This window comes from Phocoena phocoena, chromosome 13, assembly GCF_963924675.1.
Source record: "Phocoena phocoena chromosome 13, mPhoPho1.1, whole genome shotgun sequence".
Lineage (NCBI taxonomy): Eukaryota > Metazoa > Chordata > Mammalia > Artiodactyla > Phocoenidae > Phocoena > Phocoena phocoena.
In genome coordinates, this window is record NC_089231.1 from 10,433,442 (window position 1) to 10,505,530 (window position 72,089).

The following is a 72,089-nucleotide window of genomic DNA, read 5'->3' on the forward strand; positions in this document are numbered from 1 at the left end:
GTAATAAAAGAAAAGAACTTGGAATTAGAAGACCTGAATCAGGCTACGTTCTCTACCTGTTATTTAGTAGATCAACCCTAAGTAAATGGCTTAACCCCCCTGAACCTCTGTTTTCTCAATCTTAATCCAACCCATGTCACAAGGTGTGTCCAGAACTACATATAAATAAAACATTTTGTAAACTATGAAAAAGTTCAGGAAATGAAATGAACTGTTATTAATAATTGCAATTTAAATAGTAACAGCATTGATCATTATTTGCCTGAGGTTGGGGGTGAGGGTTTGGGGGAAGGCGAGTGCAGAAGAATTACAAAGGGGAATAAAGAAACTTCTGGGGATCATGTACACATTCATTGGCTTTATGCATATGCCAAAGCTCATAGTACATTTTAAATATTTGTAGTTTATCATATGTTGATTATAATAAACCTGTTTTTAAAAAATACAAGGACTATTACCATTACAAGAAAAAAATGAATGGGTTTCATAAATATCATATTGGTTGAAAGAAGATGGGCACAAAAGAATGTACCATATACTTGATTCAAGTAAAGTTCAAAAACAGGTGAAAATTACACAATATTAGAGGTCAGGGTAATGAGTACTATTAAGAAAGAGGGAAGAAGCAATAATAGAGCAGGAACAAAAAGAAAGGTAATAGGTATTGAACATATTCTATGTCATTACCTGGGTTGTAGTTACATGAATTATGTTTATGATAACTTCTTGAGATGTACATGATAATTTGTACATATTCATTTACATGCATTATACTTCAATTTAAAAGCTCATTTAGGAAAGAGATGATTTGTGAGCAAGAAGTGTCACCTGAGTTGGAACTGCTTGACCACTAGTTGCATACTTTACCAAGTAGGAGAGCTGAATTATTTACCTGGATAAGGAAAGGTCTCTATCCCCAAAGGAATATATCTAAGAATTTCAGTTCTGCAGCTCTACTAAGCCGTTAACTAACAAAAGACTTCTTGCTCTCACAAGAGCAAATCTTAGAATAAAACAGGATATTATCTAGTAAGCATGTAAGTCTGAGTTCTCCACAGAAAAAGAACCAACACAATACATATACACAGATTTATTATTAGGTATTGGCTCACACGATTATGGAGGCTGAGAAGTCCCAAGATCTACAGTTGGCAAGCTGTACATTCAGGAGTGTCAGTGCTGTAGCTCCAGTCTGAGCCCAAAGGCCTGTGAACCAGGAGAGGCAGTGGTGTAAATTCCAGTCTGAGTCCCAGTCCAAAGTCAGGAGAAGGTGGATTTCCCAGCCTGAATTTAAAAATAATCAGTCAAGTTTTACATAATCAACAAGTCATCCTGTTAAGCTATTCGAATGATTTAAAATCAAATTAGATTTATCTGTCTATCTATCTATCTATCTATTTATCTATCTATCTATCTATCTTTTTACCCAGTCAGGCAGAAAAAAACATTCTCTCCTACTCAGCCTTTTGCTCTATGCAGGCTCTGCGCATTTGATGAGGCTCACCCACACTGGAGAGGGCAACCTGCTTTACACAGTCCACCAATTCCAATGTTAATCTCATCCAGAAAAACCCTCACAGACACACCCAGAAATAATGTTTAACCAAGTATCTGAGCACCCAAATATCTGGGCACCAACTATCTGGGCTAAGGACCAGTCAAGCTGACACAAAAAAGTTAACCATCACAGTAAGAAAGGGCAAAAGGTCAGAGGAATTTGAGATACAGCAATGAGAATGGCATAAAGAGAGTTCAGGGGCAAACAAAATGCATCGAATGACCCAAACTGAATCAAATCTACAGGGGTATGATTTAGTGTCTCCAGTTGTGAATTCCAGAGACCTTGGATCTTTCTTAATTTCTTCTTCGAAATCATACCAGTTTCATCACCAGGCCTGCCCATACTACTTAAATATTGCTGAATTCCTTCTGATTTTATTTCTGCTACCAACAGTCTAATTCAGTTTGCCATCAGACATTAATTGGACCCAGTGCCTGTGCCTCTGATGTAGTTTTCCTGTGTGACTCTTGCTCCTGCAATCCATTTTCTATCAGCCAGATTGATTTTTTGTGACATATATATTGGATCAGTCAGCTAAAGTAATTAATGCCAGTTTTCCATTGTACTTAGAATAACATTGCATAGTGCTAAAATGACCGATAGGGAGGGCCCTGCATGAATTGGTTGGTTCCCACCTTCCTCTCAGACCCTGTATTATACTCAATAACTTGTTCTCTCTGTTTCAGTATTAGCCTTCTTTTTTGGGGAGGAATTCTGCAAATTAATCTTACTTTTCAGAGCAGTCCACAAACTGTACTCTTTCCATGGAATGCTCTTGCCTTATTCATCCCTAAGCTGACTCCTTCATATCATTAAAAGCTCAGCTTTAATGTTACCTTTTCAGAGAGAATGTCTATGTCAACCTTTTCTAAAGGGAACATAGCTCACAGTTTTTATTGATCACTATGAGTTAGACACTATAAAGAGTATTAATCATTCCAAATTATCACTTGCTTCCATTGCCAGTTTTTTCTGTATCTGTTTGTAGCCAATTTGGGCAGATAGAAATAGATGGGAAAAAATTAAGGGACACCTGTACTGTCTCTCCTCTCTCTGTACTAAGCTAGCACTAACTATAGTAGCAAGAGTAATATTTCATTATTAATATGAATATTTTGATATAATAATATACTCATGAATAAAATGTTGAATTCCTATTTTCTTTGTTGTGTAAGATTTGAAATCTTATAAATATTTTACAGGTCATCAAAGTATATTTATTAATATCACTTTTATTCCATAATTGTAGAACATGAATTAACTTTGATATAAAAGTCATTCTAGTAATTTCTCTGATGAAATAAAATCCAAATGGGGGAAATAACTGAAAGTGAGTCCAAGTATCTATTTGAATGCATAATTATTTATCTATGTGTCTAACGGAGCTATTCATTGAAAGTGCCTCCCTGAAGCTGCTTCTTCAAAAATGTGTAGGAAAGAGTACGAGGTAGATATATAGAGAGATAAAACTCCTAGTATTAAAAAACTCATCTGTATACCCTGCAAACTCAGGGCTTTTCTTAATTCTCTGCACAAAGCCATGCACACCTTTGGGGCTGCCTGGTAAAAACTGTGAATCAGAAACATAAGCAGGTTGATTTATTTAAAGGATATATATAAAGACAAAAATAATGTATATGGGAATAATTGTTTTATGGATCAGCAATTCAATAAGAAACAGAAAAATGACTGAAGAAGAAACAAGTTAGGGTGGAAAAATAAATAGAAATATGCATAGATATAGATATAATTACATGTATAGTGAGACTCATTCTGATACTGATTTATATGTCTGCATTGTGGGACATACTTGTGTTATAAAGATCAATTGAATCTTCTTTTAATTGTGACCAAGGTAATATGTAGAAAAGGACAAAGAGTGTATTCCAGTTTATAATAACAAAATATAAATGATTACCCCTGAAAGAGAGGAGGAAGGTGAAGGCTAGACTATGTGAGTGAATACGAGTACTCTTAAAAATTAAGTGAAACTTCTTCTGAAGTCTAAGAAGATATGTTCCTTCATTTCTCCATATCAGAAAAGGACATTTCATTGGTTTAGTTATAAAAACATTCAGTCAATTAGAGGATAACCGCCTTTTATAATATTTATCTCAGTGTGGTACAGAAATAATTTGATTTTTGATTTCACAATGCCCGTGTATTTTTATATACTGCTGTTACGAGTAATCTATTTTGTAACATTCCATATAAATAATAAGCTGTAACTTTAAATTCATTGTTTCCCATTCTTGAGTTACAAGTTCTTTTAATTTGTTGATGAAAATTGATGGATCAAAATGGAATTTTGATGGTGAAGCCTCAGGTCATAAAATGCTTCATTAACATATCACATAGATTAGCACTTTCAATTTTTGCGTTATTCTAAAATGTAACTGAGTTTACAACAACATTATTCTTTGCTGCAATGGAAGTAGCACAGTACATTGATTAGCATGATTGTGGATTGATTAGATTTCATTCCACATTGATGAGTCAAAAGAGACAAGCAAAGGACACAGTGCTGGCTGAATTTATGAAATGGCAAGTGAAAGACTTTCTGTTAACCAAGCAGTATTGAAAGTTATTCCTATTCCCTGAAATCCATTCTAAACTCTATATTATAAATGCCACAGGACAGTGAACCCCTAGTAAAATAAAGCAATAAAACTTGAATATCTCAACTAGAGTAATTTGGGGAGGTTTACCTCAGAGAAAAATAAAAGTGATTCTCCAAGGGGAAAAAAAAAATGTGTCAGCTTCACCATGAGATATCAGAAACTTTGCCAGGAGTGATATAGAAATCAAAACAGCAAGGGTGTATTTGATATTTTGGTGATCACCAACAAATCTGTATGAATATAGGGCTACTCTAGTTTACATGTGTGCATCCACGAGCAAATTCTTGAATACTAAGGTGTTCCAGGCACTCCGTTGGGCTCTGAGGATACAAACAAGAGCAAGATTTTCTTTCTAGAACATTTTTTTCATAGTCCCGTGTGACTTAATTTCTCAGCGACAACTGACAATTTCAGCACATCTTTTTTCTATGCCCTTGTTCTCCTTTTGTTTCAAGCTCATAGGCCTTTGACTTTCTAATCTCTCTGACTTTTTTGTTACTACCTCAGTAAATATTTTCTTTTCCACCAATTTTAGGCTTTCCAAAGGTTCTGCCTCAGAATAGCTCCCAACAGTTATATACAGAGAGATTAATCCTGATCTATGGATCAGGATCTCAGGATCTTATTTAGTTTTGATATCTTTACCCAGATGCAAGACTTAATGGCATTCCAAAAAAGTATATTGTTTCTCCACAAAACTTGTCCTTTTTAGTTCTATAACTGGTACCAATAACTCCCCTTTCACTCTGTTTCAAATCTTTGGAATTAACTGAATCCTTCCCCTCCCTTTATTACTTATAACTAATTATCATGCAGGGTAAATACCATCTAATTTCCATTCTCAGGGACTCTATTCTAATCAGGTCTTAAGTCCCTGATTTGTGGGTACCTTATGGATGTATTCAACCCTCTTCATTTATATTACATTTCTGTTTTATAATAAAATGCTGGTGCTGGGCATGTCCGAGTTTATAGTTCTATGGATGATATAATATCCCATACATGATTGGCAGTTTAAATCACAGAGTTATTTTTTTTCCATGATCAAATGTACAGTCTCTGCTAGGGTCTAGCAGTAGACCAAGAATTGCTTTAAAACAGTATTAATCAACAAAGAAGGGATAGACTTATCCAAAAACTTTGGAATATATTTTGTGACTCTCCTATTGGAACTGCTTGTTAGACTTTATTCTGCATTTCTGTCTGCCTCCCACACTATTGAAACTGGTAATTCATAATTTCCAAGTGATAGGGAAGCTCACATCAGTCGAGACTTCTGTAGCACCTATTCGTATGTTGGTTGCCACTTAAAACTGACAACTTCACAGATTATCCCACAAGTGGTTTCTAGAAGCAAGTTCAAATGTGACATATATTGCCTCCCAAATCCAAAGGGATCCACTCAGAGTTTGTGCCTTTTATCATGGTAGGTAGATGCAGCAACTTAGCTCTCATTTTAGAGGGGTATATCTGTTCCCACCACATATTTGCTACCAAGACAAACAACTACAGAATAGGTCTGTAGTCCCACTACACCTGCTGTTAGATGCACTGGGGTCAGGACACATCCAGACCCCTGACCACCTCCTCAGTCACCTGCCTCCATTCATTGTCCCTCGCTCTGAGAGATGAGCTTACAGGTAAAACTAATTTCAGTATCAATATACAGTTACCCCTAGAAAGTCTGTGTATTTCTGTTTTCTTGGGAAATAATCACCCTTTTGAAAACTTTGGAGGAAATTCATGTTCTGTATCTTTCCCCCAAGGATCCTGGCATTGCAGTCAATGTAGAGTATGGTGGTCTCCAAAGTGCCTCCATCTAAGAACTGACTAAGAGGCAGTACAGCCCCATTACAATGACTTTAGTTATGCACTTGCCCAGCAATCTTAGATTTTTTTTCTTGTAAGCATGTCATGGAAAAACTTAGGAAACTATTCAATCATTTATTTTCTAAGTGGCCCACAGATGAATTACCCAAACTAGCACCCTGTGCATCCAAAGGCTCTGATTTCTGTTTCAACCTTATGGTTTATTGTGGCAGCCTTGTCTCTGATACTTAAGTACTGCCAACTTCTTCCACTGCCACGGGATGGCTTCACTTCCGTGGAGATCAGGGAATCTAATTCCATCATAGCATCCTTCACAACACTCTCAAGCCTATAGCATTCAGCCCTAAAAGTACACTTCATGTTGGACACAGCTGAGGATTCATTTTTCATTATAATCAGAATAGAGGCTTGCTCTCAATCATACTTTTCTTATCACTTCAGAAGACAGGGTCTCATGAAAAACTGTCTTCTTCCTAAACACCTTTCCTTAATAATTCATTTTCCCTGTGTCTGTTCCATATGACTCTAAGGAGAAATGTGACTGTTGCCTTAAAAAGATAAAACCACCACCACCTGATGCCACACTGCTTTGCCTTCCAAGCCCTCTTCACTCTGTATCATAACCAGTGATATTCTGAAGAATTTTGTTGGTATTGCATGGGATGGATCACATATGTCTTATTTACCAAAGCAAAGTTAATTATTTGCACATTGCACATATGAACATGCCAATTCCAGAATTCCATTTTGAGATTCTGCTTCCTAGTGCCCCAGTACTTAAATATGTATCAGTCCCTATCCCAGAAGGAGGCAGCAAGCTTAAAACAGGATACTCTGAGGATGCTTTATGTACCAAGAGGCTAACTATAAAGTTTTGGACGTGCTGCATTGGAACTGCAACTGATAGTGCAAGAACTCAGACTGGAGGAGTAGAGATGTCATCATTCTTTGGTCCAATCAAGGTAGAGTCATTGAGGCAGACCACACTGAGAGGTAGAGCAAAGCGTAGAGAGCACAACCAGCCCAAAGTAACCTTATAGAGAGAGAACCAGGCCTGAAATATTCTCACTCAGCCTCTTTTCATCTGATCTCATGCTGGGAATCCTCATTGGATGAATGCAACGGGATTCCAGAAAGCAAATAGCTCTTTGACATAATCCATGCAGTTCAGTCTCCTATCACAGAAAACAGGAAGAGAAGAGAGGATTCCCATTAACAAAAAACAGTTATTAAGCCCTCTACCCTGTTCTCCCCAAGGCTGTTGAAGAGGAAAAGAAAGGGAGACTTTGGAGTATTTCCCCTTGCCAAGAGGTTCTTAAAATGTTACCTACTCCTGTGTCAGATATTAAGGCTGCAGGTTAGCTGCATCAGATCCGGTTTCTGGAATGAGTCATTTAAATTCCTTCAATTTTATGCAAATGTAGAGCAATAAGGCTGCTATCTACTCAGACTAAGTATAAAAGAATCTTTGACTTAATGCTAATGCCTCTCATGATACTATAGGTATTCACACCTGGTGAAGGAGCCTGGATGTCAGTAAGGACTGAATATTTCTGGGAGAAAGAAAATTGATCACTTTCTTACCCACATCTCCTCAAGATTTTGTGTTATGAAAATCTCAGGATAAACCTGGTTTAGCCCAGCTGAAACTTAGAAGTAGGAAAAGTCAGTGAAGTCTCTGAAATAAAAGTACAGTAAGCCCCCTACATACAAACGAGTTCCATTCCAAGATTGCATTCGTTAAGTCCAATTTGTTCAAAAGTCCAAGTTAGCCTAGGTACCCAACTAACACAATCGGCTATATATTGATAGTACTGTACTGTAATAGGTTTATAATACTTTTCGCACAAATAATGCATAAAAAATAAACAAAAAATAAGACATTTTTAATCTTACAGTACAGTACCTTAAAAAGTAGAGTAGTGCAGTACAACAGCTGGCATCCAGGGGCTGGCATCGAGTGAACAGGCAAGAAGAGTTACTGACTGGAGGAGGGAGAGGAGGTGAGAGATGGTACAGCTGAAGGATCATCAACAATAGGAGACTGTAAGGCAAGGTACAATTTCACTCACACCTTAGTTGATGTGACATGACACGTTCGCATCTTGGAAAGTTCACAACTTGAAGGTTCGTATGTAGGGGACTTACTGTACCTTGGAGGAGTTTAGGCTTGGCCCAACACAAGGATCCAAAGTTTTGTGGAAAGTATTGATTAGCATATAATTATTTTGATCAGTAACCCATTTAAGAGCATATACATATTGAAAATAAAAGTCTTAATTCTCCCTGTCGAAAATAAGAAAAAAGACTTTTCCTTTTCTCTTTTCTTAGAGCATTTACTTTAGAAAACTTTTAAGTTCTGTGTCTTTGAAATATATATAAATATTTTAAAAGCTAAATAAACCTTGCCAGAAAGAGAAAAACAAATATTGTATATTAATGCATATATGTGGAATCTAGAAAAAATGGTACAGATGAACTGGTTTGCAAGGCAGAAATAAATACACAGATGTAGAGAACAAATGTATGGACACCAAGGGGGGAAAGCGGTGGCGGGGGGTTGGTGGTGGTGGGATGAATTGGGAGATTGGGATTGACATATATACTAATATATATAAATTAGATAATAAGAACCTGCTGTGTAAATAAATTAATTAATTTAATTAAATTACAAAACAAACAAACAAAATAAATAAATAAACCTTGCCAGCTGTAAGACCTAGGAATACCTTTCTCAAGGACTTGGGAGTCATCTCTTTGAAATGTATTTATTGAGGAAGATAATGCAGCCTCTGTCTTCCAGTTTCTATGGGAGGAAGGCAGGAACCCAACTTCAAAGAGCCACTTGCTCTGTCTTCCCTGGTGGCGCTGCGGTTGAGAGTCCGCCTGCCAATGCAGAGGACGCGGGTTCGTGCCCCGGTCCGGGAAGATCCCACATGTCGCGGAGAGGCTGGGCCCGTGAGCCATGGCCGCTGAGCCTGCGCGTCTGGAACCTGTGCTCCGCAGCGGGAGAGGCCGCGGCAGTGAGAGGCCCGCGTACCGCAAAGAAAAAAAAAAAAAAGAGCCACTTGCTCCAAAACTACCTCCTGTCATAAAAACATGGGCTGTTTAATTTTCCTTTGGATAAAGCCAGTTAGCTAACACATGTGGTCACTCCAGTTATCATGTAAATGTAGGATAAACTATGCATGAAGAATTGTTCTATTAAATCCTCTTCGGGCTAACTAGTATTTTTCTTGAGAACATGTATGTAATGAGCTGCATCTGCTTGGCCCTATAAAGGGTGGTGATCTCAGGGGGGCCTGGGGTGCGGCAGCTTGAAGGGGGATCTTAGTTCCCTGACTTGGAATGGAACCTGGGCCATGGAGGTGAGCATGCCAAATGCTAACCACTAGACTACAAGGGCCAGTGAGCTTGATGCAGGACCTCAATCCTTGTCTTCTTTGAAGAAGGAATTCAGCAAAGAGACAGAAAGTAGTGAAGCAGGTAAATTGTTTTTAGAAGAAAAATAAGTGCAGAAAGACACAGGCAGGCTCAGAGAGAGTTGCACACTGTTGGGGTGGCTTAAATTGTTCATATAGGGGCAATTTTCTGGGTTCCCTCCGCCCAATCATCTTGCTTCATCTTACTGCATGCCCATATTTGGTCTGACTCACAGACCTCCCCAATGTGCCCATGCATATTTTAGTCAAGATGGATTCCAGCATGAAGGTCTCTGGGAGGTTGGCAGGACATATTATGGGCTGGAGTCTCCTCCCTTTTTTGACCCCTGAGGAGCCTTTTTGTGTATGTTTAGTTGGGAAGGTCTCCTTGACCTCAAGAGTGAAAAATGTGGTCATCTTGATAGGGTTAGAGTAGGATAATCAATAGTTAGCTCAGAAATCCCACTGGGGGATTATAGATAGAGAGGGAACTTTAGGGGACTTTGGGAGACCACAGTAAGTTAATGATCATTCAAGAAAGAAAAGGAAAAATTCTGAAACAATGTGGGCTTGCTTGACTCATAAAGCAAAGCAAGTCACTTAGCGTCAAAGCCAGATTGGCTTGCTTAACAACAAAACCATGCAACAGAAGCATGAGACATGCCCCCAAACAATAAAACAATAGTGGAAAATAAGGCCAGCAACCTTCCCAGTGATGTCAACAAGGTAATGACCCCTAGGACATGCTGTCTGCACACAAAAAGAACAATTTATGGAAAGGTGATGTTTCAATGTGAAAGGCCCTCATTGTACTGAGACCTGAAATAATTTTTCCCTAGTGCCATGATGGTCCTGGATGCACCATATAGGGTCAAAAACTCCCCCGCCGGACATGTAGGAGAAGTTAATGATGGAAGACTCAAAGCATGAAAAAGAAGGTGGTCTTCTCCCCTTCCCCTCTCTTCCTTTGATTATAAAAATGTAACCACTAAGCACTTGGGGCAGCGCAACACTCACCTGCCCACTTGTAAGCCTCACAAGCATCCTATTCTAATAAACCATTTCTTATCTATCACTTTGCCTCTCACCGAATTCTTTCTGCACTGAAACATAAAGGACCCGAGCTCCTCGGAGCCCCCAAAACGCCACCTGGTGGTTTCAGTCTTATCTTTTTACTCAAGCTGAGTTCAGCTCCTCTTTGCTCCTGCCTTTATCTTTGACTTGAAGTGCCAGCAGAAGACAAGATCCAGCTGCTCAGCCTGGGGCCCATCTACCTCCTACCTCAGTGAGATTTCTTTCAGTCTTTGCAATCTCATAGCAGATTGCCTGTGATGCATATCTCATTCTGATTTAATGCTTATTCAATAATAAAACTTTTCTTCCTCTTCTACCTTTATGGAAAGGTGTTATAGATTGGGAGATTTTGTTTTTAATTATATTTCCGCCACACTTGTTACCAAATAAATCGGGTCTCACCGCCTGCCACTTAGAAAATCCATACTCACAGATGTCAGCAGAAAGAAAAGTTACCTTTAGTCAGAATGCTGGAAATCTGGGGAAATGATGGACTCAGACCCCCCAAAACCACCTCCAAAGATTCTGCTCAGCCATGAAAGTTTTAAAGGGAAGCAGAGAAGTAATCTCAGTTAATCATTGAGATGGGGGGTCAGGGTCGTCACCATCCCCCCACCGTGTGCAGGCTTGTCCACTCCTTGTGATTTTCCTCTATATGTTATCTCGTTCACACAGTTTGGTCACACAGTTTGCTCGGGAGATTACTAAAGGGAAGCTAGAGAAGAGATCTGGTCATCTGTTGATTCCTTATTCTTTATTTCTATTTCTTTGATCTACGAAAAGAACTGACAAGTTGGACACGGTATTGTGTGATTAAAAGGTTTGAAAGGTGTGATTGGGCCAGAGGTGAGCAGAGCATGGGAGTGCCTTCTTTAAAAGTTGGTTGCAATATAGCTTTGCTAAAATGACAAGAAAAGGGGCTTCCTGCTGAGGGTGGTTTCCTATAAAGAGCTGCTTGCAACTCCTCACTTGTCAGAACAGCATTCCATTTCTATGGGATTAGAAAGATCTATCTTCTGTAACTTCTTCATGATGACATAGGTGTCGTATTCTCAGAGTTGAAGATGTAGACGTGAGTCTGTAGCATCTCTTTGCTGACAGTTGTGGTTGCCCATTTACATACACAGGCAGAGCAAGCTACAATTATTTTGATACCCACAAAGATATAGATTATTATGATCAAGAATGTTAATCCCATTCTCTTGAGACCAGTTTTTGGGATTGTGCTAGCCATAAGTTCAGTACTGCTCAAGTTGGAGAAACTTATGTCATGGCTACAGTCTGGTCATCATGCAGTTAGCTTTCTTTCCTCTGTTGGCAGTTATAGTATCTGTAAAACAACGCAGGAATGTGCATCAGACACTGAGCCTGTGGCTTTATTGTCCTAATCGTTAACTGCTCAGTTACACACTGTGGTTGTTCTTTGAAGAATAAGTGCTGACAATAATGGTGTAAACTTTGAAACTTTGAAATCTAAAGAGGGAAGCACCTTTAGCCAAACTTAGCAATTTATTTTTGTGAAGAACTGCTGTGCCTGCACAGGAATCTAAACATAAGATGCTCATCACATCTCTTTCTGTAGGTACAGGTACAGAATTTAACAGTGACAGCATGGTGGTGGTAAATAAACAGACTATGGAATGCTCTGGAAGTAATTATCTCTGGCTTTGGGGCATTAAAAAAAAAACGAATTCTGTCAGGCTGGATAAGCCAATTTTTGGGCAATTTTAGACTGGGAGGTTTCAAGACCAAGACACTTGACTGTTTCTTAACAATAGGTGGTTACTCCAGTGAGTAATTGATAATTGAGAAAATGAAAGAAATATGGATTTATTTTGTGCCCATAGTTATAAAATGATGCATACTGGCTAAACGTAAAAACTGAGCTTTTTTCATCTTTGGGCCTTTGCTTCTGTTTGTTCTCAACCCGGAATCAGCTTATATCTCCAGCCTTTCATTTATACATTGACATTCTCTTATTTATGTCAGTTTAAAATAACTGCAACCCTATGAAGCTTTCTCTGGTTGCACACTTGGATGTGATCTTTCTACAAGACCTAATCATACGGTATAAAAATTATCTACATGATGTTTTTCATAGTCAAATAAAGTTAGTCTTATTTAACTTGTTGTAGCATGGGAGAAGGTACTCAGAGTAGCCTTGATAGTGTCATGAAAAGGGTTTGGGTTTGTGCTGGCTGATTCTGAGCAGGGAATAGGGAAGCAAGAGCCAGTTCCAGATTGGACACTGTAAGAAGGGGGAGCAAATTATGATGGTTTATCTTAGTGCTTATTCAGAAGGCAAAGGGATTAAAGTGGAGCTAGAGTTGTTAGTCAGAAGAGGGGCATATTTAACCATTTCTGTGGCATCTGGAGAGCCTTGTCTATACTCTGTTCTGACAAGCCTTGCTTGTGTTCTGTTGGGAATATTGGCCTGGTATTCAACGAGGCTTATTTTCACTTTCTTTGGTTGTCAACAGCACCTATTTCACCTCCGTAATTATAAACCTCATTTTTGAAATATGGTACTAAAGGTCTTAGAAAGGACATGATGAATTCAAGGTCCCACAAGTATAATTAGCAATGTTAGTACAGACTCTGGAGTTCTGGATCCTAACCATGTGGCCCTTCAGTATGAAATTCTACATTCATATGTTTCTGTGGGTTTGTTTTACACTTACCTGCTAAGCCAACTGATCCCTGTTTTCACGTGGTGCAATTTTCCAGATATTTTCAAAACTCAAGGCTCTGTAAATAAATTTTTTTAATGTATGAAAATCATCCTAACTGTTTGGGTAAAAATCTTACCTTTCTTTGTCATAATTATTCAGGTATTCTACAAGTATAGCGTAGGAAGGATTCACTACAGCTGAGATATAATACAGTCATTTCAACTCTCTAATACCTACCATAGAAAAAAAGATACACGTTCTATTTTTCTAATAGGTATCTCCAACATCTTGATCAGTATAATGGCTCTGGGAGTTTGACAACTTGATTAATCTGAACAGTCTCTGACCATAAACACACTCAGACTCTTTTTACTCTAAAGGATTTTCTGTCTCCTTTGTAGATAAGATCATTCAAAATCAGGATAAATTAAGTAACGTTACAGTGGAAGAGCCATATCTTGGTACTGAGAAAAGCTGTCTTTTCTGGCTCATCTTAGCTTTTCTCAGAGAATGAAAGCTAATAAAATACCCTATAAAATACCTAAGAATTAGATCTATATTCTGTTATTTTATATAGCTTTCAAAAAATATCTGGAATATGGGCTTCCCTGGTGGTGCAGTGGTTAAGAATCCGCCTGCCAAGGCAGGGGACATGGGCTCAAGCCCTGGTCAGGGAAGATCCCACATGCCGCGGAGCAACTAAGCCCATGCGCCACAACTACCGAAGCCTGCGCACCTAGAGCCCATGCTCCACAACAAAAGAAGCCACCGCAATGAGAAGCCCGCACACCACAACGAAGAGTAGCCCCCACTCGCCGCAGCTAAAGATAGACCGCACACAGCAACAAAGACCCAATGCAGCCAAAAATAAATAAACAAATTTATTTTTTAAAAATCTGGAATAATTCCCTGTCCGTTTCTTATTAATATTTATATGTCAGAGACTAGCACAATAAATATTATATACATAATGTAAAAAACAATGATTAACTTAATTTTTCCCTTCAAAGCATTTGTTTTATCTTTTTAGTTCTTCTCTATCTCTTAACCACTACATCCAATAAACGATATACTGCTGATGGCCTATCCCAAATATGTTCTAGAAACCATCATTTTCCTAAACACGTCTCCTTCAGGCATATTCTTCTTACTGATCTAGTCTCTCAGCTTTCTCTTTGCCACGATTACACATCAATCCACCCTTCTTGTTCTTTCTAAAGAAATGCATTCTCTACATTAAAAAAGTATCCGTATCATTCTACTCCCTTCAGTTTAAAGTCTAAAATTACTTAGGCTCCATAACAGAAAGTGTTATGACCTCAAAGACTTCATCCCCACCTCATATTCAGCCTCTTTTCTTTTTTGCACTTCACATTCTATAGGTACAAAACTGCTCCAGAGTTTCCTGACTACACTATACCATTTCACACCTCTCTATCTTTGCCTCTGCCTGGAGACCTTTTTTTTTTTTTTTTTTCCATTTTTTATCAGCCAACTTCTCATCTTTGAAGAGTTCGGTCTGGTATTATTCCTTCAGATGCACAGTCCGTAAATGCATCTGGAGGTGGCTCTTTTCCTACTGCTATAAATGAATGCATAATATTGCCCTGGTATGTTTTGTTGACATATCTATTTCTATGCTACATGCCACATAGCATGTTCGATTTATTTATGTGATCTCTAGGTAGAAGCACGGTACCTAAAAGAAAAGAGGCACTCAGATATTTATTAACTTTACTGAAGTCAGCATTCTCATAGCATACTTTGCATGGATATTATTGTGTACTTATCCTTTTCACTGTTATTAATATATTTTTGTGTTTTTTTGGTTTGTTTTTTGGGTTCGCGGGCCTCTCACTGTTGTGGCGTCTCCAGTTGTGGAGCACAGGCTCCAGACACGCAGGCTCAGCGGCCATGGCTCACGGGCCCAGCCGCTCTGCGGCATGTGGGATCTTCCCGGACTGGGGCACGAACCCATGTCCCCTGCATTGGCAGGCAGATTCTCAACCACTGCGCCACCAGGGGAGCCCATATTAATATATTTAAATGTATATGGTTCATAATGGAATTTAGTCCTTTCAGGGACAATCTTCCCAGCACAGCACACATAGCATGTACTCAATGAATATATGTTACATGAACTAATGAGGAAAAGATTCACAATGCTAGAATTATTGAAACAATGTGTAATTATATACGTGAAGGCTAAATGAACTATTTTAGAAATATGGAGTGAGGAAAGAGACAATACTTGGAACTAGTGAAGTAATTTTCATGGAGAGAATCAGAAAAGAGGCACATTCTTGTTTGTTTTTTATTTTGTTTTGTTTATAGTTTTTCTATTTCATCCCTTGCTTGTTTTTTCCCTTTTGTTTTGTAATAAAATAATGAATCCAGCTTTTTGAACTCAAAAAGGAATTTAGTTCCTGTGGATCTCAGTTTATTCACCAGTTGAATGAAAGAACAAAAATAGATTTTGTCTGAAGTCCCTTGATGCTCAAACCTTTTCTATGTCTTACCTCCATCTCACCTTACCAGTATTAACCTTGCTAACTCCCAGCAGGTTCATTTTTTTATGGGAAAAAGGAGAAGAAATAAAACTGTACCAAAATGTTTGAAAAAAATACATAAAAAAGAGACAAGTATTTGTGTAGGTCTATTTACAATTATTGCATTTAATGATTAGAATCTGCACATTTAACTTGACAATAAAATCCTCAATAATAGAGTTCAAGCACTTCTTTCACTTAAAATGCCAACTGGGATATCTCTTTTGAACTAATGATTATAAATTATTCTGGTGAACGTTTTTCCTGCCCAAAATAAACTACCCCAGATTTGCATCGAACTGAAAGACACATATTTTGCCCCCAAATCTTGACATGGGTGCTGCAGTAAATATGGTCATTAGCTTTAGCTGCCTTGGCATTATCACGTAGTCAAAAATATGGAAAAGATTTTTTTAATGGCATAATCTTTCAAACATCTTCAGTTTGTTTTACCTAGTTATTTCAGAGTTCTGCACATAAAGGTAGATCTTATTCACCCACACATCTGTAGTATTACTTAAGGGTATGGAACAACGCTTTGCCAGACCGAGTGTATTAACGATGCTGAGGACTGTCACTCAATCATCAGCTGTGTGACCTGGTTACAGTGTCCTCTCAGGTTCTGTTTTACTTGACATGAGAAAGAAAGCAGATGCTTTTCATATTATTTATTTCATTGCCAACACCCATGACCCCTCAATATAGAAGAGAAAATGGAAGTAAAGCATCTCACCAGCATTTTAGGATGGCCAAGTGGGAGGGGAATAGGAACTTGTCTCAGAAGTTCACAGCTCCTCCTGAGATGTCTGATTATATTTTCCCTCCAGCCAGGATAGAGACAGCATTTCAGACAGGTGGTCTCAGAACTGGTAGCTACAAGCTTAACTGAAGACCATGGACTCTGTCATTCCAAGCAGAACTGTACTTCAGTCCTTTTTTTGGTTATATACTCAACTAGGTTAACTTTTTCATGCCAACCCAATTAATCACTTATATTTTTTTCACATTTGAAGTCAACACCAATGTTGATTTAACACAAGGAACTGTAATAAATTTGTTAATAATCTTGGTGACTGTATAATATAGATTGATAATAGGTAAGGGAAATCAGGCTCTAAAGAGCCCCATCCTCACCGTACCCCAGAATTTTCTGTTTGCTCTAAGAAGGGCATAGTATATTATCAACAAAACTATGTAGATACCATGGAGACCCCTGAGCCCTTCTCATTAGAAAGAGACTTTAGCCCCCAACCCATACAATATTGGGAATAAAAGGGTACATTTTGGAGAATGAGTGATGGAAATCCCAGCATTGGATCCAGAAAAATAAAAATGAAAATGTATAATATTTAACACAAATAAGTTGGTTTTGACTTTAAAAAATATTTATTTTAGCTGTGGTGTCACTTTTTGTAAATTTAAACACCAGGTCTATGAATATTATATGCTGTGACTGAAGCTCACACAGTTTGGAAGAACTGGTATAAGGTAAATGGATACCGTGGTAGAGATTGATATTTTTTATTCACATACCTTCTTTCAAGTTGAATGATGACTCTGTTTACTTTTAGGCTAATTATCTGAACTTTCTGAGCCTCTGTTTCCTTATCAGCAATATAAGGATTATAATAACAATCTTACTGGGAAATTGTGAGGATTGAATAAAATGGAATGTAGATTGTGGAATGTACAGTGCTCACAAATTGTTAGTTTTCTTGGTCCAATAGATAAAATATGTTCTGTAGTCACTGGTGATTTTCTTGAAAAACAGGAGTGTATGGGGAAGCCACACATTTTTGAAAAGAAATTCATGAGTCTCATTCTTACATAACTAGTTTTCATTGCTTAATTACTTTACCACAGAATTCTTCCTCTACCCTGGCTCAAAAATATGTAAAAAGATTTTGAGTCATTTGGCAAGAAAGGATTAAAGTATTAGGGTAAAAACATATGCTCTACCCCTTAAAGAGTAATTCAAGGGGTGTTGAACAATAAATATGCTTACATATCTTATTTTAAAAGAAATGGATTTTTTTTTCTTGCTTATAAACATATTGCTTCCATTGATACCTATTGATTTAGGGCATTCTATTTATTCTTGAAATATTCAAATATAGCTAATAGACTTTGATTTTTTTAAAATATATTTATTTATTTATTTTTGGCTGCGTTGAGTCTTTGTTGCTGTGCGTGGGCTTTCTCTAGTTGTGGCGAGTGGGGGCTAGTCTTTGTTGCAGTGCGTGGGCTTCTCATTGAGGTGGCTTCTCGTTGCAGAGCACCGGCTCTAGGTGTGAGGGCTTCAGTAGTTGTGGCACGCAGGCTCAGTAATTGTGGCTCGCGGGCTCTAGAGTGCTGGCTCAGTAGTTGTGGCACGTGGGCTTAGTTGCTCTGCGGCATGTGGGATCTTCCCGGACCAGGGCTCAAACCCGTGTCCCCTGCATTAGCAGGCAGATTCTTAACCACTGCGCCACCAGGGAAGTCCCTAGGCTTTGATTTTTGATGCCAAAATTCTTCCATGTATAAATATTAACATACTCTTAAGGTGAAAACTGAAAATTACTCACAGTAAAGATATAAAATAATATCTATATAGTATGTTATATAATATATAGAATTCATATTAAATTTTATCATATTAATGCTCATAATTATCACATGCACACTTAATAAATGTCTATAATATTACGAACATTTTGTGGATCAATAAAATACAAGTGAACTTGGTGACATCTACATGGAAATACTTTCTATAAAAATAATTAGAAGCACTGATTTTAATCTGCTCTTTGTAGAAGAGCTTTCTCTTTTCTTCTTTTTTAATCTACATAGTATTAAAATCTGCTTAGTTACCAATCAGAAACTATATCAATATGTTATTAAGAACATATATAGAATCATATCAATTATATTTTGAAAACCATCACATTTTTGTTAAATTCAGAGACAGCATTGTGTGGCATGGTAGTAGAACAGACAGTTACAAACTTGGGAGAGTAACACTACTAAACTTTTACTTCAGATACTCCTCACTACCTTATTTACTTTCATATTTTACTGATTACTTCCATCTTTCTGAAAAATCTATTAAATTCATATTATTATTTGAGAAGTGACCTTTGTAATAAAATTCTTATAATGAGACATGTATTTTTATTGTGATTAGTGAGCCTTATCCATTACACTTCAAGTATTATATATCCAAAATATAGGTTATAAAATTATTAATGTGACTTTAGACTATTAGGTATTGAATGTTACTAAGGGGATAACAATAGGCTTATGAAGGGATAGACAATAGTTTATCTACTTTTTTATAAGTTCAGATAGGGAGAATTTCTTGATCCACCCTTTAATAAGTATTATAAATTAAACAATCACTGAAAAGGAAAAGAAAAATGCAATTGAAAATGAGACATATGGTTTACCTAATAAAAAATATAAAAGTAGAGTTTAAGATACTCATCATTATTTGCTTAATGTATCTCAAAACACCCCTCTAAATGGTTATTAAAGTGTATAGTAATAGGTGAGCCAAAGCAGTATATTGCATATTTTTTTTGTAAATGTTCTTAGACATCAACTGATAATATTGTTCGTACATTTTTTCCATTCTATGAAAAGAACTTTAATATTCTGCATACTTCAATCAGTATCTTTAAATAATTTAGAATTTGAAAAATATATAAAATAAAAGAAACCAGCCCAAAGATAATACAGACTGAGAAGTAACGTTCAAACACTATCTTGTATATTTTTCAAATGGCTATCTTCATGTAACCCAACACTTGTGTTCTGATTATCTAATTTTTCTTAACAAATTAGCCTAATATTTAGTGTCTTAAAGCATTTTATTACATCTCATGGTTTTTGTTTGTTCTTGTTTTGGGGTTTTTTTTGTTTTGTTTGATCAGAAATTTGGACAGGGGTCACTTGGCCATTCTCTCACTCCATGTGACATCCACTGAAGTCACTTACTGCTATTCAGGGCTGATGGACTAGCAATAGAAGATCCAAATTGGCTCTGTTCACATCTTGAGTGCCTTGGTAGAGCCAGCTGGAAGGCTAAACTTACCTTGGATTATTGTTTGGAGTGGCTACACATGACCTCTTCATCAAGATGGTCTCAGGGTAGCTGGGCTGCTTACACAGTAGCTTTTAACTTTGAGTTAGTGTTCTAAGAAAAATTAAAGTCTATCTCTCAATGGGAGAAGTAGCAAAAATATTGTGGCCATTTTAATATACTAGAGTCTTCTCACTGGTTATATATTATTTATATCCCTCCCACACACACAAGAAACTCAGTTACCTCCAAGGACCCACAGAGCCTCATTTCATTACATCATTGGTTTGAAGTTGAGGATCTTGTCCTCTAAATCAGTTCTAGGTACAGATGAACCTCCTCAGTTTCAATCCTTTAAGTACCCTTCAACTTGGTCAATTTATTATAATAAATCAAAAAGTAAATTTTAATTTTGAAGCTTTTAACTTGTTATACTGAGAAAGTATAGCATATATACTTTCTCTTAAGTCACAAATTCAATACAGCATTGACACAAATTCTAGGATGGTGTTATCTGTAACATTTCTGGGTGTGTGCTAGAACCCTTCTATGTGTTTTCTTAGGTTCACTTCTTTGAATACAGTTTCTCTTGAACTGAGACCTACAAACTAAAGAGATGTATCATCTTCCTCCTCAGCCCTGATGCATATAATACACAATGATGAGTCATGCATAGAGTAACTATAATAGAGATTTCCATTTAAAGGAAGAAAAAAACATGTAGAATCGTTAATGGTTCATAGTAATTTTGCAATCTACTGGCCCATGTTGCCAGTTTCTTGAATAGGATCAAGTTCTACTGCCTGGAAAATACTCTTTGTGGGTCTTTACTTCACTCTTCCGGCTCTTGATTCTACCCTCTGACTTGGGTTTAAAGCTGAGTAGCTTTCTCAGCCGGCATCCTATTTATAGAAATTTGAAGATACAAAAGCCCCTTTCTAAACTTTTTATAGTGCACTATACTGTCTCTGTCATTTTCATGCAAAGTGGTAAAATTTACTTAAACACTTCGTGGCATTTCTGTGAACTGAAATAATTCATTAGACAAAAGTCACACTAATATTTCACCTCAGTCTAGACAATTCTATTTCTTTGTGCTGAGTCAGTTTACAATGCAAACAACACACTTAAGATTCTTGGAGGCCCATTTAGGCCTGCCCTTAAATCTGTTTGAAATCTCAGTAAAGTTTCTTCAGTTGTCAGTGTTAAGATCTTAACCTTCAGTCTAAGTTTTAGGAAGTATTCTGGATTTCACCTCCACCTTGAAGACATTTTTTTTACTTGAGGAGCTTTTTGAGGTAGAAACTGGTCATAAGAAATGGGTTTTTTTTGTTTTTTTTTTAAGAAATGGTTTTAATTAGATTGCAATAATCACTGGCTCCTTTATATTTTTTCTAAAATCTGCTTGAAACTGAATCTTTACTTTTGGGGCACATCTTACTCTGACCATACCCCTGATAACTATTTAGCATTTTCAACATGGAAATCTCAGCCCAGTCCAACAGGCCATTAGCTATATTTTCTTTTACATGTGATTACAGACAACTGTGTTACCAAGCATCCTGCCCATTTCTCTAGCCTCCAATAACAGTTCCCTCACTGTCTTTCAACTCTCCTCAAAAATTTCCTGAGGCCTTGCAGCTTTTACAACAGGGGTCTTCTAGGCTCTTCTAGCTTCTGCTTGCCATGTAGTCCCAAAGCCAGAAATTTATAGTTTAATTTTAGTTAAAACAGCATTACACTTCCAGGTAAAATATGTTATATTAGTTATCTATTAGTGAGTCAGAAATTATTCTAAAATAAAGACTTAAAACAATAGTCATTTTATTATATCTCAAAAATGTGCTTGTTAAAAATTCAAATTGGGCAAGTTTTTGGCTCTAGCAGCATTGACTGTTAATCTGGCAGATAGATGGGTTTGGAGACATCTGTAGGTCTTTGCTCCTTAGTGGGGATGCCTGGAGACTCAGCCATCTGTAATCAGTGAAATCTTAAACAATGTTGGTACTAGCATTTGAATTTTGGATATCACTCCATCATAGAACTGCCATAACGTATGTTAACTGTATCTTGCTTGTATCCCTCTTAGATTGAAAACTTTGTGAAACTGGGCCTATATATATTTAGTTAAAAAACATGTCCCCAGAAACTGGTGGAGTGTTAGGTCCAAGTAATTATGAGTGAATGAGTAAGTGAGTAAATGACTTTGACTTAAACTGAAGTGAATTATAATAATTATTTCTTTTATAATTGTTTGCAATATGTACATCACTAATTTATTTTTTAAAGACGTACCTGGATTTTAGAGGAAATATCCATATTTTAAAGATTCACAAATGAAAAATGTAGTTTTTTTCTGAGAATAAGAATGAGAAAAGCACTCAGTGTAGAGGATGCAAACTTTACCTCTAACCATTGTAGATTTGCAGCTGGGACCTTTTAACGAAAAGACAGATTAACAAGAGGAAAACAAATAATTTTTTAATACATGGAGTAGGCATCACATGAAAGAAACCTAAAAACAAGATTAACTCAAAGTGATGGCTTAGAACTCTGGCTTTTACAGCATCTTCTACAAAAAATAATATATCTATAGAATAATGGCAGAACAAAGGAAAGCAGTTTTAGGCTTCTAAGCGTGGCATAGTGTGGGAAGGTAAATATATGGGAGGAAACTAAGAGTAAGGTTTTTTTTTTTTTAACATCTTTATTGGGGTATAATTGCTTTACAATGGTGTGTTAGTTTCTGCTTTATAACAAAGTGCATCAGTTATACACATACATATGTTCCCATATCTCTTCCCTCTTGGGTCTCCCTCCCTCCCACCCTCCCTATCCCACCCCTCCAGGTGGTCACAAAGCACCGAGCCGATATCCCTGTGCCATGCAGCTGCTTCCCACTAGCTATCTACCTTACGTTTGTTAGTGTATATATGTCCATGACTCTCTCTCTCCCTGTCACAGCTCACCCTTCCCCCTCCCCATATCCTCAAGTTCATTCTCCAGTAGGTCTGTGTCTTTATTCCTGTCTTACGCCTAGGTCCTTCATGACACTTTTTTTTTCTTAAATTCCATATATATGTGTTAGCATATGGTATTTGTCTTTTTCTTTCTGACTTACTTCACTCTGTATGACAGACTCTAGGTCTATCCACCTCATTACAAATAGCTCAATTTCGTTTCTTTTTATGGCTGAGTAATATTCCATTGTATATATGTGCCACATCTTCTTTATCCATTCATCCGATGATGGGCACTTAGGTTGGAAAACTGGACAGATACATGTAAAAGTATGAGATTAGATCACTCCCTAATACCATACACAAAAATAAGCTCAAAATGGATTAAAGACCTAAATGTAAGGCCAGAAACTATCAAACTCTTAAGAGGAAAACATAGGCAGAACACTCCATGACATAAATCACAGCAAGATCCTTTCTGACCCACCTCCTAGAGAAATGGAAATAAAAACAAAAATGAACAAATGGGACCTAATGAAACTTAAAAGCTTTTGCACTGCAAAGGAAACCATAAACAAGACCAAAAGACAACCCTCAGAATGGGAGAAAATATTTGCAAATGAAGCAACTGACAAAGGATTAATCTCCGAAATTTACAAGCAGCTCATGCAGCTCAATAACAAAAAAACAAACAACCCAATCCAAAAATGGGCAGAAGACCTAAATAGACATTTCTCCAAAGAAGATATACAGACTGCCAACAAACACATGAAAGAATGCTCAACATCATTAATCATTAGAGAAATGCAAATCAAAACTACAATGAGATATCATCTCACACTGGTCAGAATGGCCATCATCAAAAAATCTAGAAACAATAAATGCTGGAGAGCGTGTGGAGAAAAGGGAACACTCTTGCACTGCTGGTGGGAATGTGAATTGGTTCAGCCACTATGGAGAACAGTATGGAGGTTCCTTAAAAAACTACAAATAGAACTACCATATGACCCAGCAATCCCACTACTGGGCATATACCCTGAGAAAACCAAAATTCAAAAAGAGTCATGTACCAAAATGTTCATTGCAGCTCTATTTACAAGAGTAAGGTTTTTAATGTAAATGGGATAAGTGCCTGTCTCCAGTAAAAGGAGAATTTATATCTTGCCTTTAGGCAGAAGAAGAAGAAAATAGAGCTTTTCCTGCCTTTGTTGCTTCTTAATTACCTTCAGCTGAAAACAATTGTTATATCAAAGTGGAATATTTTGGGGTGGCATACTCTACTATGCTTCATTCATTTTTAAACTACATTTGACCCTTGAACAACACAGGTTTGAACTGCACAGATCCAGTTACACATGAATACTTTTCAATAAATATAGTACTTGTGTTTTCATTTTACATATCTTTAAAGTAACTAAGTATGGGAGAAAGTTTTTGTTCAATTAGAGATCACAGTGTATGGAGTAATAGAACTGGGGTTTGAGTCTTGGTGCTATGTAAACTGTTTCAGTGTCCTGTCCTTGGGTGAGTCATTTGTCAGTTCATTTGGGTTTGAAGCAGAGATAGCAGTTTGAGGATTTTCATTTGAAAGAGGGGGTCAACATTGCTAACCCCCCCATTCTTCAAGGGTCTACTGTAGTCTTAACAGCTCTTACACAAGTAACATCTTTTTAAAACAGGTCTTATCCAAGGAAACAAATGAATCTCTGCCTTGTCTGCTCCAGGCTCATCATCATTTGGAAGGAAACTGGGATTCTTATTCTGAAGCTTTGCTTTCAAAGCAAGCCCTGGTATTTTTACTTAGATTATATGTTATATATTTGTATGGCTTTTGGCAGAAACTAACAGAGATTATGGAAGGGAATGCTCAATAAAAATAGAAAACAAAATATAAAACTGGTACAACACTGCTTGTTTGAACTCTAGGGTACATAAACTACAAGCAATGGCAGGTTTATGCCATTCAGTCGGTATAATATGCATCTTGTGGTTAGAAGTTCTGCATTTGTATATGGCTGGAAGCACAGGCAAATAATTCAAGTCTCAGTCCTTTTCTTGATAACACATGAATTGAGTTGGAATATGCATAAAAGTTCTCCCCCAGTCATAGACCCTGCTGGGCCCTTCTCTCTTGCAACGACAGAAGAAAGTCTAAAGCTAAAAGGGAGTGCAGTTGGATTTTATAAATGATAATTAGCATCATCTGTACAGTGCAAGTTATGTATTTTGGAGTTCAAAGGCTACTATGATCTAATAATATGGAGGGCAAAATTAAGCCCTGTTTAAAAAGGAGTTAGGTAGGCAAATTGGAATGCTGCCAGGAGCTTGATATTTGAAATTTACCTGAGTGTGTTTATTCATTCTAAATATGTTTACATAATGTATTGTATGCTATTTTCTCAAGCACATTGCATGGAAATGTATGTATGGTCCTGATTCTGCCATCTTTAATCATGCAAAACTACCACTGGCTTCTGGTGGAATTATGCACATGTCAGTTGTGGTAAAATCAGGCCCATGGAGAAAGTCTTGCAATCAGTGGAGCAAATGAACCTATTACTACCACGTGTTCAGTTACACAGCAGAGCCTGCAGGCAAAGATTAGCAAGGACTTCATAGGTCTGGAAAGGAGATTTACAGATCGATCGATTGATGCGCTGAATTACTCAAAGAAATGTATTAATTAATACACATTTAAGTTGTTTCAGGTAATTAATGCCATGCTATTTTTTTTTCTAAATATATTTCTAATGTTAAATTTTTCTCTCACTTTCCTTTTACGTACATTCCACACATATCCTTCTCATACATCTCTGTTAATGACTTGAGTAGTAGAAGAAACACTGATTAACCGTCAAAATACTTAGATGGTTATCTCCCACATATTATGTATAGTGTGATTATAGCAAAGAAATGAAGAAACTGCTTTATTTAGTTATTTCTTCCTCATATTTCAACAGACTCTTAGTTTGGTAGATTGAAAGTTTCTACATCTCCATATACATTATTTTGAAGGCTGGGTAATTTATATTGTTCAATAATGATTTTAAGTACTTGTAATAGATTTTAAAAAATTTTTGTCAGATTCATTTGCTCAATAAAAAATATTTAGTGCCTTCTATGTACTAGACTTTTTTTTTTAGGTTTCAGGGATACACTGGTGAATGAAGCAGAAAAGAAAATGTTTGCCTTCATGAAACTTATAATCTTGTTAAAAAGAGTAAACAAACAGGCATTAAGCAAATTAAGATCAAGCAGTTATTAAAATAAATTCTATGAAGAAATAGTACAGATGACCTTGAAAAGGTCATTCTTGAAAAGAATCACCAGGAAGACTTAATTTGGATAGGAGCATCCATGTACTCTTCTTTGAGTTAGTGAACTTTAGGCTGAGACCTGAAGGACAAATGTAGATTTAGGCCTATGGAGAGTAGGTCCAATCTTCCAGGCAGATAGAATAATACATGAAAATGTTTTGAGGTGAAAAGATGCTTGCTTGGAGAATTTGGGGGACTAAGGAAGGAAATGTGAATTCTGAGTTCACAGGAAAGGTTAGAAAGCTGTCTGTGGATTATGAGACAGGAGCCTGATAACGCACATCTTTATGATCCTGTTTTAGAGTCTGAATTTTGCCTGAAGGCAATGGAAACTGACTAAGAAGTTTTTAAGTAGAGAACTGGCACAATTATATTTTCATTTTCAAAGGATATTTGTGGCTACTGTGTTAAAATCAATTTGTGTTTTACAGGAGTAGAAGTAGGAAAACCAGTTTGGTAGATATTGCTATAATGATGATAACTTAAGCCGGTATAGTGAAAAAGGCCATGAAAAGGAAGGAACTGATTTCAGAAAAATATTGAAATAAAAGCGAGCAGAACACAGAGATGTAATGAATGGGCAGGGTAAAGAATTCAGAAGGGTTTATGCTATCAGCCAATATACTGGTTTAAACAACTTGGTAAATAAGTAAAGGCCTTATTTAGTGAGAAGAGGCAAACAAGAATGAAGACCTCAAGTTTGACCATGGTTTGAGAAGTCTGTGCTGACATATCCTTAAAAAAGAAACTGGATATGCAGGTCTGGAGAGTAGTAAGGGTGTTTAGTTGGAGTTGTGAGTTTTAGAGTCTTTGGCACATGACTGGCTATGGATTGGCTAGAGTAGTGATTGAAAATTAACTGGAAGGAAAGGACAGAGAAGAATCATGAACTGTTTCGGACTGAATGGTTGTGTCCCCCTAGAATTCATATATTGAAGGCTTAACTCCAAATGTGATAGTGTTTGGAAATGGTGCCTTTGGAGGTAATCAGGTTTAGATGAGCTTATGAGTGTGGGGTTCTCATGATGGGATTAGTGTCCTTGAAACAATAAACCAGAGAGCTAGCTCTCTCTCTCTTCTCCATGTGAAGACATAACAAGAAGATGGACATCCCCAGAAAGAGGCTCTTCATCAGGAGCCTAATAGGCCAGAACCTTGATTTTGAACTTCCCAGCCTCCGGAACTGTGAGAAGTAAATATCTGTTGCTTAAGACACCCAGTTCACAATATTTTGTTATAGCCACCTCAGCTGACTAAGACATGCACTCAGCACAGATTCCTGGGAACTCCAACTCAAAGTGATGTTTTTCTTTTCATAGAACACTTCTAAGACCAATGGAAATCCCATTAGCCTTATATCAAAATTTTATAAAATGCTCCTACATTTTATTATTATAATATACTGTTGTTAAACTTGTCTTTCACTTAAATTATCCCATTACTCTTTACTATAGTGAAGTTCATTTCTTTTCCAAAATACCAATATTCAGTAGTTCTCTTCATTCTGACAATTATTTTATCATAATGAAGGTCTGGGTGGATATCTGGGACACCATTTTAGCTCTTGCCCTGATTTGTCCTTTTCAATAAGCATTTCATGTTGATGTACCTTTTTAGTTACTTTTCTCTCTTTTGTATTTCAGTTGTCCATATAGATTTTTTTTACTTTGCCTTCATTTGAAACCTAAGTTCTCAGATTCATTTTTCTTTGAAATTCTTATAACATGCTTTTGGGTACATCTTTTTAGTAACAATCCACATGAGGACATTTCATAAGTAACTTTTTTTTTTTTTGCAGTACGCGGGCCTCTCACTGTTGTGGCCTCTCCCGTTGCGGAGCACAGGCTCCGGATGCACAGGTTCAGCGGCCATGGCTCACAGGCCCAGCCGCTCCGCGGCATGTGGGATCTTCCCGGACTGGGGCACGAACCCGTTACCCCTGCATCGGCAGGCGGACTCTCAACTACTGCACCACCAGGGGAGCCCAAGGAAATGTATTTTTGAAAATTCAAATTTTTAACTGACAAGAATGAAATAGAAATTTCAAACTTTGAAGTTAATTCATTTTTATATCCACACTAAAAACTAGGAAAGATAAACTTATAAACTTAAGATTAAGAATAGTTCTTTATATTGAAGAGCACTTAGCTCTATATTGGAGTTAGAAATGCCAGATATAGTACTGGACTCCCGGGCTTATCTTTGATAACAAGGGAAGTTGCAGGCAGCCTAGTGAAGAGGTTATTTACAATAATCCAGCGGATGATGATGTCCCATGTCATAGCAATGTGGGAAAGAAGAGGTGCTCAGAATTTGAATACATTTTGAAGGAAGAAATAATTTCCACCATATTAAATTTGGAAAGAGAGGGAGGAGGGGAGGAATGTCTTGTCAGGAGCTCAGTTCTACTGTATTAGTTTTGAAATCAATTCCATTTTTATATAAATGTTTGAATTTCTATGATCACCCCTGGGTTTCACAAACTTGAAAACATACAAAAATGAAATCTGGAGTTTGACATGGAGTTTAGATGTATAATTTGTATGCTATAAGTGCAACAGTTGAGGAAATTGGAGATATTTAAATGGTTGCATTAGAAGACAGGGAAGAGTGGTGATAGCAGCTTACAGATTTTGATGACCTGATATTTGGAAAAATCCCATAATTATTTAAAACTGTTTCATAAGACAGACTTAAGAACAATGAGAAGAACGTATAAGGTTAGCCGATTTTGGCTCAAAATAATGAAAAAAAAAGAAGGATAACAGTTCCCTGACAATGGAAGAGCTGGCTAGTAAGCTCTCTGCTATTAGCAGCAGTTCATGCTGAATGTGAATGATTATCTCCCTGGAATATTCTTGGATAGGAAGAGATGTGAGATCTTTAACAGCCTATTTACCCTAAGTGAGTATGAGGTAGAAGACACATTTTATTGCCTTCAAGGTTGTTCCCAAATCACTTATGGAACACAGTCAGATCCTTGGCTGTCAGTGACTATGGAAAATATACCAAATTATTTTCAGCAATATGTAGCTATAATGGGATCTACTACATGTTAGTATGAGTTCTAGTTTTATTAAATGACTCAGGTTCAATAAACCGCATTAATCTATTCTGCTTGATTCTTAGTGAGTTAACAGAGACTATTTTTCAGAAAACTGTATACAAGTATGATAATTTTCACCCAAATACAATTATTGTTGCAGTTCATTTCCCAGTTGCTGTTGTTAAAGAAGATTATGCCTTCTGGAGTCAGAACTGTCTGAAGAAATCTGCTTTGTTAGTTTTCTCTAGTCAACATTCTTTAGCAATTTTGGTCAAAGATAAATATTATCTGAAGGGCATCGTACACTTTGTTCTCCATTTTAAAATGTGCAAATATGGAGAAGCTAGTTTCTATTTCTTTGCAATTATTAACTTTTTCTTGAATGAAAAGATGATTACAGCTAAATTCCGTAACACTTGTCAGTTAAGAATTTAAGAATGCCTGAAGCAATCTGAAACTACTTGAGCTGCTTTGGGCTATTTTAGAAAATAACGTGATACATTTTTTGGTGCATTCCAGAGGAGTATGACCCTTTTCCTTAATGGCTGCCAGTTGAACTCTTATATGAGCACATTGGTATAGAGTTTGGTATCAAGCATGGATGAATATATGAGAAACGGGTTATTAATAATCATTGTCATTCTGATTTTCCCTTATTTTCTTTTAATTAAAAGAAATTGTAATATAGACAGATTTAAAAAGCTATTGCTTCCTTTATTTTCAGGACTCACTTCATTATATTACTTCCTGAGCATCTTGCTCTGCACTTAGTTTTCCTTCTTTAAAATCAGGACTATAGTTGGCTGATAAGGAGAGACTTCAGGCATTTTTATCAGCTTACACTTTGGCAGGACAGACTGCTGTGACAGGTAAAAAAGATACCCCCTAAATGCTGATTTTCCTTGCACAATTGGTTCATCATTTTGACAGATAAATCAACCCAAAAGGCAAGAAAACTATTTTTGGATGGTGCTTTTTTTTTTTTTCTTTTTTTGACAGCACGTACCATCATTGTTGTCAAAGCTGGTTGGAAACAGACACAAACGTATTGTATACTTTTGTTTTATTAGGCAGAGTCAGAATAATTGCTGATATGGCAGCATATTCACCTAGTCTATTCCATTATCAAATTTCTCACAACACACAGGAAGCATTCACATGAATAATAATTCTCCAATTATGAATCAAAATCTTAACTTTTTCTACAAATATGGAATTCTAAATAAAAAACAGTGAGTAAAAGATCAGGTTACACAACTTATCTGCTAAGCATAGATGCTTTTTAAATAGGTGAACAAGGAAATATACCTCTCTTTGCCTCAGCTTTCTCATCTGTAAAATAGGGGTAGTAATAATACCCTCCTTATGTCAGTCACAGAGAAAGAACACACAACATGCCATGTGTGAAAGTGCTGAAAAAATGAACACGTGTTTTTGAATGTAAGTTCATTTACCATTATCATTTATTACTCTATCTTACATCTCTCTCATCATAAATCCTAGATACAATTCCTCTAAAGACAAGAGTCTTTCTCCCTGGGTCAGTCATTGGTCCCACCTTTATTGTGCCAAATACAGTTAATAAAGGGGGTTAAAAAATTAGAGAAATCCAAGAGGATTTTATGGATATTATGCCAAAAACAGCTAATATATGATAAAGAAAGGAGGCTGAATGAGAGAACAAACTCAAGTGGAATTAAAAGAAGTGGTGTGTGTGTGTGTGTGTGTGTGTGTGTATTTGTAGCATAGTGTGCACCAAGAATAAGAATTTGGAGAGGCTGTCAGCATATGTGTGAGAGAAGAAGTTTGGAGCAACAGGAGAGCGAGGACTAGAGGTGACACAAAGGAGGTGAATTGTGCAAGACTGGATCCCATCCTTATGTAAAATCTCAGTATTTTGTTCACCATGATTTTCTTTGGCATTAACTTTGGTTTTTCAATAGTGCATTGAAATAAATACAATTTATGTTTGTTATAGAGATTCTCAGTGCCTACTTAAACTTTATACCTAAGGTTCATGCCTCACTTGCCTTACGTCTGTCTCTGTCCTGACTTGGCAACAAAGACGGAGTAAGGACTTTTAGAGGTTTGTTTCTCTTTTACGATCTGTACAGAAATTCAGTACCTGCTCAGCGTTTTCTCCATAGACTTAGATCAAATAAAAAAATTTTGTTTTGAATAATTTTTGGTCAGACTGCCATTTCTTTGAATGTACCTCTGTTTAAAGGTAGAGTCATACCAGCTTGGTTTTTGTTGTTGCTGTTTTGTGTTTTATTCTGTTTGTAAGGAGTTGCATATTTATGACAAAGGAGGCAAGAACATATGATGGAGAAAAGGCAGCCTCTTCAATAAGTGGTGCTGGAAAAACTGGACAGCCCGTGTAAAAGAATGAAATTAGAACACTCCCTAACACCATACACAAAATAAACTCCAAATTGATTAAAGACTTAAATGTAAGACCAGACACTATAAAACTCTTAGAGGAAAACATAGGAAAAACACTCTTTGACATAAACCACAGCAAGATCTTTTTTTAACCCACCCTCTAGAGTAATGAAATAAAGACAAAAATAAGCAAATGGGACTTAATTAAACGTAAAAGCTTTTGCACAGCAAAGGAAACAATAAACAAGATGAAAAGACAACCCTCAGAATGGGAGAAAATATTTGCAAATGAAGCAACTGACAAAGGATTAATCTCCAAAATTTTCAAACAGCTCATAGAGCTCAATATCAAAAAAACAAATAATCCAGTTAAAAATTGGGTGGAAGACCTAAATAGACATTTCACCAAGGAAGACATACAGATGGCCAAGAGGCACATGAATATGCTCAACATCACTAATTATTAGAGACATGCAAATCAAAACTACAATGAGGTATCACCTCACACCAGTCAGAATGTCCATTATCAAAAAACCTAAAAACAATAAATGCTGGAGAGGGTGTGGAGAAAAGGGAACCCTCCTGTACTGTTGGTGGAAATGTAAATTGATACAACCACTATGGAGAACAGTATGAAGGTTCCTTAAAAAACTAAAAATAGAACTACCATACGACCCAGCAATCCCACTACTGGGCATATACCCTGAGAAAACCATAACTCAAAAATAGTCATGTACCACAATGTTCATTGCGGCTCTATTTACAATAGCCAGGACGTGGAAGCAACCTAAATGTCCATCGACAGATGAATGGATAAAGAAGATGTGGCACATATATACAATGGAATATTACTCAGCCATAAAAAGAAACGAAATTGAGTTATTTATAGACTATAGGATGGACCTAGAGTGTCATACAGCGTGAGGTTAAGTCAGAAAGAGAAAAACAAATACCACATGCTAATGCATATATATGGGATCTAAAAAAAAAAAAATGGTACTGATGAACCTAGTTGCAGGGCAGGAATAAAGAGGTAGACATAGAAAATGGACTCGAGGACATGGGGTGGGAGGGCGAAGCTGGGGCAAAGTGAGAGTAGCATCAACATATATACACTACCGAATGTAAAACAGTTGGCTGGTGGGAAGCAGCAGCATAGCACAGGGAGATCTGCTCGGTGCTTTGCAATGACCTAGAGGAGTGGGATAGGGAGGATGGGTGGGAGTCTCAAGAGGGAGGGGATATGGGGGCATGTGTATGTATATGGCTGATTCACTTTGTTGTGCAACAGAAACTAACACAGTATTGTAAAGCAATTATCCTCCAATAAAGATCCATTAAAAAAAAAAGATTTACTAAAAACTCCAACTTAGAAATCAGAGGAAAACCAAATGTAGGCTTTATTTTCAATTTGCATAACATCTTTCAGTTAAAAAAAAAACTAATTGTGTCTTCCTCCAAAAGAAAATAAAAAAGAAGGAAGGAAAGAAAGAAGGAAGGAAGGGAGGCAGAGGAGGGAAGACAGAGAAAGAGGAAAGGAGGGAGAAAATTCCTCTCCACATGCTCATCAAGACTAGATTTAGAAATTGAAAAGTAGTTCACTCACATAGTCCTGAACTGAAAGATTTTGTGTTCACGCTTCATGCAATGAGAACGGGAAATGAAAATGGATGGCAGAATTTGAGCAATTCTGGATCCAAGCTCCACCTCATTTTTGACACAGAGGTTGTAGGTTGAAATAGAAGCAGCTTATAGGTTCAACCCAATTTCTTATCGAGTCAGGTATGTTTCTTTGTGAGATGTTTGATAACATTCAAAGGGAAAGCTGAAATCTACCCGCGAAATGATACTTCTCAAGTTCTTTGCATTTACTCTTTACCTTTCCCCTGGAAAAGAAGGTGAGACTATTACCCCTATTTTATAGAGTGAGAATTTCAGGTTTGAAAAAGGATAACTTGTTGCTGGTCCTGGAACTAGAAACTATCAAACCTAACTTTCAGTCTAAACCTTTCTGACCCCAAAGACAGTGCATTTTGCATTGCTCAGCACTGTTCATTGTTACATTTTCATTCCTACACCAAAGGGCCCTTTTGCTTGTTAGCTGACATTAGATTCTGCAGTAGGTGAATTGGGTGAATCATTTCTTCCTCCTTGAAATCTTCATTTCCCATGATTGGCTTGACATCATTCTCTCCTCTGAACCTTTTTTTTCTCCTTTTTTCTACTCCTTGCCTTCCACCCCCAACCCCTTGGCCTTTGTTTATTGTTGATTTTTACTGCAACCCGGGATTCTCTTGTAAGCTCTTTCCTTTTCCTCTCTACATACACTATTACTTGGCCAAGGACTTATTCCATCTTATAGAGCATATTGAAGTACAATTACTACTTCTATGCAGAGTCCTGATTGCCTAACTGTGGTCTATTTACTAAGTTCTGTGTAGCTACCAGTATGCTAAAGTTCTTGAATTTGCTTTTCCAGGCATCTGAAATGCAAATCTCAGGCTGAGTTATTCTTCACTCCAACTCTTTTGTTGTAGCTATATTCCCTATATCAGTGATGGCTGCCAGCGCACACAACCAAATGTAGGAATTGGGCATTACTAATTCTGAATCTTTCATCATAGAAATTTCTTTGGTGATTTTATTCTTTTGTAGCCTTAAAATAAGTGCCTTTTCTGAAAGGCACAGGTACCTTCTCCTACTTCCTGTAAGGACTAAAGGGAATATTTCCCAAATGTAATATCAATATGTGACCTATATCATCACAGCTAAATGAAGGATACTTTTTTTTTTTCTTTAAGGGGTTTTTGTAAATAAAAGTGAAGCCCAGACTGAATTAACAGAAGGATCTTTGTGACATCTGGAATACTCAGTAACTCAAGAGAACAGCAGGGTCTTCCCAGGTGGCACAGTGGTTAAGAATCTGCCTGACAATGCAGCGGGCATGGGTTCGAGCCCTGGTCTGGGAAGATTCCCACATGCCATGGAGCAACTAAGCCTATGAGCCATGGCCGCTGAGCCTGCAATCTAGAGTCTATGAGCCACAACTACTGAAGCCCGCGTGCTTAGAGCCCATGCTCCTCAACAAGAGAAGCCACCACAATGAGAAGCCCGAGCACTGCAACGAAGAAAAATCCCCGCTCGCGGCAGCTAGAGAAAGCCCACATGCAGCAACATAGACCCAACACAGCCAAAAATATATAAAAATAAAATAAATAAATTTATTTAAAAAAAAGAACAGCTGTCTCACCTCTGATTTCCTCAGGCTGCTGTTTGTTGCTTGGATAGGTATACATCCTTGTTTCTGACTGTGCTCTCTCTGTGGTCTCATGTCTAACACCCAGCATGCATGCAGGAAAGGGAAATGTGACACTGCCATTCCAATGGCAAGGTGATATTTGGAACTAAGATCTTTTTTTTAAGAAAATGTTGGGGGTAGGAGTTTATTAATTTATTTATTTTTGCCGTGTTGGGTCTTCGTTTCTGTGCAAGGGCTTTCTCTAGTTGTGGCAAGTGGGGGCCACTCTTCATTGCGGTGCGCGGGCCTCTCACTATCGCGGCCTCTCTTGTTGCACAGCACAGGCGCCAAACACGCAGGCTCAGTAGTTGTGGCTCACGGGCCCAGCCGCTCCGCGGCATGTGGGATCCTCCCAGACTAGGGCTCAAACCCGTGTCCCTTGCATTAGCAGGCAGATTCTCATCCACTGTGCCACCAGGGAAGCCCTGGAAGTAAGGTCTTTGACTTTGGTAACTCTAGTTAATTTCTTCATAAAGGGCAGTTATCGGTTTTAGAGAGCCTGAAAACTGCTATTCAAAAATGTCCCCAAGGCACTTATCCTGAAAATGTGAAGAAAGTCATTCCCCCACCCTCCCTACACAGACAATTGCTAGAAAACAAAGAGTGAGTAGTCAAATCAATGGAATTGTCTTCAGGTAGCAGAAATCGTCTGGGATTTGCAAGCTGTGTTTTCAATATTGGTTGGTATATTGAACAGGCATGGGATGTAACTGGGAGTCATATTAGCAAGGAATATATTGTTAATCATGGGGTGGAATATTTTTATGACTTATTCCAAAATATCTCTCAAGTCTGAGAGTCAGGATTTATTCCCAAGTCATAAAGGCTTACTCCCCAGGACAGAGCAGAAGGCAACATGCCTTTCCAGCAGATGTCTTACTTATGCAACAAATATGTGGAAAGCTAATGAAATAGACCTTTTGAAGGGACCCTGATGCTGCTGACAGAAGAGACTCTGTTCGGGGAAAATACGTGTCTCCTTTTCCTGTTAGAGTTTAGTGGTCTGGGAAGAGGTGGCTAATATAACCTGCCCGCCAATTCGTCAGACACTTCTCCATATCACCTATGAATAAAGCTTAGATTCAAGTGGATTCTCAACTTGATTCCTGGCTGCAGCTCTGGATACAAATAATGGAATGCTTGTCAGTATCTTTCATTAGACCATATGTGCCTTGAGGACAAGGATTATGCTTAACTAATCTTGGTGTTTTTATAACCTGTTACAATGCATGAAAAATATTTGGCATTCAATAAATATTGCTAATCCAATGGTTTTACTTAAGCTGACATGAACATATTTTCAAACAAAATTCTGAATTTTGTTTTGGTTATAAATCAATAGTCAATCCAAATAAATAAGGATTAAAAAAAATAAACTAAGAGGTTAATCCCAACTAAAACACTTAAATACAGACCTTCCTCTGCTTACAATGGGGTATATTCCCAGTGTAAACTGAAAATATTGTAAGTTGAAAATGCATGTAATACACCTAGACTCGCCTACCTTACACGTGCTCAGAACATTTTCATTAGCCTCCAGTTGGACAAAATTACCTAACTCAAAGCCTGGTTTATAGTGAAGTATTGCATATCTCATATACTTGATTGACTACTGTACTGAAGGTGAAAAACAGAATGGCTGTAAGCATATTGGTTGTTTACCCTTGGAATCCTGTGGCTGCCTAGAATCTGCAGCTCACTGCCACTGCTCAGCGTCACAAGAGAGGATCATACCACATGTTGCTAGCCTGGGAAAAAATCAAGTTTCAAAATTCGAAATAGGGTTTCTACAGAATATGTATTGCTTTTGCACCATTGTCAAGTCAAAAAAATCATAAGTCAAGCCATCATAAGTCAACGACCTTCTATATTGAAAAAAGTTAAATACTCTATTAGTTTGCTAGGGCTGCCAAAACAAAATACCATAGACTGGTTAGTTTAAACAACAGAAATTTATTTTCTCACAGATCTTGAGGCTGGAAGTGCCGGATTAAGGTGTTGGCAGATTTGATTTCTCCAGGACTTCTGTCTTTGGCTGCAAATGGCCACCTTGCTGTGTCTTCACATGGTCTTTCTTCTGTCTCATACCTCCCTGGTGTCTCTTCCTTTCCTGATAAGGACACCAGTCCTATTGGATTAGGGTCCCACCCTTATGACCTCATTCACCCTTTACTACCTCTTTAAAGGTCCTGTCTCTAAATCCAGTGGCATTGAGGATTACGATTCTGCATATAAATTTTGAGAGAACACAATTCAGTCAATTAAAAAAAAAAGAAGCATATATTGCTCTTAGTTTGTTTCAGATATATTTTTATTCATGTATTCATATTCAGGTATATTCATATTCAGATAACTCAGAAATGAAATATTTTCTACCTCTGTATTTTACAATATGCTTTATAAACTTTCCAACTAAAGACGCTGTATCTGCTGAAAGCTTATTGATTGTTTCATAACAAATACTGGTTAAAGAAACAGATTTAAGTCACAATGAATATATGATGTCCTACACTGAATGTAATTTCACAATGTCTCTATTCAATAGAGGAGCTGGAAACAAAAAGTTGTGACATTTTGAATCAAATGTATTTGTTCATTAAAGGTGCTCTATGTCACTTTCCATAATATACGCTCTTAACCAAAAAGTAAATATCTTTGCCTTTGCTCTGAAAGTTCCACATATAAGAGGGGTATGCTTAGGTATCTCTAAATAAGACTCATGCTTTTATTTTATGATGTCAATGATATGTGATATGTTAAATTGCATAACATTCAAAGTTTTTCTTGACATTTTATGAGGAATGACACAGAAAAAAAGAGAATAAAACAGCTTATTGTTTTGTTTTCTCAGATTTCAGAAACATTAATGGAGGCTTCTGAATCAATATAAAACTTGGAAACACAGACATTCAGATGTTGCCAAAGCTAAATGGATTTAGTGTGCTTAACTTTCCAAAACATTTATTGCGTCCCAGATCGTATACAAACAAGAAAATTGGGGCTTTTTAAAAAATATACAAGCAACAAATGTACCAATGGAAGAAGACCCCATAAAAGCTTTAATTTGTGATAATCTTCAGCATATGTTCAGTAGCAGTGTCTGATTTTAAATATCATCCAAACACAGCCTTCTCTAAGTGTTGACTTGCCAAGTTTTGTATTATGTTTCTTAGTTCATTGGAAGAATTATGATTTTCTTTAAAACTAAGTAAAAGTGTCCCTGGTTGAGCCAATTTGTAAAAGCTACAGAGAACTGACTTTCTCAGCAGCTATATAATTCTCTAGATGTGAATTAGGTTGCTTTGGAAATAATAACTCTTGTGTAGATACATAAAATAAATAGAGCTTACCATAAATCTACCATAAATAGGTTAAACATAAATAAATCTGTAATAAATAAAATCTCAAATCAGTGGAGCAGCTAGTAGGCATACTTTATAGAATTGTTTGCACAAGATGGAAGGAAAGTTGATGTATTTGTTACTGTCCTAGTTAATGTTACTTATATTATTTTCTATCCTTGCAACAGCCCTTTGATATAGGATGTAATATCCTTATTTTAATAAGACATTAGGGTAAATATGTTTCTTAAATGGCAGCTACATAGCTTGTAAAAAATGAATTAAGATTCAAATTTAGGTCTATCAGACAGCAAAGGCAGTGCATCTTATATGATACTCATTTTAATATTTTGTTCATGATTTGCACTGGACAGGTTGATTCCATAGCAATGTGGCATGGCACATGGTATACCTTGGGTCCCATGTTTATTTCGAAGGATCTAACTCTCTGGGAAAGCACCAACTTCCTAACCAACAGCCCAACTGCCTGTCCCCAGTTACATAGAAATCAGACTCCCCAGGAGAAAGAAAACAAATGCGTGCAAAACAAACAAAATCAAATAGCAGAGAAACAAATGCTGATTTCTGTTGCCTTTGCTTGACTAAATAGTTTAGCCAAAGCAAAATGCTGCTTTCAGTTCAGGGCCCATATTGGGAATAATTAAAGAGTTTATAATCAATACAAACACTACTTCCATTCCTATGATTTTTTCCTCTCAAATGTATATGTCTCTTCCTTGCTCTGCCACTCCTTGGTAGCTGAAAAGTATATTTATCAGTATGAACAGCTGTTTTTTGCTTAAATTAACTGAACCTTCTTGGTTTCTTCTTTCAAGTTTAGAAGACATGATCTTTCTATTAAGTTTGAGCCTTTAATTCAAGGACATTCTATGCTCTTATCTTACTGGCTAAAGAGTATTATGAAATCAGTCACTGAATTATTAGTTTTCATGTATAACAACTATAGAGAACTATCTGTTTTAGAAACATGATTCATAATTATCCTATTTTATTTTATATTTCACAAAGATGAAGTTGATTCCTGCCATGGTTGAATGGTAAATGTATAATAACCTTCCTGAGAAATCAGAATCCTATTCAGCAAGTGGTCCAGATTTCACATGTTATAGATTTAAGAAATATGCTCAAATTGGCTTTTGCATTTCATTCTGTAAGAAATATTGATTCTTATTTAACTTAAAGTTGATAATTACTGTCTGAACAGGCCAAAAAAATTGCATTTTATTGTTTGTTAGGAGAATTGAGTAGAATGATACTGAAGTTTGGACGTGAATGTGGCTATGAGTTTGGAGAAGGTAATATTACTAGGCAAGTAATTCATAAAAGCAGAGCACAATGCAACCTTTGAGGAGACTGACTGTTGTGAACCAAAACTGAATAGCTCCAATGTTCCCAAGTTGCTGCTTTGGAAACATTAGGGGTTTAGATCACAAAAATGGCATTTTGAAACAAATTTGCCTTTATACTCTCTGGTCATAGCCTTGAGCTATGAATCATTTTCCAGGCGACATTACAAAATAAGGGAAATGTTCATCACATGATGGAAAACAAAATATGAAATGAGTGGAATGATAGGAAGATGTGCATGAAAAAAAGCATCAACACATTGCTTACAGCATGTTTTATGGTTACTCTTTTCTATCAGTGTATTATATAAACATATAGATTGGAATATACCCCCAAATGTTAATAACTATGATACTTTAAGGAGAATAATGTAACAAAACTGATGGCTGAGCAATGATGTAGCAAAAGGAAGAAGAAAAGAAATCACAACTGGGGTAGGGTCCTGGTGGGGAGGTTTCCTCATGAATTCCCCGAACTGTACGTTTACCATCTCTGAGTTACACCCTCTACTTTTTTCTATCCCTCTTAATTGTCCTGGCTGTTCTCCTGTAAATCAGTGCCAAACTTATGTTATCAAATATAGGGGAAAAAAGGCAACATGAAATTGCAGCTGAAGTGGAAAATGCAAAACTCATAGAGAATAAAATGAAAAACTAGAATAATTTTGGTAGGTTGTCCATATTTACCTACTGACTGTTTGATAGATTAACTGAGAATATAATGGTCTTATTTCTAGTTCTTATGCCAACTAACTCTTGGGCAAATTGTATAACATCCATCAACTTCAATTTTTTCATCTGTTACACTTACGGTCCCTGAATTTCCATCTAGTGAAATATTTTATAAAGTTTTCAAATAACTCTATGGATTGACATTGATATGAAGTGTGATGCATATTATGGAAAACAGTACAAATTCTAATCAAAACTAGTAAGGAATCTCTAAAATGATAAACTAGGTTATAAACAGACATCCCTCTCTTGTTTCCCTTATTTAAATGTTGCTGAGAGGAAAAACAGAGGTGAAATCTAAATTATACTCTCAAGATAGTAAATTTTAATCAGAAATGATTTAAGACCTTACAGAGACTAGAGAGGTGGCCTAAGAATAAATAAAAGAGAAGAACAAATAATGCTAGAAAAAGTAACCCTGATGCCATACATTTCCCTTATATAAAATTTTGCGCACAAATTACACAGACTGATGGATGGGTTGAGATAAGAATCTCCTAAATGGGGGCTTCCCTGGTGGTGCAGTGGTTGAGAGTTCTCCTGCCAATGCAGGGGGCATGCCCCGGTCCGGGAAGATCACACATGCCACGAAGTGGCTAGGCCCGTGAGCCATGGCCACTGAGCCTGCGCGTCTGGAGCCTGTGCTCCGCAACGGGAGAGGCCACAGCAGTGAGAGGCCCTTGTACCGTGAAAAAAAAAAAAAAAAAAATAGAATCTCATAAATGATTCTATTGTAAAACAAGACAAATAAAAATGAATACTACTGACTAAAATTTTTCTGAAAATGAAGAAAAATTTTATTTTTTGTATTCATTAGCTGTGCTTTGATTCCTTGAGTATGACAAATATTTATGGCATATCGAGTCTGGACATATTTTGAACATCATATATATGATAAAATGTTCTATTTTGAAATACTGAGACATTTATAAAGATGTCAACACCAACTACATGGTCATTAGTTGTTCTCCATGAAATAGTATTCAAATCCTTTAAGAAAATATGTCTGAAAAAATACTTGTTACAGGAAAATAAGCTTGAATATAATAAAAACACAGAAGGTACTTCATCATAAGCTCAGTTAGTGGTGTAGCTTAAGATTGTCAAAGGCAAGAACAACTGTCCAATACTATCCCTTTGTCCAGCTCACATACTGCCAAACTGCACTCATTTCTATATCCAATTCCTGCTCTGAAGTAGGGACTAGAAATCATCATTGTCCTTAGGATACCTTCATATAGGTGGACTCCCAGCTCTTCCGTTAAAGTGTCCTTCAATATTGTCTTGACCTTTATGGTAGGGAATGTTTAGGCCCCATCTGCTATCAGATTCTCTAATTTTCAGTAAGCTTTGGTATTATTTTTGACTTACCCCAATCTGGGCTGAAAAATCAGATTATTCTCGGTCTCTAACATACCATAATATCTGTGAAGTTGGTGAAATTTGCTACACCTTTTTCAAGGTTAGATTGCATATTGAGTTTTCTCCATTGTCATGTATTCCTTGTATTTTATTGTTATATTTTTATCCTTATGGCTACACTAACCATGTACTATCTTTACCTCTAATATACTTAGAGTAACATATACAAACAAAAGACACACACATACACATTTTTGTTGCTTCCCAAATTAAATTTCTCATGTGTTTATCTTACTTTTCCAAAAGGGCTTCTAATCTCTGAAACTTAACTTGTGAGTTCATCCTCAGAAGCATATAGTGAAACATCTTATCTGTACCACTTGCAGAAAAATAGTAATAGTCAAGATTCATTGAATGTCAACTTGTGTGAGGATGTCCAGTTGTCATGTGAAGTGAGCGAGGCTTTGGTTAAGTAAGTGGCTGGAGGTCAGAGGCCAGCAAAGGCAGAGCGTGGTTTTGAACATGGTCTGTTAGACTTCAAGCCAGTACCTTTCCCTGATTTGCAAGTATAAATCTATCATTTTGTATTATTCTGTGTATAGGTATTTACTTCAGTTGAGAGAATCAGAAATCTACAATTTATATCAAATTTAACTTTTATATATATATATATATATATTTGTGTGTGTGTCTGTGTGTGTGTGTGTGTGTGTGTGAGTGTGTGTGTGTGGTACGTGGGCCTCTCACTGTTGTTGCCTCTCCTGCTGTGGAGCACAGGCTCCGGACGTGCAGGCTCAGCGGCCGTGGCTCACGGGCCCAGCTGCTCTGCGGCATGTGGGATCTTCCCGGACTGGGGCACGAACCCGTGTCCCCTGCATTGGCAGGCGGACCTTCAACCACTGCGCCACCAGGGAAGCCCAACTTTTCGATATTTTGTCTTGTCATTTTTCCTCAATCATTGTGAATGTGTGCTTCAGAATATATGGTTTGTTCAATGTGCTGCATGTTTGAACTTGATCAACAGCGGACAGCCTGTGTGTGCGTGGTTATCACGCATGTATTGCACAGATGAGTGCTCCACTTACCTGCAATGTCCAAGTGTTAGTGAAACTGTGACCAAGGTTTACCTCCAGTCAGATACAGAAGGCTTTGCCCTTCATTTCCCTTAGCATAACATTTCATAACACTGTGTTGGGAAAAGACGGACATTTAGAAGAGGACCTTGGCTTCCGAGAACTCAAATCTAGGAAAGAAAAGACAAAAATATAGATAGGTTAGGGGATAAAACAAAACAAAAGAACAACAACAAAAATACAGTAGAATAGTATTGTACATGCCCTGGGGAAAAAGGAATCCCACTGCCACCCTCTTATTCATCACACCTTTGCCTTGAATATCTATCTCAGAAGCGTTTGACACTTCTGCTCTATTGCCCCATAAATCTCCTGATGTATCCTACTCCTGGATACAAAAACTACCGCAGAAGTTCTTAGGAGGCATTCCTGATTTGCTCGAGGCAATATTTCCAACTATCTACTTCGAACTATCATTTGAGTCCCAAGGTCATCGAAGTTATTATGTTCCACCTGTGAACCACCATCCTAAAATAAATACATAAATAAAATTTTAGACTAAACTAAATTGATTAAGCTAACAGTCCATCTTTGTCAGTCATCTTTGGTTTGGTAAACCACCTGGAAGTGTTTACCTAGCCCTGATCCACCTACAAAGGGCTGTGATTGATGGGCACCAGGCACCTTCATGTACATCAGATTACATCACCCCGCTCTGATGAGGACCTCAGCTTCCCCCACTTACTCTTATGAATGTTTTTGTCATAACAGTGCCTAATTTCATTATTATGCCTTAAAACACAGACACCTTTTAAAAACCCATTTGTGTTGCAAAATATTGCACAGGGGGTGACCCTCAAAGCTCTCCTACTGGTCTGACATAGTAGATATTCCTCCCACAGGACCCTTTGTGTAAGCCAACTGTGTTATTTACCAAAACATATCAAAATGTTAATTGATCTGAATTTCTTTCCTTTGCAAAGTAGGCTGTTTTTGAGAACAATAATTAGTTTCATCCATCCTTTTAATTTTAACACCAAGCCCAATGCCTTTCACATACCAAGTACCCTAAAAAGCTTGTACTAACTATACCTGGAATGAATTTAGACAGAATCATCCATCCCACTGGTATTTCAGAAGATCCTCTCAATTTTAATTTTTGGTTGTGATTTCTATACATTATTTCCAAAATCAGTGACAACTCTGTGCTTTAGTGAGAAAAATTCTACTGTAAAACCCCCAAGTTTTACAGTAAACAGCTGTGCAAAAGGCAGATCTCTGAGCGCAGTGAATGAGCTGCTCCTGGGGCTTTGCTTGCAAAGCTGCCTACCTTTGGTACACCCACCTCCTGTGTTTCCACTCCACTTCTGATTGAGATGCGCCAGCATGAGCTATCTCCTCTTATTGATTCCCAGCATTTAACAATCACATCACATAGCTTGATCTTGTTTTTCAGTTTTCTGTCTAGCTTGTAGACTTCAGGACAGCACATGCTGAAATTGACTATCAGTGACATAAACATAGCTTCATTCACAAGCGACACCCATATATATGCTATGCTCTGCCTTCTGAAATTGTGTTTCTTTCTCACCTCGTTTTTAATATCATTGTTAAACTCACTCATTATGGGGTAAAATATGAGCGATTGTAGTGAGTTTATAATGTTTCCTAAAAGACAGTGCTTATCTCATACGGTAATGTTTTTTGAGGGAGAAGGGGGAGTTTTCAATGAAGATAATCGTTATATTTTTAAGTGTTTTGAATAAAATGACACTGGAAAAGATGTCTCCCTCATAAAGAGTCTGATATCTATTGACAATATAACCTGAGGCTGAGAAAAAAATAATTAATGGGCTTTAAAAACAAGCAAGCAAGCAAACAAACAAACAGCCAGAGTTACTCTTTAATGTAGCAAATACTAGCTAACTCTTTCCAATTAGTTGTGCTGCTTTGTTAAGTTTGTAGCAGAGATACAGTGCAATCATACTTCCATTTCATTTTGCAATTTAGAGATAGTGTAAAAGATCCTCCTGGACCCCTGCTAGACTCACTCCCCTATACCCTGCTATTTCCCAGTCCCTGCTAGAGTCCCCTTCCTGAATTATGCGTGGTCATACTTCCTAGGACTCGCATAACTTTCCATTTTCTCCAGTGTCACTCACCTTTCAGACTGAAATTCCTACTATCCTAAAGGACTGAAGTAAATCCAACCTCTATGCCATCTGAAGCATCAATGTTAGTCACCACGAGCATACTTAAAAGTGTGAAACTGTTGTTGAGGTCAGCAATCTTTCTCAGGTGTAAATTCAGAAAATGCTCATCTTGAATGCTAATATTTCATATAATGAGCAGATTGAAGATACGGCACTCATCAAGGCAAACTAGTGCAACTAATAAGATCAAACAAGTATGGCTTGTGTAATGCAATAAAAATGCAAATTCATTTGTCTCTCATTGTACTTACTTAGGGGAGGAAACATTTATCCTGCCTCAGATGAAATATCGGCAAGCTCTGTGAATTTACAGCCCAAAACAAGATAAACAGGTAAGATATATTTCCCCCTTTAGTATCTCTGGGTTTTGGTTGGTCAGTTGAAGACAGCATGATTGGAGTCAACTCTTTGTTAATCTCTTCTGCCACTGGTAAACTGCTGTTTCCGACCATACCTGGGTAAAGGCAGGGCGAAGCATGGTGAAAATCCAAATGTTCTTTTCTTCATGTCTATGGACTGTCAGCTCTAGGAAAGATATTTTAGAATTTAAATCATTAGTTTGTAATTCTCTTTTGAAGTGTGTCTAATATTTGCTAAAAATATATGAAATAGATTATTTCAAAGCATTAATTGTGCCAAACATTTTATTTAAGGAAAAAAAAACACTATTTTTTCCTTTTACATTTAACAAATATTTCCCTTATTTTACTGTCCTCCACGCAACCATTTTTTTCCATTTTCTTTCTCTTCATTGAATTCTGTTCCTGGCCTCTGCTGCCTTTGGTGCTCTGGCCTTTGTTCCCTCAACTAAAGAGTCACTCATTTTTTCTGAGACTCTTTACCCGTGCGTAAAACTCACTGGCAGTGGCCTGTGAGGAGGCCGAGAGATGACTTGTCTGATTGAAGCAACAGACAAGACAAGCAAGTCATAATCGAGTGGAACTAAATCAGAGAGTGTCTCAGAAAAAATGAAAAGAGCTCAGATTTAACAGACAGGCAATGAGAAGCCATTTTATACATTCTAAAGCAGGAAAAAGTTTAAACTTCTTAGATATGAAACAGAACTCATTTCTGAACACATTTCTTTCATACTTATGAAAATTTACTCTCAGTAATGATGTTCAAATTCTGGTAAAACAAAGATGTTGCAGCATTTAAGAAATACTGAAAAGAAATCAGAGAACTTTTATTAATAATTTGGTATGATGCCTAATGAAAATTTTAATAGATGCTGTGATATGAAGTAATTTATAGAAGGTAAATGCAATTCCCTTATGTTGATTGTAAAACATGAATTATAAAATCTGATTTTTACTTTTCTGTTTTGCTGACATTTCAAAGATACAGAAGATATATTTATGAATTACGAGTAATTATGAATCTATTCCTGCAATTAAATAAGCTTCTCCTGTCTCTTCTTTTTCTGTGACTGTAAAGCACACAAATTTACATAGCCATTTATTTCACCCCGAAAAACTGACACACACATAGACACATACATCTTTACCTAATTCGGTTTGAAGCATCTCATGTTGCACTTGTTTTCTTGCCAAAATCTTACCAATGATATGATTAATATTTTTTCCTATAATCTTTAGGAAAATTTGAAACAATTTAGTCGTCACAGTTGAGATTATCCCTCATTCTTTCTGTGTCCTGTTAAAAAGAAGTACAGTTCTATATTTCAGTAAGAATTCTGAGATCCCGAATAAAATCACATTATTTCAATTTGAGCTTGATTTTTTTTGTTGTTTATAATACTGGCTACTTGTTTATTTAATTGGTTTTCATTATTAAAACGTATTGTGATGTAAGTGTTCTAGTAAATGATAAAGAAAAAAACTGTAGCTCATTTCTGGAATATTTTTCTCATATAGGTGAGAATTATTTGAGATCTATTGCAAAAGTGGAGTGGTTAGCCTTACATAGGCAGGACAGGCATTCATTTTTACAAGAGGGCATGTGGGTACAGTTATGGGTCCAGGCAGAATAAGAGATCTAATGATGGCGAGATGAACCATTTCCTTTGGTTGCTTCTCCTTCCTTAGTGACATAAGTCAAGGGCATCATCTGTGAGTATGAAAGGAAGAGGCTGTGATGGAGATGTAAAGAGACAAATCCTTTTTGAAAAAGGAAGAGTGTTTTTACTAGAGAAAATTAGAAGATTCATTCACCCATAATGAGAAGTTGTGGTGATAACTTTAACTCAGATAAGTCAGAATGGTCAACACTTCATCCTGAAATGCTCAAAAACAGACACTGAGTAAGTAGAGGTAGCTTTCAAGAGAAATGTAACAGAGAGAGAGTGACAGACAGGCAGACAAGGGAGTTGAAGGTGTGTGCAAAGGAATGATTGATTTTAGAAGTCTTGGAATCCTGTATGGAAAAGGAGGAATAAGAATATATGAGGGAGTAGATGGGCAGGACCTCAATGGATTGAATGTCCTTGTAGGGGCAAGGAATTTTTAGAAATTTATTTGAATTAACTTTAGCATTCCATTTTAATTTTTATTGACTTTTAGCTATGACTGCATTCACTTTCTTATTTCTACTTCATTTCTTCAGTGATTGCTCTAGGAATTGTACATTATTAACTTATCAGAGTCCACTTAAAGTTTCTATTATACTATTTCATATAAAATAAAAGAAACTTGAAACAGAGTATTCACTGCTCTCCTAGTATTTGTGTGTGTGTGTGTGTGTGTGTGTGTGTGTGTGTGTGTATTAACCGCTGTCATACAGAGTTATAATATTTGCTTTAAACAATTATATGTGTTAAATAAATTAAGACAAAACTGTGTATTAAAAATATTTTCCCACATTTTCCCTTTCTGGTGCTCTTTATTCCTTGCTACAAATCTGAGTTTTCATCTGGTGTCAACACTGCTCATACTGAAGGAATTCTTTTAATGTTTCCTGAAGTGCAGGTCTATTGGTAAAAATGTTTCTCAATTTTTATCTCTAAAATGGCATTTTGCCTTATTTTTGAAGAATATTTCTTTTGGATAGTGTTTACTATCCAGAAAATTTTCAGTCATTAATTCTTGAGAAAATGTTTTGCCCCATTTTCTCTTTTCTGGACCTCCCTTAATACTGTCTGAACGTTCACTGAGACTCTCCTCACTTTTCTTTTCAAGCTTTTATTTTTCTATTCTGCGAATTAAATGATGTCCATTATTCTATCTTCATGTTCACTGATCCTACCTTTTGCCATACTTAGCCTGATCTTAAGTCCCTTCAGTGAATTTTTTAGTTCAGATGTTGTAAATTTTAGCTCTAAAATGTTCATTTGTTCTTTTTTTTTCTATTACTCTGCTGAGATTCCTCATCTGTTCCACAATCATAATGTTGTTGTTGTTTTTTTTAACTGTTTAGACATTTTTTAAAAAGTTACGGTAAGGTTTTTTCTGTTAATTCCAGTATCTGCGTCATCCTCTGGTTGGCTTCCATTGAAAGTCACTTATCTCACTTCCAGAAACTATAGTGTGTGAAAAATACTAGAAATATACAACCACTCTAAAAATCCTCTGAAAGCAGTGTCCTAGGACATTTGCTGGTAAAGATCATAATCCACACTAATGTTGAAGAGGTGATGAGTTGAAGGGTTTGGGTCATCAGAGAAGAGTAGGATTCTTGAAGGTATGTAAGGAAAGCTTTGATTAGTCCTGATGATACCGGAGAGAGAGTTGGATAATCAGGACTAATTATCCTCTCTTTCTTTCAACTGCATTTTTACCCAATATTCCAATATTCCAGAAAATGTACTGTTATAATTCCCAATGACTGACTGCATGACATGGAAATTATGATCACACTGTCTGACTAAGTAGCTAAAGCATTTTAATCCTTAAGCAACAAAGACCTTACTCTGATGTAATTGCCTTTAGTAGGAAATAAAAGAGGACTTTGTGGGAGAAGCATTATTTTCAAATAAAACCAAAGTAATTTGCTTTGAGAAAGTTATTCACTGATGTACAAATTGAACAGCTTCAAAAGTACAATTCAGAACATATTTTGATGGAAAAGATTAAATGATTTTTTGACGTTTTAAATTAGTTTACCTAATTTGTCTGTTGTCATTTTCCTTGGATACTTTGCAATCTTGTCTTTAAAATAGAGAGGGAAATAGGCTTCTATACTTTTTTTCTTTCAAGGTCAGCTATTGTAAAAATTGTATATAAATTTCTATGTGAGAGAGAGATAGCAATTTGATTTAAACTCATGAATAACATTTTATTGTATTTCAAATACTAAATATATTAAATAAAACATAGAGTCATAGTTTTATAATCTAGAAGTTAATTTTATGAGGTGGTATATATGCTTAAGTTTGGAGAATATCATTCAAGTTTGATGTATATACATCCAACTTTATATAATATACAAATATGTATATAGTCAGCTTTTAACAAGCCCACGTACTGGTTGATACAATATGTAAAAAGAAAAATCTTTCTTACAAATGTATGAAAAAGAAGAAAGTCCCTTACATTAGAGAGTAGGAAACATAAATGAAATTTTGAGCCATAATTGCTTACTTGATGAAAGAAAAATTATTTTTAAAAAATTAACATTATTTCAATTTACCAATGGGCTTTATATCTGTTTCTAATTAGAAATGTGTATGCCTGCATATAGTATTATCAATGTATGTATTTTTATAAGTAAACATTTATGATTTCCGTTATCTGAAAAATGTTGGTCCTATATTTCTCATTACTTCCCTTGTAAACTGTAGCAAAGAAATAAAATTAAACACTTCGAAACTTTAGATTTTATTTAAAGAAACTACATTAAGTCACTCTGTTTAAATGACTGGAGAAATGGAAGTAGATGCTGTAAAAGTGGGCAAAGTTAATTGTTAACCTTTTAAATGAAACAAAATGAATGGTATTATTAATATTTTTAATGCCCATCAGAACCAAGAGAGGTATTGAAAGTATTTAACAACTAGCCTGCAATGGCATCAGCCAATAATAATCAATCTACTATCCAATTAACATGGACACATGAACCAATCAGAGAAGACTGGTAAACAGGCTATACTGGTGTGTGAGGTGGAATATCAGTCCAATAATTACCATAAGACAGCTACTCTTTAGAAAATAAGTGCAAAAAGACCAGAGAGCATGCCCAAGAAAGTAACCCCCTTTGAGTAATTATTTTTAAGTGTAGAAAGATAGAAGAAAATATTTAATGGGAATAATCATTCCTAATAGTTCATATTAAAGTTTAAGGTTTTGCTTATTGGATTCTCAGGATTTCCAGGTGCCTTCATTTATACATATATATAATGAATTTTGACTTTTTAAAAATTGCCTTCAGACTTCCCTGGTGGCACAGTGGTTAGGAATCCGCCAGCCAATGCAGGGGTCAAGGGTTCAAGCCCTGGTCGGGGAAGATTCCACATGCAGTGGAACAACTAAGCCCGTGTGTCACAGCTGCTGAACCTGTGCTCTAGAGCCCGTGAGCCATAACTACTGAGCCCACGTGCCACAGCTACTTAAGACTGCACACCTAGAGACCCTGCTCCACAGCAAGAGAAGCCACCTCAATGAGAAGCCCATGCACCGCAATGAAGAGTAGCCCCCGCTCGCCACAACTGGAGAAAGCCCACACACAGCAACGAAGACCCAACACAGCTGAAATAAATAAATAAATTTATTAAAAAGGAATAATATTGCCTTCAACTCTCACGCACCTCAACCCTCTGCCACCCCCAAAGCTAGACCTTCTTATGTGACATCGTGCAGGATACACTTGCTCCCTGATTCTGGAGTGCCACCTTACTCATCTGTTCCCAGTTGTTTTTTTTTGTTTTTTGTTTTTTTTGCTGTACGAGGGCCTCTCACTGCTGTGGCCTCTCCCGCCGCGGAGCACAGGCTCCGGACGAGCAGGCCCAGTGGCCATGGCTCACGGGCCCAGCCGCTCCGTGGCATGTGGGATCCTCCCGGACCGGGGCACGAACCCGTGTCCCCTGCATCGGCAGGCGGACTCCCAGCCACTGCGCCACCAGGGAAGCCCCCCAGTTGATTTTCATGTCTTAACCATGTTAAACTTCTGCCTCCATATCACAGTTCAATATATCCTGAAGCATATATCTGTGAAAGAGCAGAGTACATGAGTTGATAGTTTTCATATTCAATGCAAGAATGATTGTGCCTTTCACTCTGAGGAGTTATTTGTAGAAACTGCATATTTCCCCAGTCCTGCATGGGTCATAGAGTAAAGGAACTAGCTTCTGCAGCAAAATAAAGTATTTACCAACACTGTTTCTGACATTCTGGTTTAGTATATGTCTTCTTATAAAACTGATAATTTTGGATTTGATTGAGAATATGTATTTTTTCAGTCTCCTTTTAAAGTGACTACCTTTCTGGAAAAATTCCACTCATTATTCACAATTACTCAAATGTAACTTCCAATCTGAAGCTGTTATTTATCTCCTTAGTGATGCTGAGGTGCTTCTTATTTTGTGTTTGCATGGTACTTTGTAGCTATCTCTTACTTCAGTTGTCCAGTTGTCATAATTGTTCACATGTCTGTCTCTTCCACTATTCTGTGCTATTCTGGATGGAAGATTACATTGCCTATTTATCCTTGCACACCCCTGTCTGCTGCTGTATGAATTAGGAAAATCAAGACCACTATTCTTCTCTTTAAGACTCACATAGAAGTACATTCTGAGAGGAAAAAGTAAACACAGAATGTTATTTATATATTTGTGGAAGAAATTTTTAGGGATGCAGGGAAACCTAAATACTGAATCATTGTGACATGTATAATTGAAATCTCATGACTATTTCTTATTTCATTGATATGAAAATTTACAAAGATATTTTTGGGTATTCAAAGAGTGAGCTATTCAGCATTGGAAAAAGACATTCTACCTAAAACAAAACAAAAATACCTAGTACAGAAGCCTGAAGAATGTAGAATAATTGGTTGTCTGGATGTCAGTGTAGTTTTATGTGCATAAAACAGCCTGGTCTTTGTTATAATGATACAAGAAACATCAAACTGCAGTAAGACAATCTCGTGACATGGTTTAGTTACCTGAGATCATTTATTATTTGGTCCCCAATATTGTTATTGTTTGCTCAGGGGAACTAAAAATTAATTACTCCAAATTCAAATTTAAGGAATAAAAAATAGAAAGCTGAATAGAAATAAAAAGGTTTCCAACTACTAATAATGTAGTAGGTATTCATCACATGGGTCATGTTTAACTGGTAGTGCTTTTAAACTATATCATAGAGAGATATTGTCATGTAAGCATTTTATAACAATCAGATATTTTCTGAATACTCTTAGTAAGAAAAAAGAAGGCAGAGGAGTGACAATTTTTTTTTTAAAGTTTGCATTTTCTGATTGTGGGAATTTGTAAGAGTAGCTGACCATTGAAATTGGAACTCTTTTTTTATTTTTATTTATTTATGGCTGTGTTGGGTCTTCTTTTTTGTGCGAGGGCTTTCTCTAGTTGTGGCAAGCAGGGGCCACTTTTCATTGCGGTGCGCGGACCTCTCACTATCGTGGCCTCTCTTGTTGCGGAGCACAGGCTCCAAATGCGCAGGCTCAGTAATTGTGGCTCACGGGCCTAGCCACTCCGCAGCATGTGGGATCTTCCCAGACCAGGGCTTGAACCCGTGTCCCCTGCATTAGCAGGCAGATTCTCAATCACTGCGCCACCAGGGAAGCCCAAGAAGTGACAATTTTAACTCATCATTTTACCACGATGCTTAAGTCTTATTAGTGGTCTGTCAAGATAGTTATGATGTACAATTACTATTTAACATTAAAGAGTGTATTAACAGAAAAAAAATAGATGCAAAAATGTATTTTTAATAGAGAGATAATAGTACTTAATATCATGAAAGATATGACAGATAATAAGTAACTAGCATATTTTTTGCTTTATTTTAACAGTTGATGTAATGCTGTTTCTTCTTTAAGGTGGTGAAATTCACTGTGTTAGTAATCAAGACCATTATTAAGATTACAGCAGTGGGCTTCCCTGGTGGCGCAGTGGTTGAGAGTCTGCCTGCCGATGCAGAGGACACAGGTTCGTGTCCCGATCCAGGAAGATCCCACATGCCGTGGAGTGGCAATGTTATGTAATGAACTTCATTAGTGGATAATATATGTCAGATTATACATATACACGCATATATACCTATATAGGTATTACTTTAAAAACATTTACATTTTACTGTCTCTCAGTAGTACTGAATGGCTTCAAAGATTGAAAAGTGTTTCTGTTTTTTAAGTACTTAACCAGAAAGTAACTTCAGCATTGATGAGAAATAAATGTGCTGTAATTTTCCACAAGAACCTGACTGCATGATGTGAATTCAGTGGATCCATCAGGAGATCCATCAGAAGTCTGAGATTTCTAATGGCTGGAAGCACAAGCATAATTAACTGCTAGAAAATCTTGCTAAATTAGGGTAACATGAAATATTTTTCAAAACAGAGAAAACCATATTATATGAAATATATATTTTGACTTATAAGATATAAATGCATCTTTGGAATAATCCTCATTTTCTTGTTATGCAAAAGAAAATATCTAAAATTATACAGAATAAGAACTAAGCTATCAAGCCATGAGGAGACTTGGAGGAACCCTAAATGCATATCACCAAGTGAAAACCTGACCTGAAAAGGCTACACATATATGATTCCAACTATATGACATTCTGGAAAAGACAAAACTGTAGACATAGTAAAAGATCAGTAGCTGCTAAGTGTTAAGGGGTAGGGAGGAATGAATAGGTAGAACACAGAGGATTTTTAGGGCAGTGAAACTACTCTCTATGGTATTATAATAGAGGATACATGTCGTTATACATTTGTCTGAATTTATAGCAGGTACAGCACCAAAAGTGAACCCTAATGTAAACTGTGGACTTTGGGTATTAATGATGTGTCAGTATAGGTTCATATGTTGTAATAAATATACCACTCTGTTGTGGGACGTTGATGATGGAGGAGTCTGGGTGCATGTGGGCAGGCAGTAGATGGAAACTCTGTACTTCCACTCAATTTTGCTGTGAACATTTTCTTATCAACTAATGACTTAGTGATCAAACTGTGCAGTACTTCGTGCATTCTGGATTTTAAAAGTTTTTTATTACACATTGTGTAAAATCTACCACTGTATGAGTGGAAATTAAGACTTCATGTGCTTTTTGTACACTGTAGTATTTCTTCAGATAAATCTCTCTTATAAATTAAAAAAAAAAGAAGGGGGCAGGGAACGGTTTCCAGAATGGCAGAATAAGAAACTTTATCATCCTTCTCCGAGCTCTGCCTCGGTGCTTTATTTTGGGCATGTGTGACCAAGAAGTTGGGGTCTCATTTTCCTCCAGCTTTCAGTCTGAGACTGGTTTACTTTGTGAAGGACAGGCCACCTACTTTTGTCATCCACCCAGCCCCATGACACAGAACTCTGTGGCAGTCAAACATGGTCAAGAAGATTGTATTTCCATTTTTCTTTCAACCTCACAAAATAGATTTTAAAACAAAACTTTTGTTAGAGGTAACAGAGGACATTTCATAATGATAAATGTGTCCATTCATCAAGAAGTAGCAGCAATTATAAACATACATGCACCTAAAAATGGAACCCCAATATGCAGGAATCAAAAAATTCCTGCATATTGAACTCACTTCCTTGAAAGAAGTGAAGGAAGATATACACATTCAACAATCATCATTAGAGACATCAAAACACCCACTTTTAATAATAAATAAGACAATGTGGTAGAAGATTAACAGGGAAATAAAAGTCTTGACACATTATAAACAAATAAGACCAAAAAGACATCTATAGAATTCACCATCCAACAACAGCAAAATACATTCTTCAGAAGTGCTAACTGAACATTCTCCAATACATACCATATACTAGAACTTAAAAAAAAAAGTATAAATGTATATAAGGGGATTGAATTTCACAAAATATGTTCTCTGGCCAAAATGGAAATGTTAGAAATCAATAACAGATGAATATTTGGGAAATTCACATATATGTGGAAATTAAACACACCTCTAAATAACCAGTGGGCCAAAGAAGAAATCATAAGGAAAATTAAACAATATTTTGAAGCAAATGCAAATAAAAACACAATATACCAAAAATTATAGCATAGAGGGTATTGGCCTTAAGAGGGATTTATAGCTCTGAACATTACATTAAAAAAGAAGAAAAACTTCAAATCAGTGAATTAACCTTCCAATCTAAGAAAACAAAAAAAAACAAAAATCAAACTAAGTTCAAAGGAAGCAGAAGGAAGAAAATAAATGAAATAAAGCATAGAAAAGCAATAGAGGAAATGAATTAAACCAGAAGTTCAATTTTATAAAAATCAACAAATTGAAAATTCTTAGGTAGATTGACCAAGAAAGAAAGAGAAGAGACTCAAATTACTAAAATCAGGAATAAAAGAGGGGAATCACTATGGAACTTACAAAGATACAAAAGGATTATAAGGTAATGGTATGAACAATTTATGCCAGCAAAGCAAAACCAAAGCAGAGAACAGAAAATCAACACATAGGAACAGAGCAAATATTTGGACATTAGAGTTAGGCATACAGATTCTCTTCTTTGTTGCCTATTTCTTATGACTGCTTAGGGAAACTACATGTAAAAATATAATTTTTACTCTTTGATAAATTACACCTCTAATTTTCTACAATGACCAGTATCACCACTCTGCTCCCTCTGCAGTTTCATTATTGCTAGTATATTTCACATATACTAGCTGTTGCTAGATGGACTTAAAGTAGAGTAAATATATAATTCATCCCTGAAGCCAGGGCATTTTGGAGTGTGTTACAATTAAAGGGTAACAATGACAATCCCAACCACACCTATCAGCAATGAGTTTTACAGTAACTTAACTGTATAATCATTGGTTGGCAAGGATGATGGAAATATTTATTTAGGCAGATTTTCTGATGATAAGAATTAATATTCTTGAGTACACTCTGCAGTAGACCTTGAACCAACTTAACCTCTATCTTTCCAACTAGAAGTCAATTACTGGAGCAAGCCCGTGCACCAAGTTGAGTCAGGAAGCATTACGTTAATCCTATATGAAGCTAACAGGAATTTATATACACACTTGATCATACAAAACCTTAAAATAGCACTTGGTCATCCCTTCTACTTGAAACAGTCATGAATTTAGAATCTATCAAACTCATAGTATATGTCATAGACATTTATGCTGCAAAATTGGTGAGAGCAACAAAGTATTTCTTAGCTTTAGCTTCAAGTAAAACTACCTTCTATCTGCTAAATGCCAGGAATCTTTGAAATTCTTAGAAAGGCCAGAAGCTCTTTTAAGACTGCATAGAATAATATTGTTTCTTAAGAGATCATTTTTCACAGACCTGAATCCCCCAGCTAGATGATGTTTTTATCAGCTAAAAGCAAGTTTTTTCTTTTCTAATAACATTTTCCAGACCTTAGAATTAACTCCCTTTAACTAAATTTCCTTTAACTGATTGTACTAAACAAGGCACAATGAGGACAAAACTGGACCATACACAGTCATATATGGCTTGTATTTAACATAAGACATGTGTAAGATAAATACAGCACACCTTTTCTTTTCTCATAAATAATCGATGCATTTTTTTTTGCGGTACGCGGGCCTCTCACTGCTGTGGCCTCTCCCGTTGCCGAGCACAGGCTCCGGACGCGCAGGCTCAGCGGCCATGGCTCACGGGCCCAGTCGCTCCGCGGCATGTGCGATCTTCTCGGACTGGGGCACGAGCCCGTGTTCCCTGCATCAGCAGGCGAACTCTCAACCACTGCGCCACCAGGGAAGCCCAAACCGATGCATTTTTCATCCCAGAAGTTCTGCAATGTGTTTTAATGCCTGGTTGCATCTTTCCAAACACACTTTTGAACTAAGCTACAGCTGCAGAGCTTAAAAAAACAAAAATAAAACAAACAAAACTCTCCTTGAAAATGACAGATGCCAGGGAATGGGGGGGGTGGGGAATTAGAGGAAGGTGGTCGAAAAGTACCAATTTTCAGTTGTAAGATAAATAAGTACTTACGGATGTAATGTACAACATTATGATTACCGTTAACACTGCTGTGTGGTATATATGAATGTTAAGAGAGTAAACCTTAAGAGTTATCATCACAAAAAATTGTTTTTCCTTTTTTTTATTGTATCTTTGTGTTTCTCGTATTTTTCTTTTTATTGTATATGAGATGGTGGATGCTAGCTAAACTTATTGTGGTAATCATTTCCCAATATATATAAGTCAACCCATTATGCTGTACACCTTAAACTTATACAGTGATATATGTCAATAATAAAACTAGAAATAAAGAAAATGACAGGTACCTATTTATAACCAATTTTTATTTTCCCTCCCCTTTTTGTGTTAGATAGGATATCAATTGTGAAGACATTTTTTGTGAAAATGTGCAAAATTACTGGTGTTTGTAAAGAGATAGACATCTCTTTCCTGTTTGATGTTGTAGTTAGCTGGTGATAACAACGTTTATTGTTGGACTTCATGTAGCCTAAGTGTAAACCATCAAAATAAGTCTGCACTAAATATCTTTTATGAGAGGAATACATTTAATATCTTACTTTAAGAGAAGAGCAGGGTCATGTTTACTACTTTGTGACTGACAAACATACATTGCTGAAATAAGTGAAGTGTGATTAAATATTGCTCTGTGCTTAATATTTCATTCACTTATTGCATGCTTACTAGATGCTAGGGACAAAATTTTAAGCACCGGCTGTATGAAGCCAGCTACAATAAATAACATTTTAATTAGGGAAACAATAAAAGTGTATATAAAAAAGACTACAGATGTAGACGTAGATATAGATAAAGGCATAGTGATAGATATGTTTAGGACTAGACATAGAATATAGATACAGATGTAGATAGATGTAAAATAGAGACAGGACTGTAGATAATATTGAGTATAAAGAGCATTAAGTCAGTCTAAGAAGTTGGAGAAACATGGAAGCTAGTTCTATTATGTTGATAATTTTCCTTTTCATAGAAATTTCGTAGAAATTTTTTGTTCACTATAAAGCTAGGGTTGCCAAGTTGAATTACCAAAGAGAATTTCTAAGAAAAATTACAAAATCTCAAAGAATAAATGAATCATTTATATAAACAATTGTCATTGTTTTTTCAAATGGTTCAAAGAAGGTGTCCCTGCTTACTAAAAAGTGGTTGTGTCTTCTTTTGCCTTTCAATTACTTAGGCTTTATTATACTTTATATTTGTTTATGTGTTAGTCCTCTCCCTGCTTCCAAGCCATAGGAACTTTTTGTTTGTTTGTTTGTTTTGTTTTGTTTTTGCGGTACGCGGGCCTCTCACTGTTGTGGCCTCTCCCGTTGCGGAGCACAGGCTCCGGACGCGCAGGCTCAGCGGCCATGGCTCACGGGCCCAACCGCTCCGCGGCATGTGGGATCTTCCCAGACCCGGGCACGAACGCGTGTCCCCTGCATCGGCAGGCGGACCTTCAACCACTGTGCCACCAGGGAAGCCCCATTGGAACTCTTAAATTTTACATTTCCTTTGTTTTCAATCCTACCTTATAGCTACTTCAGTACTGGGCAAAAGTTATATGCTCAAGAAATATCTGATGAATATGTAATCAAAATAATTTTAATTCAATCTAAAAATTTCATTACTTGAAATGTAGGGAAAAAAAGAATTCTAATAAACTTGGAAAATAGCACATATAAACTTGAAGTTTTCAGCAGTTATGGAAAATATTATTCTATGGAAATATTAAGCGTGGTGTAAATTTAGAATTAATTTTGAGCCGTCATTTTACGTAAGCCAAGAAAAAATATTTAATTACATAACTATCAGCAAAAGTCTATTAAAGGTGTCACTTTCTTTGATTTTGTATTTATTTTCACTGCACTGATAATTGGGAACTATATGAGATTTTAAAGGTGTAACATGGGAATTCTCACAAATTAGCTTTTGCTGTTATTAGTGGCTCAAGACCTTTCCAATTGTATTTCTCATACACTCAAAGTGAAATCACTGCTTATTTCAACAACATGATTTAGTAATAGCTCATGATTGTTTTATCAATTTTTAAAAAATTGTTCCTGTAAAATTGAATATTGGTCAGACCTTTATGGTTAATTATAAGCTTTAATATCTTGGCAACTTAAAGAATTAAAATAATATCATGCTTTCCTTAAATTCTTCGAAATTGAATTTATGATCTATAGACATTTGTAGAATGTGTGAATCTCTGACATAAGGATATGTGTAAATAATGTTATGCATACAGTTATATGGTAAAATAACAATAAAAATTAAACGTTATATTTCACACTTAAAGATTGGTTTCAACACATGAATTTTAACATTGATCTACTACAAATTAATAAATTCCATGGTAGATTTAGATAAAATCTAGATTGTTTTAACTGGACAAAATAATCTAAACTTTATGTAATGAGAAAACATTATTATATAGAATATTTGAAAAATGAATAGAAACATCTGATCATTTTTCCACATTAGAATATGAATTTCCTGTTTAAATAACTGAATATAAATATATATATATATATATATATTTTTTTTTTTTTTTTGTGGTACACGGGCCTCTCACTGTTGTGGCCTCTCCCGTCGCGGAGCACAGGCTCCGGACGCGCAGGCTCAACGGCCGTGTCTCACGGGCCTAGCCGCTCCACGGCATGTGGGATCCTCCCGGACCAGGGCATGAACCCGTGTTCCCTGCATCAGCAGGCAGACTCTCAACCACTGCGCCACCAGGGAAGCCCTGAATATATTTCTTATTTTGAGAGATTAAGTTTTCATTTTCTTTGTGGATTATGTAGAGAAATTATAAAAGGATACAAGAGGATTTTTCCATCTTACTGCTCTCATAGACCCAACTAGTCAAGCATTTAATAGACAGATATAAATAACAACAAAAAGAGACAAAATGTTTTTTTTTAAATTACCAGAAACAAATAGACTCTAGGAAGACAATGCAGAACAGTCAAAACCTCAACCACTCAATCACTATGCACCTATGTCCTAGCTGTCCAGGACAACTGCCCCTAGGATTCACAGCAAATGGAGCAGCTGGACAATGTATCATTCCTCTATTGTGTAGGTATCCCTCTCTGTTCAGCCAACAAATTGACGATGCTGCATTAAAAAAATTAATAAATAAAAAGTAAGAGAGCAATTTTTGGTGAGTCACCAAATTTTTTTCTGCCTCTTGACATCAGGCTTTCACTTAAGTACAGGTAAAGTGTCAGCATTTAGCTTCCTACATGTAAATTAAATAACTGTATGTTTGAGTAGAAAAGAGATAATTTGTTATTTAGTATTTAATAAATTCCCATCCTACTATATAGAACACAAATATATATAGGAAGAAAACCTCTGATGTCAGAAGTTTATATAAATGATAACGTAAATAAATCTATTATGAGGCAGAGAGAGAAGAAACCTGTATAGAAAAGAAGTAGAAATTGTGATAATAAATGAGGAATATGTATACATGTGTTTATGTATTTATACGTATATGAATATGTATAAATATATCTTAAATATATATGATCAATAATGAAAAATTAAAGCTCTGAGAATACATTTCATTCTGTCCACTGATTAGAGAGACACCTATTCTTGTGATTTAAAATATAATTCAAATACACCCTCATGACTATAAATTTATTTTAAACATTTTAAAAATAAATCACAAAATTATTTTATGAGACAGTATGCCATCCTAAGCCACCATTTGGTGACTTAGCCCTGTGATCTGTATATTTAATATCACAAAATATTAGATGAAAACCTAGCATGGTCATTGAGTGAGTTACCCAGAAATTTAATTTCTATATTCTGTTTGAATAGTGTTGCTTGCTGCTTTTGTCTGTAGCAATTCCCTAGAAGAGTTTTTTTTTTTTTTGAATAAGTAAGAATTTTTTTAAAGGATGCTGAAAATTATTTCCAAAGAGGAAAAACAAATATTAAAGGAGTTTAGCTACTCCCATTGAGTATTTAGGCATGAAAAATCCAAGAGGTATTTTGGGAAGACAGCCGATATGTGTAATAAAGAAAATGGGAATAATTAAATAGAAGAAAGACCTATTAAACGATGAATTTTATGAATGACCTACATAAACACACCGTAGCATTCTAAGAGCACAGTTAAATTCTTGGGTTTTATACTATTTCTGATGATCGTCTTCTCTCTTGATAAACAAGAGTTGATAATATAATATTTAGGTTTTGATAGTGGGATTCCACATAGCTGGATTTCATATATTATAATAACATGAAAATTTAGCAGAAACTCATCAATATAACTGCGACTCTGTGATAGAATACATCTTCTTCTTAATTACACTTACCATGAGCTGTGCTTTAAGTCAGCAAAGCAATTGCCGCAAATCTATTTCTAAGGCTGCATTGTTTTGAGCCTCAGTTCCTGTGTTCACGTTGATAACTGTGCTGCCTGAGAACAGGAAGTCCTCCTCTGCTGCTGCTTGGAATTGCTCTAATTTGTTCTGGTAATGGGTGCCAGATGTCAGAGTATAAAAGAAAGCTGGACCAGGCAAATAGATTGCCATTCTGACCTTCTATTGAATCCCAGACGTCTTACCCTCTTTTGTCTTCTGTGAAAATCAAATATTCACAAACATACTGAACAAAGTGGGACAGGCAGCTTCCCTCCTGTGGAAGCTGTCACAGCAGAAGAGAGATGGCTGCTTGGCACTACCCTGGAAGGGCAACATCTGCCAAAGTTTTCCAAGCTGTCTTGTGGGGTAGTGGGGGAGGCAGAAGGAAATAGAAAGGAGAGGAAAAAAATGAACCTGTATCATCCACATCCACAGAAGCATCTCCTGTGTAATGACTGCTACTTCTTCAAAATTGCATTCTCCCCAACTGGGTCTTTGGCATCTCCTTTTAGTAAAGATGAAGAATAGGTCTGAGGCTTTGTTTTCCTTTGCCTTTTATTTTTCAGTAACTACAGGGCTAAAATGTCTCTGCTTGTATAATGCATATCTAATTTATTGCATTTGTCACTCCATTTATCTTGGTTAAAGAGGTTTAAATCTGAAGAAGTCTCTGTAGAGTAAATCAAAGTGAATATAGTCAGATATCTGCTGCCAATGATAAGAGTATAAACTGGTGATAAAGTCGATCAGCTAGTACAGGATTTACATATCTGAGCATTTAAATCACATGTTTTTTAAACTGATTTTCTACAGGTTCACAGGGTTCCATGCAACTCATTTTCTATTTTTAATGAAGTTTATATTCCCCAAATTTTCAAATGGTTGTTTTTTTGCTGTAAATGGAGGACTTTTGTTTCCAAGGAGTGTTCCTACAGAAGGTGTCTTTGTTTCCTTTTGTAAAAGTGTAGTTGGAGGATAGAAATACCCTCCTTTATTGAGGGAAAAGCATTTTGTTTTCTCAGGAAAAGTAGGGAATGAGAGAAAAAAGCAGTTAACTATTCTGTTTAACAACTTTGTCATCCAAGCAGCACATAATAAGATTTGAAAATTCAGATAAATATCTAAAATTATTTTAGAATTCTAGTTATTCACTATTTGCCTAACAGAGCTGGGGATGCTAAAGTTTAAAATCAGTAGGAAACGTGACACTTATTCAGGGATCACTGTCCCAATAAAACAACTGCTGGCACAGCATACGTCCTTATAATTAAGCTGGTCACAGTTTCTATTTATCTCCTCCTTAATTTCTTTTCCCCAAAATGTCAGAAGATTTAAGTATATCTTAGTTTTTCTTGAGATTTTTAGTAATTTTATAATGTGATTTAATTTTTTTTCTACAGTAACTTGCTCCATTTAAGATCTCTTTGAGAATAACAGATATTTAAGAATTAAGCTCTAAATAAAGGCACCAAAAGCCTCTGGAAAACCCAGTTATACTTGTTGGCATCCCTCATTTCTGGTCATTGATAGTGTGTTTATAAATGTTAACTTACTTATTCAGTGTACCCCACAGTATCCAGAAGCATCTTCTTTAGTTTGTCCAGAACTATCCCTGTAAAAAACTAAGCCATGTACAGGACAGCACGAGGGGGTAACAGGGCTCTCTCAGGACAGGGGCAGAAGCAAAAGCAGTTCTCAATGACCAGGGTTCTTCCTTATGCCAGTGTGTAACTTGTTTGACCTCTTTGATACTCATTTTCTCATCTTTAAAACAGGATTAATATTTCCTATCATGTAAAAATTCAATATGATATATTTGAGAAAGCACCTGGAGCACATCAGATGCTCTAAAAATTTTCATTGGAATATATATTGTTGTATTTCAATGAATTAGATTAGCAATCTCAGACCATTAACTGGATTTGTACTATTAATTATGTAGATTTTATAAGGGTTTTACTGGCTGTAAATGTTTTATATATTTATATATATATATATATATAAAATTTCTTATGAAAAATTACACAGTGTTGCACCATTTCTTGATTTCTCTTAAGGCATGTTTGATGGACCACACCTAAATGTCCATACCCAGAACCCACATTGCCTCTTTGGAATGCAGCTATGAGAGTCCTTCCAATTTAACAGCAGACAGAGCTTTCTAGACCCAAATATGTTAATCATTCTAGCGATAAGGGAAGATCAGCTGAAATAAAGTAACCCTATGCTGTTTCTTATAGGCTCTGGTTTGGACTATTCTATCCTTCCTGACTCATCTGCACAAACACCACAGCATGAAGGGACTGACTGTTCCCCATTCCCTGGCCTTCAGGCTTTGGCAGTACTAGGTATTGATTGAGCATCTGGTGCTCATCACCCTGTATTTTAAATTTATCCATTAACTTGACTCTGAGGAGATATTTACTCTAATCATCCTCTCCCGTCAGAGGCCTTGCTGTTCCAGGTTTCACTACCTGCAACAAAAATGACCCACTTCCAGTAGCCCTAACGTTTGATTTTATAAAGAGAATGTCCATATATTAGTTATGATTTTACTATTTCCCTCCTTTTTCTTTCCCATGAACACTCAGTTCTGCTGGGAACAAGAGAACCAGAGGAAAAGAACTGACTCACTACAATAAATTTATTAGAACTTAATAACTATATTTGGAGAGATGACGTAGATCTTTAGGGCTGTTTACACATAATGTCATGCATAGGTTTATACAAATACTCAGGAGAGTAATTTCACTTGATAGTATCCTGGGTAATTTTTAAAATGACATAGGTCATTATGGTAAGGAAGCATTTGGGAGATGGCAGAAGATCTTTCATTAAGAAAGAGTACATTTATTTATTGCCTGCCTTACTCTCCAGGTGCTATTTAACTCAAATAGAAATCCTAAAATGGAAATTGTGACTAGAAAATATTAACCATTATTCCTCTTCCCTCTCTCCTTATAGTTCTTTACCTCTCAGTTAATTGAAAAACAGAGAGTGAATATGGAAAATGAGCAGTAAAATAGCTGATACATGGAATTATACCTGCATAACACTGACAAACACACAGGAGTTTCTTCTGCTTCAACCTGCTCTGGTGAAGTACAGAAAAATCAACCATTAACATTGATTCCTGAGTTCTAAAAAAAAGATGAGGATACTTTTAAAAGTATAATCACTCAAAACTGAAAAATGTACCATATTATGTGTCTAAGGGCTGTCTAATTCAGGATTTTTTTCTTATTAATTATGCACATACAAGAAGGCTTATGTACAGATAAATAATGTGATGGAAATTAGCTGTTCATACATAAAATCCTGGGTAGTGGAATGAACAGTGAGCTTTGGATTCTGGGTTCGGCTATAAAAACCACTAAGCATATACTCTTGAACACATTGTTTAAAGTCTCTGGTCAAAATTTCTTCATATGAAGACTGAGAATGTTAATAACCATGCTACGTTTCTCACAGAATTTGTTAGTATCAATGTACACAATGCCAAAACTTTTAAAAATTTTAAAATAATGTGTTTAGTTTCTATTACAATAGTAGTTTTACACAGGGGGATACTTTATTTGTGGATAAGATTGAGATAATGCATCTAATTGTCAACTAATTTACAATTAAAAATGTGATAGCGAGGGCTTCCCTGGTGGCTCAGTGGTTGGGAGTGCGCCTGCTGATGCAGGGGACGCGGGTTCGTGCCCCGGTCCGGGAGGATCCCACATGCTGCGGAGCGGCTGGGCCCGTGGGCCGTGGCCGCTGGGCCTGCGCGTCCGGAGCCTGTGCTCTGCAACGGGAGAGGCCACAACAGTGAGAGGCCCGCATACCGCAAAAAAAAAAAAAAAAAAAAAAAAATGTGATAGGGAAAACTGTCAGATAATCAGTAAATAATGAAAATGTTTTTCTCTATTTTTAGTAGGAAAAATATTCCCCAGCTAATCTACACTTAACAGTTACCATGTTTTATTTTACCTAATTAAAAAAAAAAAACAAACTTGTTTCTCATTGCCCTTGAATGTTTTACTGCCATCTTTTCTTTTCTTTCCTGAAGGCAGAAGTATTTTTATGATTTGTGGACTTTCTCTAAACAAACACACATGCGGAAATCTCTCCCATTGCAGAACAATGATGAAGGAAATTACCACCAATGTATAAAGGCTTTTCACTCCCACCTCAGAAGGCTTTGTTGTAATGTACTTTTATTGTTATGAAAAGTTAGAATCATCTATTAATATTTACTAATATAGTTTTATAATCAACATGGATAAGGCATTAATCTACAATCAGAACATAATTCAATACTGCATTTTGGCAACCATTTTTACTCTAAACAAATGTGTGGTTTTGTTGGAAGATGTGAATCATAGACCTATTGTTATGATTACAAAGTAGGCACATGACACGACAGGCTAATAATAACACCTCTCCCTACCCATCACCACTGAAGTAAATCCATCACCACTCAGTCAAGAGTTGCATTCCTTTTCTAGAATTTTCTGGCTTGACTCTCCTGTTTAAAAAAGTCATTTTTAACTTTCTTTCAATGAGCTTGTAAGGTTAGCATGGGAGTTGTTTGTGATAATATTCGCTAACCCTCTCACACACTCATTTACACAAAAATACACATAAACCTACCCGCACAAAAGAAAATGGGCCAATGTCCACGGAAACAGACATTAGAGAGTTCTAACTTTGATTCCCCAAATAAGGCTAACTTCACCTCTGTCCTTCTCTTATGAAAAACCAAATTACTTAATCCAGTCCTAGTTGGCTGTCAATCACTAGCAAAGGAAATCCTGAATGGTACAGTTCTATTCAAGAAACGCTGCTGGGTGCTTAGATAAACAAACATATATAAGGCCTGACTTCTAGGTGTTAGGTGCTAATTAGAGCCATTGTTTTACAAAGATATTTGTGTACATGCCCTGGTGTAAGAGGTAAAGGGGATAATTTCACAGTGGTTCAGAGGAATTAGAGAAAATGTTGAGGAGCCTCCATGGAAGACATGGGATTTGATTTAAGCTGAGATGAGGGCAATATTAAGATTGGGTTAAAAGGGGAGAGTTACATCTTATTCTTGAAGTCATGACACTAGGAATATATTCTAATAAGGGTAGAGAAGGATTAGGTACATCGCACAGGGAAGCCATGACAGCCCTGGCGTCGGCTGTAAAGCAAGTCTGTTGGGAAAAAAAAAAAGTTCTTATACAAATTTGAGGTCACAGGACCCCTCCTTTGAAACCACTAGCCTCTGTGGACTCCTGAGGCTCTCAGCACAGCCAGGGAGCTGTGGGTATTCACTTTAATCCTGAGAGAAAGGGAAAAGAGGATTATCTTCTCGGAGGGTATTGACCATCAAGGTTCCTTGGAGGTGGAACCAGGCACGTGGGGCTCCAGCTGTGGGAGTGGGACTCTTGAATGAGATTAGTTCTTCTGGTTACTTATGGTTACTCCACAGAATTGTTGAGTACCAACAAATCATTTAAACTCATATCCCTGATTTCAAATGGGAGATTCTGAATTTTGTGTTATCTCAAAGAGGTACACTGATAACATTTGAAAATATTAAAATTTCTCATATTACATTCCCATTTGGGAATACATTCATATGTACTTATCAACATGATATACACACATATAATTGGTGTATAAATGCATAGACAAAATCTGGAGGTCTTTATATAAATATTTATAGCAGTTATTTATGAGTGGTGGGATTTGGGGTTATTAGCACTGTATTCTTCATACTTTCCTGTATAAGGTAAATGTTTACAGTAAATATAAAAAATAAATTCTTTTCTCAAATCTAGAAATAAAATTATTACTTGATAAACGTAATTATAATTAATGCTATGTTCTTGGGCATCTCACTGTTGTGGCCTCTGCCATTGCGGAGCACAGGCTCAGGACGCGCAGGCTCAGCGGCCATGGCTCATGGCCCCAGCCGCTCCGCGGCATGTGAGATCCTCCCGGACCGGGGCACGAACCCGTGTCCCCTGCATTGGCAGGCGGACTTCCAACCACTGCGCCACCAGGGAAGCCCCATCCATAGCTATTTTTTTCCATGAACTTTTGAGTAGGGATTCTCCAGCATCTCATAATAACAATATATCTAAAACTCCAGAATGTTATCTAGCACTTAGCAGGTTCTCAATAAATATGAATTGAATCTAGCTCCAAAGCAAACTATATTTTCAGATAAAAGAAGTTGCTTTTTCTCTCAGTTTTAGGTTCATAGCTTGAAATTGCATAATCAAAATTGATGTCCAAAATACATGGAGTCCATTTATCTCTCACGTGTCACTTCACGCAAAATATCCCTCCCCGTCCTCTCTGTAGCAGTGACTAACATCTGGAACAGGCTTTCTCTATCTTTCTGCATCATCAGAGCTACCATTTCAAATTCCATCTAAAACCATAGCTTTTTCTTTCTACTTCTGTTATTGCATTCCATAATTGCATTATTTTAACTCTGTCAAATGTATGGGGATACAGTTTTCTATGAAAACGGCTTGCACACAAATACAATGCAGTAGCATACTATTCTGAAATTAATTTCCTAGAAATGATTGCCCCGCAGGTTAGAAATAGTCTTGTGTTTATTGGTATTCAGCAAACCAGCTATATACAACAAAGCAAAATATTTTTAAAAGCGGACAGATTTTTAAAATGCTGGAAGGGTGAGAACAAAAGATACTTTCCTTAATTCTTAAATGCTCTTATATAGTATTATGTCAATGTGTCTGTGCTCTGGCCACATACACCAAAAATTTATTTGGTACTTAAAGAGAGGTAATCTAATTCTGGACTGAGAGTGCTTAGTTTTGAGAGAAAAACACAGAGAATAATAGAATCTCCTTTTACTCCTTTTATTATTTCTACCACACTATATGAATTTCACCCAAGATAAAGACAAATTTTTCAAATCATTAAGTTAGTAATGTGGAAGTAAACAAAGCTGATCCAAATGAGAAAAAATAAAGGCTATTCATTCTGAGCTTGCTATAGCCAGAAAGTCAGCCACCATCCCTTGCCTTTGGTAGAGAATCAAAGGCAGGCAGGGAAGTGAATAAACTTTATAGTAAAATCGAGGGAAGCCTCCAGGTATGCTCTGATTGGAAGATGTGGGGAACTGTAGGCGGACTAATTAGAGGCATTCTCTGTAATTGGCTGAGGGAGCATATCTGGCTTTCTCTGGTTGGTCCTGAGTTGGAAGCAGAGGTAAACATCAGGCAAGCTATCTGTCACTGACCAAGGTCTAACCTTCTGGGTAGATCACTGCCAATGATGTTCGGCTTCCTGACTGATTGCTGCAGAGATTGTAGGTTGAAGTTTTATCACATATATGGTCTGGCCATTATCTATTAGTATGTTTGATCTTTCAGTAAAAAATAATATAATTTAGAACATATCAACTTTTGAAACAAAATACCAAACAATGAATATTAATGTTTAAAGAAAGCTTTTCTTGAGGAAGATGTATCTGAGTTCATATTGGAAGGAAAAGTAAGGACTAGCAAAATTGAGGGAACTGGGTCAGGGGATGGAAAAGAACTTCTGAAATGAAGTGAATAGTGCTTGCACAGACTGTGAAATAAGAAACAGCATAGAACGTGGATAAACAGAAAAGCCTCAGACTTGTATTCACAGCAATTCAAATTTGTCCACAATGAGTTGGCTGAGGTGTGCTGAGACTAGGTCTCACATGGCTTCTTGGTAAGAGGAAGGGTCATGTATGGTCAGGCTGTCAGTGTTTTCCTAAGAATTCTCCAGGTGCCATTGAATGGATCGGACAAATTAGAGCTTTTCTTTTAACAAAAGAATCATTTCTACTCTTTGAAGAGTGGATAGAGGGAAACATCAGTAGAAAGCACTTAAACTCTTGCAGAACCCTTAAGAAAATATAAAGGACTAAACTATTAGCAGTGGAAAAGTAGAGGGAATAGATGGATTAAAGCAATGCTTCTCAAATACCAGTGTGAATATGAAGGCACAGCAGATGTTAAATACAGATTTAACATCTGTACTGATTGGGTGGATCTGCCCCTGGATTATGCATTTCTAACAAGATTCCAAGTGAATGCCAATGTTGTTGGTCCAACTAATAAACATTGATATTTGAACAGCAAAGGATAAGAGAAATACTTCTCCTCTCTATGATGTTCAACTATTTAAACAAAATTTTTGCAACAATATTTTGTATCCTGCAACAGAATTCACTGATAAAATAATCTTTCAAAACATGTGCAAAAATTTAAAGGGGTCAATAAGGTGTCTTAATAGTAATTACAAGAAGGAGAAATAAAAGTTAATTATAATAAAATAATATGGCCTTCAATATGAAAGTATTCAACTATGACCATACTAGAAAACATATAATCACTTTGCACCAGTACTTTCAGTGTAAATATCAGTACAAATATAGATGAAAATAAGCATGCTGTTTTTGCAATAATATAACCTGCAGCATTGTCATTGTGACACATCTCTGCAAAATGTTTTAAATTTTCTGAAAATATTCTAAATAGAATAAATTATCATCTTGCAGTTTACACTGGATTTGTATTTCTGAAAAATATATATTCAATGTGGTTAAAATCATGCAAAAAATTTGTCTTTGTATACAAAATGGAGTAAAGTTCAAAACTCAAAAAATTATCATCATATATGTCCTGTAAGACATTATACATTTTGTGCAGGGCAATAGAAAATTCTTCATTTTGTGCATTGCAGACATGGAATATCCATAGGCCTACCCAAATATTCAGTTATTCCCTATTCCATCCATAGCCTTTTTTGCAGGTACTTTGTTCCAGGATTTTTTGCTAACACAAACAATGCTGCAAGGAAAATCGTGAACACATATTTGCTTGTTGCAAAAATTGCTCTCTGAATGTGACAGATATTGTCAAATCATTCCCATAAAATGGTACCAATTTACACTTCCAGAATCAAACACTTTATATTTAGAGGACAGCTTTTATAGTGGGTTTTTTTTGTTTTTTTTTTTATGTTTCCTGCTTTTGTAGCAACCATGACAATCAGGAAGTTAACTCTGAGAAAAGACTGGGGACAATGGAGAGACTAAGCCATGCGAATACACAGAAAAAGAACATTCCAAATGCAAAGGCTCTGAGGTAGAAACACGCTTGGTGTTTGAGTAGCAGCAAGGAGGCAAGGAATGGGGCTAGACTGACCAGTGAGGTGAGAGGGAGTACGGTGGGAGAAGAGGCTGTGAATGAGGCAAGCACCGAATCTCTACCATCTTTGCAGGGTTTGAAAAGGAATTTGGAGTTTATTCTCCACTGGTAATAGGAACCCAGTGGAGACTTGAGGTCCCACTTGAATAATCATCAGACGTCTAAGAATCTAGTACCACTCAATATTTTTTTCTAAAGCCATCAAGAGTCTCTTCAGAATTTTCTTCTAATTATGAAGTTATATATCTTTCTTTTCAAATTCATATTGTTACTTTGTATTTGCAAAATTTCTTAATTTCTTATTAAAAACAAATACATCTTGACAAAAATTTTTGTCAACTCGAGGTAACCTACCATTCACCCAGAAAATGTAAGGACTCTCGATAACTTAGTTATATAGTTTCAGATTTTTTTTTCTTTTTTTCCTTTTAAGAATGTGTGCAGTAATGCACTAGGAGCTGACACAAAACTAGGCAAACTCTTACAAATATTTTTCTTTTATTTTTTAAAAGAGAATATTTGATACTTGCAGCAGAATTCGTATCTTTTTTTTAAATTTCTGAAACCAATAATAAAATGAAAATTCATTAGTTTACCACACAAATTAAGAAAGTATATTACTGATATTCACTGGGAGTTCCTTCTAATTCTCTTGCTTACCACAATTATTTTCATTCCATGTTTTCCTAATAGCTTTATGATAAGTAGTTTATCCATGATAAATATACTTTTTATTATAACATATTGAACTTACTGCATCTTGCTTTTTCAACTTACTATTAAATATCTAAGATTCAGCAACATTAATATGTGAAAGGTAGCTTTTGTTCCCTGCTAAAAAATATTCCATTGTTTCTCTCCCCACTTCTTATTTACCATTTCTTTTCCATTTTTCATTGCTTTTATAACTAACATACCACATCAGTAATATATTAATTATGTTTATTTTTAAAAGTTTCTGTGCCTTCTTACCAGAATATGTTCCACTAACGCAAGCATTTTTGTTTTATTTAATGATGTATTTGAGGTATCTAGAATTTTGCTTGATACAGAGTTTGAGCTCAGTAAGTATATTTTGAATGAATTAACAAATGTTAATTAATCTTCAAATGTATTAATCTTCTATTCGGAAGAGTTGCATTTATTTTGATGTATGTATATTAATATCCATATATATTGCAGGAATATTACTTACAGAGTTTCTATTAAGATCTGATGATTTGGGGCATGTCTGTGTCTTGTTACATATGTAGGGGTTTTCTGGAGTATATACATTGGCTTATAGTATAAAGAAAAATGATCAGATTCAAGCTGTATATTGAAGGTAACAGAAACAGACTCACTGACACAGTGAATTAGGTGTTTAAGAAACTGAGAGGAAACATGGATGACTTGAACCTTTTGGCCTAAACAATTGGAGAAAGAAGTTGCCATTAATTGAGATATGGAAGACTGTGGGAAGAACAGTTGGGTGTGATCAAAGGCTGTTACTGAAGTGTGATATTTGACATGCCTTTTTGATGTCCACCTAGAAAGGTCAATTAGCTGGTTG